This window comes from Carica papaya, chromosome 8 (genome assembly GCF_054855325.1).
Source record: "Carica papaya isolate Zhongbai chromosome 8, ASM5485532v1, whole genome shotgun sequence".
Lineage (NCBI taxonomy): Eukaryota > Viridiplantae > Streptophyta > Magnoliopsida > Brassicales > Caricaceae > Carica > Carica papaya.
In genome coordinates, this window is record NC_142316.1 from 6,881,245 (window position 1) to 6,953,333 (window position 72,089).

Sequence of the window (72,089 nt, forward strand, 5' to 3'; positions counted from 1 at the left end):
ACACTGTCTTCTCATGTCTAATTTCATGCTGTAGACAGTAATTTTCAAACTCTTTTAAAGTGTATTGACCATTATTATCACTGTAAAAACACTTCAAGAATGTTCATTTCTCTCTTTCCATTATGGCATGAAGTTGCTTAAAATACTGAAGAACTAGTCTTTTATTTTCAACACAAACACTCAAATCTTTCGCGAAGCACATCAATAAAAGTAAAAATATATATGTTACCTCAAATGGTTTCCACATCTATAGGATCACACACATAAGAATAAACTAATGCATGAACATTCTTTTTTTTCAGATGAGTTAGTAAAAGAAATTCTATGTTGTTTAACATACACACAATAATCACTAGAGTTTAGACTTATACATTTGACAAAGGGAATAAGAGACTTCTTTGTCAAAATTTGCAACCCTGGCTCACTCATGTGAGTCAGCCTCTTATGCCACAAATCTGATAAAATATCATCTTCAGCTGCACTCAGTGCACCTCTAATAGTATTCACCTAAGTCTTGTAAAGTGTATGACATAATCTGTCTCTAGCGACCATAATTAGACATTTAGTGAGTTTTCATTATCTACCACCAAATAGATTGTAATAACCATTTAAGTTAAGAGCATTAATAGAAATCAAATTAAGACGTAAATCTTATACGTATCGCACGTTCTTCAGAGTCAACGTACAACTAACATTTGTCTGCATGCAAATATCACCAATACCCACAATGTCTGCATAGTTGGTATTAATCATCTTCACTCTATCAAAATTTCTGTATTTGTACATAGTAAATACATCTCTTCTAGGTGTAGCATGATAGAATGTTGCAGAATCAACAACCCACTCAATATCAGAATTAGTGATGTGATTATGATCCTCAACAAATGAAAGTACAACTAGTTTTTCACTATCATCAGTTATAGTTGCAGTAGTGTTCTAATCATATGTATTTTTCTAATTTTTCTCATTATTCTGTTCTTTTTTTCAAATCCTATAATTTTTTTTATATGTCCCTCCTTGCCACAACGACAATAACTAAAATTTTCTTTCGATTATGATTTACCTATAGATTTATGATTTCCATTAAGACTTCTACTTTTACTTTTATCCCTACTCTCTGTTGTTGTAACAAGTGTTTATGAAGTCTCAATATCCATACCTTTTTTTCTAGTGTATTCATTGTACAGACTATTTATTACCACAAGTAAAGACAAAATACCGTTTGGAGTAGAATTATTAAGATATATTACTAAGGTTTCTCAACTGTATAGCAAAGAAATCAAGAGCAATAATGCATGCAATTCATCATCTAGAGTCATTTTCGTTGTGGTCAACTCATTTACCAACTCTTGAAATTTACCTAAAGTGTTCTGCAAACGATTGTCCATATCAGTTTCAGATTGATAAGCTTTTTAATGATAAAAGTCATATTCCAAACATTTTTTTCTTATATATATATTTCAACTTATTCGACAAAACTTGTGCATTCACTTCTTTGTTTATATAATAGTAGATACTATTATCCACCCACTGTCGGATTGTTCTTATAATCTTTTTATGTATCTTCTCTCAATCATCATCTTATTTTCTCATTGGCTTAGTAGTTCGTAACTTAATCAGATAATATAAATTCTTACAATAAAGAAGATCCCCCATCTTTGACTTTCAAATTGAATAATTTGAAGAATATAATTTTACCATAGTACCAGCAAATTCCTTTATCATAATTCACACAATTAATATTAGACCACAAATCAATCAACAAACTAGTCAACTAAGCTCTGATATCACTTATTAGGTTTTTTAAATATTCTAATTTATTTGTGTAAATTAAGGCAATCTCAAAATTAATTCAGAGAATCTTAATTTAATATTTTCAAGCCAACCAATCAGTTAACAGTTCCAATACAAATAAAAAAATAATCACAAAAATAAAGGACACAAAATTTACGTGAAAAACTCTCTAGTGTTGAGAGAAAAACTACGATATAAGTTCTGAATCAAATCTACTATCAGAAAAATCAAATATACAATGTTAAGGAGAAATACACAAATCCCTCTAATCATATTTACTCTCTCTTGAATGATCACACTAAGATAATTAGAAATAATAATTCTCTAAAAAATTGATTCAAAAATTAACAAAGAAAAGTTATTAATCTTTGTCAATAAACCTTGTCTTGATTTCTGTGTAGATAACTAAATAACCCTTCATTTTCTATCTTGGGAATAGTGCGCAGAGGAAACTGCGTGAGAGTGATGCTTTTCTGGATATGCGTTTTTTGCCCTCTTCTATTTTGTGTAGTGTGTATATATATATAAGAGGAAACTGCAGCCATAATTTTTCTTCTATTTTTTTATTTTTAATTTACTAATTTATCAATGTGGGCTAGACACAAAAACCAATACTAAAGTTGTGGCAATGGTAGTGACTAGTAACATCAATGGTGGGATTGAGGAAGTTGTGAGAATACTTTGACTAAAACCATCAAGGCACATGTGTTGGTTAGTCATGTCGGCATTCAGTAATGTTTGCAAGTCATATTAGTTTTTGACAACATATTTTTTATAAGAGAGATAAAAAATGGCATACTTCAGATCGAAAATTATGTCTTTGAAGAGCTCGAGACAATCATGCAAGGCCTATTATTTACAAGGGTTGAGGTTTTTGAGGTGGGTCTCAAAGATTGTGTAATTGTGGGAAGAAGTTTTGATCTCGAACATGGTGATGTTGATAATGGTAAAGATGAATTACGAGAGGGATTTGGTGATATCTAAGAGAAACAAGAGGGTGGAGATGTAGAGGTATGGGTAGAAAGAGTAGTGATATGTGGAATTAGCTATTTAGAGTGCCATAAAGGGGGGATTCAATGAAGAGAAATGAGAAGAGACAATGAGTCACCAGGAAGTCAGACTGAGAGACAACTTGAATAAGGTGATGAGGAGTTGGCAGATAATTGATGTGCGATGTTGAATAAGAATATGATGATGATGATCAAAGGTGAAGGGTCATTTTGACGTCAATCTTGGTTGTTGAAAGATGAGGATATCAAAGACCCCCCAATGATTAAACTCTAGTAAAAAGAATGGTTCGAGTTTGGGGACATAAAAAATTAAAAATTAAAGTTTTTTTTATAAAAAAAATTAAACAACTTCATACACTTTATAAAAAAAATTAAACAACTTCATACACAATTATAGTTTTATTTATGAATTTGTTTGAACCGATTTAAGTTAAAAAATTTTAATGTCGTGTTAGATGTCATGTGACATGTAACATGACATTCAACTGATACATGACGTCTAAATTAAAGGTTTTAACTTCTATTAATATAAAGGGATTAAATCAATTTTTTTTTTTTCAAAAAATACATAAACCAATTTAACAAAAAATTAAAGTATAAATTAATTTAAATAAAAATAATAGTATAATGACTAAATTATTATTTTAATCTTTTGTTCCCACTTTTTAAAATGTATAGTTAATATAGTTATATGAATATATTTTTTATTTTTTTATAAAACTTTTAAAATAGTTATATAATAAAATAATATTATTATTTAATTATTTGTATTTGTGCTGTTATCATTAACATGTTTTTATTCTGTATAAATTAAAATAAATATTAACTATAATATACAATAAAAAATATTATATTTGATATATATTAATATTTATAAGTTTGACTATATATTCTCATAAAAATGAATAAAGATATTATATAAATTTAAAAATTATTAAGTAAAGTCCTGTATTTTTACCGCTATTAAATATTTCATAATTAATTATTATATAAAATATATAATAATGATCACAAATTTAAATACTTGTTCTTCTAGATAATGTATTATTAATTAAAAAAAATATTTCAAAATTAGTAAGCATGCAATAGTTAAATATATAATATACAATGAACATATTAATTATTTTAATTATATGCTAATTGTTTTAAACGGTACACATAAATAATTAAATTAAGTATATATGAAATGAATATATTTATATTGATTGAATCATACAATCAACTACGATAACCGAGATACATAGAGTTAAAAATAGTTAAATTAATTTTGTAAATAATTAGTATATTTTTATTATATAGCTTGATATAATAATATTAACACTAAATTATATATGTATATATATATATATATTTGTCATAAGATGAGTGACAACAATTCGTACATCTAAATATTTAAATTCAATTTTTTAAAAAAATTTATACGAAACTCAAATGCAACTTGTAATCTTGATTCAGATACTTTTTAAGCTTGAATTCAGTTTGTTTAGCAATAATTTAAAATCGAGTTCAAAGTCAATTTAATTCGAATTACATTAAATTTAATTTAGTAATTTAATAAATAGCTACTATAACATTTTTTTATTTAATTTATTTATAAGTTTTATAAATATTTTTAACATTAATATTAAAAATATCATTATTTATGGAACATGTTACACATTTGTATAATTTAATTTTTGTGAGTAAATAAAACATATTTAATTTATTAGCAGATAAATAAACACTTTTCATGGATTATTGAACAAAATACTTTTAGTTTCAAATTCGATTAATTTAAGCAAAATGAATATCTTTCATCAAAAAATAAATAAATATAAATTTCAAGTTCGAATCTAATGTAGAATTAACTGATTGGCCCAAACGAACGTGGGCCCAGCCAAGTTTGAAGAGGAGATGAAACGACGCGTTTAAGTTTTCTTCTTCCTCTTTTGTGTTTTTTCTTTTTTTGGTTATTCGTTCTCCTCTTTCTTCTCGAAGCTTCATCCATAAATCCGGACGAAAGGAATCGTCTGGTTTTCTCTGAAATGGAAATTCTAGGGAATCGAAAACAGAGTGGAAGAGACCAGAATATGATCCACTTGATGGAGAAAGACACGAGTGAAAGTAGAGATAGCTTGAATCAGATAACACGAGACTGGTGCGGCAGAGAACAGAGCTCGAGCCTTCGACGGCAAGGAAGGATTTATTTGGGGTGAAGAATTGCAGAGCCAAAAGCGAGGCAGCGAAAAAAGAAAGAGGCTGAACTGAGAAAAGAGCAGAGAAAAAAGACTTGACAGGATAGAAGGCGCAGAAAATGAGCGCCGTTGCAGGGATTCTTCATTGACTCGAGGAAAAAGGAAGAGAGATGGAGAAGGAAAGAGGTATATATGAAGGTAGTTTTACATATCTGTTAAATGTTTTTATAATTCTACAACATTAATCATCCGAATCTGTCTGCTCAGAATTTACAAATCTTTTTGCTCAAATATGAATTTCATCGTTCTCAACTAAAAGCTCCACAACTTTACTCATAGCAGGCCTTGTATCCCGATCTTCTCTAATGCACAACATTGCAACTGTCAACATTCTTTTCAGCTTTTCCTTACTATCTTCGCCATTAACTCTCTCATCAAATATTTTTTCAGGTCCTTCTACTTGTATCTTCTGTGTCACCCATTGTACCAAATGGTTGCACTCGTTGTCATGCACCTTGGTCGATTGAAAACCTGATGCTGTTTTTCCGGTCAGTAATTCCAACAGGACAACCCCATAGCTATACACGTCTGCCTTGGCATCAATTTTCAGGTTCAACATCCATTCAGGAGCCAAATACCCTCTGGTGCCTCTAACCCTAGAAAATCCACTTTCATTAATCTCTTTTTTGAATAGTTTTGACATGCCAAAATCTGCTACTTTGGCCTCAAAACAATCGTCTAATAGTATGTTTTCAGCTTTGACATCGCAGTGGAGTACCCACTCCAAGCACTCTTCGTGTAAGTACGACAAGCCCTTTGCTGTCCCAACTGCAATGTTGTATCTTTGCTCCCATCCTAATGTGTCTGCTAAATCTGTGAACAAGATTCGATCGAGTGATCCATTTTCCAAAAACTCATAAACTAGTATTTTGTGGCCTTTCTCAGCACAAAATCCCCACAATTTCACCAGATTCCTATGATTAATCTTCCCTATAATGCTCACCTCTGCCCAAAATTCTGCTTCTCCTTGCAAAGCACCTTCTAGTCTTTTTACAGCAACAGCTCTTTCGTCATCAAGAACTCCTTTGTAAACAGTCCCGAATCCCCCTTTTCCTATCTCTTCTTTGAAGTTTCTTGTAGCGCTTTGTAGCTCTGCATAAGTAAATCTTTTGAAGCCTAAAGCTCGTACGATATTGTAACCCATATTAACCATTTCATCATGAACACGCTTTCTTAAGAAATACCACCATCCTAAAAAGAAGAGGATTATTTCAATCAAAGCAACAGCAATCAGAAAGCCGGTTAGATATTTCAGGTAGCGGTCGTTATTGGTTTTTTGTTTATCACTGCTGTTGTTAATTATAACCTCTGCAGTTGAACAGTTCAATTCATCAACTTTTGCCTTCACCGTTTGTCCAAAAGAGCTTCTTAGTCGTCTGGGAACTTTTACATACATAATGATGCGAGTATTTGGCAAAGAATGACCGTTGAGAAGGCTGCCTTTTGGGAAACATTGTCCTTGTCCATCCAATGCATATCCGAACCCTCTGCATCTGCAATCATTCAGGCATAGATTCTGGCAGTGTTCAAGACTAACACCGGTGCTAAAAGTTTCTAAGTCGTATCCAAAATAATCTACCCTGGGAAGCTCCAGAAAATCCAAGTCAGCTGGGTTACAAGTCATCTTAAACCTAGGTGAGCAACCCTTAGACCAGTCTGCAGGATCACTTCTGCGGAAACCATCAGGGCAGGTGCAAGTGGTTTTTGGGTTTTTATAAGTGCAAACGGCATATGCTCCACACAATCCATGAACCAGGCAAGTGTTAAGACCACCAGGCTGCCATGAGATGTTCCACAGGCCGGTTGACTCGTCTAAGCTGTACAATCTCACAACCCCGTCATGATCCAATGTCAAGCGCCTATTCAGCCTGGCTCCCGAATCAGATGCGTTGAATATGAGATTATCACTAGAAGCAAACCGTCCATCTTCATGCAGAATTGCTCTCCTGGTGCTATTATAAGGTGTTCTACCGCTATCGAAAACATTGACAATGTTACTAGGCCAATAAACGCTGGAAATTTGAGGACCATTGTAGACAAGATTCAAGACATTGTTATCATCAAATTTCAAGTTGTAGAATCCTGATAGGAACTTACCTTGGTTTCTTGCAGAGACCAAGGTTGTATTCTTGGTAAGTGGCTGCAATGCAAGCAGGGTATCTGTAGGAAATTTGAAACTCTCCCAAATGATTCTCCCTGCTTTGTTGGTTAATACCAGATTGCCAGTTTCAAGAAGCCTTACTTCTTCTCCTGATTCCAAAAATGTATTGGTCGACCATACAGTTGAACCATCACCATCAGTTAAGGCCAGGTTGCCATTTCCATGGATGGTCAACCGAGAATTCTTTCCATTAACAGGATTATCTCTATTTGCTATCCAAACAACAGTTTTGTCAAAAGAATTGGTGAACCAGATTGAAAAGCAATAGGCGTTTTTTCCCACCTTATAGAATCCACTTGAGAAAGTCCCCTTAGGAGAAACCAGCAAGTTATTCAGATTCTCAACAGACAAAGAGCTTCCCTGCTTTAATCTTTGCTGCTGCCCAGATAAACCCCGCACCACAGTAATTGGAAACAGGAGGATCAAGAGTAAGAACAAGCTGGTAAGTTGTGTAACTGCGCTCCTTGGTTTCTTAGAAGCTTTATACCCAGAAGAATATGGTGAAGATGTGTTAGCATGGGAAATTCGCTTAGCTGCTGCCATAATCGTAAGCAGATTGAGAGATGATGAAGTTGTGGGTTTTAGCTTTTAGCTTTTAGCTTTTTTCTCAACGAGTAGATATTCTTTAAATAAATTCAATAATTGTCATGTCTTGTTGGAATCTGGCTTTTAGATTCAACACATCAATAATCATCAGGATTGGCGGCTTTTCTTAAACTTAAAAAAATATCAGTCGAAAGAGGAAGACTGCATGTCCATCTCCATCAGAAACTTCATTTTTCTTTTTTAATTAATGATTTGCATTATTGTTTCATAAAGGAAAGATCTTCAGCATCATATTAATGTCAGCCATGATTTTTTGTCTCTCTTGGTGCCGGCCCAATTGATTTATTGCAGTTTGACTTTATTAATTTATCTCTGTTTCATTCCTCAAACCGCTTTGATAATGGCATAATGTATGTGATTGACTTGGTATTTAATCCAGTAATTGTATATATGAGTTATTTGGATCCATAATTCCTGTAGTTGTGTGTAAATCTATAACTGTTTGTTTTATTTCTTTATATGCAAACACTAAGGATGTCTTGTTAATTTATAATATTTGAATCTTCTATTTGGGTATTGTTGCCTCCTAGCATTACCTATACAATATATATATATATATATATTTGAAAAATGAAAAAGTTTGAGTGAATAATATATCAGGAAAGAATATAGGTGGTCTTTTAATATTTTGATAAGTGGCATCAAAACACCTTATAAATGTAATTAACTCAAATTTAATTGTTATGTTATACACAAGTTGACAATTAAAAAAATTAATGGAATTCATCAAAATTGAGGATAATATATCATTCAACAGCTGGTGCACTTCTATTTTAATAAGTAAAATATGTATTTTAATTCAGTGGACTCTTTTGTCTTCAGTAATATGTTTTATGAAAATTTTAGTAATATATTATATACTTAATTAAGTTGATGTAAATAAAATAAAATATTCTCGTTTATATTTAATTTGATGACATTAATTTTTGGTATTTAATATGAAAAAACTGTTAGTGGCCTTAATATTCTAATTATTGACATTTTAATTTGAGTTTGTTTTTTCTCTTAGGAATGGTATCATGATAATGTTTTATTATAATATTTTATCTATATTTTCTGATTAAGATTTTAGGTTCAACAATTGTTTTTGGTTTGGAAATTCGTATATTTAAAATGATTTTATATATCTGATTCAATGATACTATTATTTCATATTATTATTAAAAAAAATTTGTGTAAAATATGCACTTCTTCATTAATAAAAGAAAAAGTGATCAGACTTTTATTTGATATTTTGTTTTAAATTTTTGGATTCTTTGATATTTTAATCACATAATTTTTCTGATGTTAAATATGTTTTTATAGTCTCATATTTGAGAACTCTCTAATTTTTTTTTTTGTATAAAAAATCATTAAAGATAGAAAAACAAGAACACTTATATGAAAAATATTGTTTACAAATATTTCAATTAAGATACCTAAATGTGACATAAGTTCTTTCTCTTATTTTTGAATTGATTAAAATAAAATGATAAATCTAATTTTTTAGTCTCTGCTTATAAATCTAAATTTTCATTAAGAATGGCAAAATTTATGAGATTATACACATAAAATATAAAACTTTAGTCAATTAAGAAATCAATATTTTAAAAAATAACAATAAGATAATATATGAAAAAAATTTGAAAAGTTGTTCGAGTGTTTTCTAGAAAATTTATTATATTTAATTTTGAAAAAATTGAGCTAAATAGATAGATTTGAAAGCACAATATTTCCTTTTAAGACTGAATAATTGTTAGAAAGCACAATATTTCACCGTTCTAAACTCATGTTACATTACATTTATTCAACAGAAACAGCTGGACATCAACCTTAATTTAGACAAACCAGTGTTACATCTGGAAGAATTTTTACATCAGAGCATGAACATTGTCAGAGAGATCATCACATTGTAATAGAGCTTCTACTACTGATTTCATGGTGGGTCTCTTGTTTCTATCTTCTTCCACACAAGATATCCCAATTTCAACCATTTTAGCCACCTGCTTCATGTTGAATTCACCATTCAATCTTTCATCAACTGTCTCTTCCACCCATGACTCATCTCCACACTCAATTTTTCTTTTCAATATCCTGATAAATCTCCCCAACCCTGTCTCATCTGCTTCATTGCAATCCTCCTTGTCCAACCAATTCGAAATTCGAATTCCCTTCACCATTTCAAGAATCACAATCCCATAACTATATACATCCACTTTTGCAGTGATAGGAAGGTTCATTGCCCACTCGGGTGCCAAGTAACCTTTCGTGCCACGAATGAGAGAGATTTTTGAAATGTTGCCTTCTCTCTGAAACAATTTAGCCAGACCAAAATCAGAAATCTTGGGTTCAAAATCACTATCTAAAAGTACATTCTCAGGCTTCACATCACAATGTATAATCCATTCTAGACACTCATGATGAAGATATCCTAAACCCTTGGCTGTCCCTAAGGCAATCTTAAACCTCTCTTTCCATCCAATGATCCCTGGTGAAAATAAATGTTTGTCAAGTGAACCATTTTGCATGTACTCGTATACCAGCAGTCTCTGTTTCTTTTCAGAACAGAATCCAAACATTCTCACTAAATTCATATGACTAATCTTCCCAATTGTGCTTACTTCTGTCCAAAACATCTCTTCTCCTTGGCTAGCATCATTCAATTTCTTCACAGCAACCACTCTTTCATCCTTTAGAACACCCTTGTAAACAACACCAGAACCTCCTCTTCCCAATTCTTCCTTCATTTTATTGGTAGCCTTCTTGAGTTCGTCATAAGAAAACCTCCTGAACTGGCTCAGTATGGCTTGATACCCATCTTCGACCGAACTTGGGACAACATGGCCTCCAAGAAAAAGAAACCACCAAGCTGATGCTATGAAGAAAACTTCAATTGCACCAAGAACAGAGATAAACCAGTAGAGATAGTACCATCTTGTCCTTTTACTATTATCACTACCATACATAGAAGGAGAGCCCAGAGTGACTGTGTCATTTGGGTTACATGTGGGATGTATGACATTGAAAAGGGTGGAATCTGGCGCCTCAAAATTCATTGGATACTTTAGATACAAGCTGCCTGGAAAGTCTGGAGACATGAGACCATTCATAAGAATCCTTTTAGCAAAACATCTAGCTTCCCCATCAAGCCTGTAACTAAATCCTTCACAGAGACAATCACCCAAGCACTGCTGCATACAAAAATTGAATGTTGTAGTAGAATTGTAATAGAAATCAAACCCCCAGAAATCTACATGTAGAAGCTCCACAAATTTGAACTCTTGAGATTGGGAATCATTTGAGCAGGTTTGCTTGAACTTAGGCTTACAACCTTGAGTCCAGTCACGAGGCTGAGCCATTTCATACCCAGGAGGACACGAGCATTTTGGATTTGGTGCATAAATGCAAATCCCATTTTTCCCACAGGCACCATGTACGCTGCATTGTCGCTTCATTGATACCCATGAAATCACCCACGTTCCAGAGGTGTTGTTCAGACTGTAAAGCCTGAGGTTTCCATCATAATCCATTGTAAGCCTCCTCTTGATGCCAAATCCCATATCAGAAGCATTGAAATGAAAATTATCGCTTGATGAAAACCTACCCTCGTCATCTAAAACAGCAATTCTGCTACTGTTATAGTTTGTTCTTCCGTTTGGGAAGACGTAAGAATCAGGATTAGGCCAATACAAGCTTGTAATATCGGGTCCATTGTACATCAACTTCAACACATTATCATTATCATAAAAGAAAACAAAGTATCCCGGAGCATAATTCCCAGTTCCTAATCCAGAAATAAGCTTCTTGTTCTTAGTAAAAGGTTGGGTAGGAAGAAGCGTATCGGTGGGAAAATCAAAGCTTTGCCATAAGACGGTATCGTTTCGGTGTCTTACCACAAGGTTTCCTGAATTCAAAAGCTCTGCCCCGATGACACCACCGTCGCCGGATTCAGTCTGCCAAATGACGGAATTATCAACGTCAGTTAGGAACATGACGCCGTCATGTCGCCGGAAAGAGAGTCTTGAGCCCTTGCCGTTAACGGGTCTGTCCCGGTTAGCCATCCAAACAACGGTTCTATTCCAAGAATTGGTGAACCAAATGGAGAACCAGTAAGCATTTTCACCATGGCCATAAAAGCCACAGGTGAAAGTTTTGTCTGGAGATATTAGGAGGTCTGAATCATCTTCAACTGACAAAGAAGAACCTACTGGGAGAAAGTTTTGAGTCCTTGAGTTTGCCAAAACCAAGAAAAGGAAGAAGATAAAAATGAGGAAAGAAACGTAAACGGGAGAGGGCAGAACTCGGAATGCCATGGCTGAGTTTGCAGAGTTTAAGCAGGTGATCGATGACCCATCGGCTTACTGGTTCGTGATTAAAGGTTGTAGATTGGAATGACTTTGAGTTGATTAGGAGGTCAATGTGCCAGTACATGTGTGAAAAAGAAGGGAGGTCTAGCTATCAATTGTTGTCACGACAGTTGAATAGGAATGATTCCATTAGAACAGAGAACAGAGTTGGGAAGACTCGTGTTTAATTTTTGTACATGTGCGTTTTGATAAATTATGTAGTAATTATACTCTAATAAATCAATTTTTTAATTATTTTTTTTTTAATAAATACATGCAGAAGACAAAGATTTGCTATCTTTGGTAATAGTCATATTAATTCCTGAGTGCTGTTAATATGTGTATCACTAATTTAAATATTATAACTCATTCTTCTATATAATGTACTAAAAAAAATAATCAACTTGCATTCTCAATAACATTCAAAACCCCGTACCTTAACTAGAAGTTAAAAGCGCAGTCGTTGTCTTTTCTTTTTAATGGAAGTGGTCCAAAGTGGAAAGTGGTGAGTCAACAGCCAATAAATAATTTTACCTTCACGAGGAGGGCAGGGCGTCATGGTGGTGGAGTGAGGTGCGGAGGAAACACTTCACATCCTAAGAAAATGACATTGAATTAATAAAAATTATTTTTGAATGTCTATTAAGAAATTAAAATTGAATTTAATAAAAATTTATGATTTTGTTAAAAAAAAAAACAGAGACATTAACAATTATATCCAAACCTCAAAAGAAATCTCATATAGCTTTTCCTACCTCAATAATTTTATTCACATTATCCATTTGCCCAAGTAAAAAAGTGCATGTTTATCATTCGCAGCAAAGAATCTGAGAGGTGCAGTAAAAAGATATCTTCAGAGAAATAGAAGAGAGCACATTACTGCCCAATCCCCGGTCGGAAAAATAACAACATTCAAATAAGGCATCATGATCAATCATCAAACAGAAGAAGGTTGATCATTCCTTAAATTACAGAGAGAGAAGCATTACAACACCCACCCCACATTTCAATGCAGGATGACCCCCTGCCAACATCCTAATTCCCGCTCACTCAAAGAATTGCTGTACAAAGAATAATTTTACACAGTGAAACTGGGCAACTTCATCAAGCAAACAAGTAGAAAAAAAAAAAAAAAATTCTAATTCTTACTTCATGGCTGATTCTTCCAATTGAGATCAGCCGTCTTCTGAGATCTCAGATGATTTTTCCTGTTGTTAAGGATATCTATATAAGTTTGAAGTCTATACCTATCCGAGTTTGTGAGAGAAAATGGAGGATTGAGAATAAGAGATGGTGCTTCCACTAGAAGGAAGACTAACAACCACAATGCTTTCGAATACAATAAACTCGCTTTGTCTGTTGCACCCATGAGCTCTTCCACCTGCCAAATGAAATACAATTAGACTTATCGGTGGCTTCACATCTCACTTTCTATTAAATTCTCCAATCACCAATCCTATTTCAATTAAGAAAAAAAAAAAAACAAACAAATAAATAACTGGAATTCACTGGGAATATTTAACAATATAGCATGTAAGGTCACAAATTCTATCTGCTAATTTAACCTTTCTTGCCTCATGCTCGCAGCGGCGTGTTAAAGTTAGTCTTCAGCTCATGAATTTGATTCCTAATGCTAATTCCATCAAATAGGGGGGTGAGAGAGTCTTATTCCATGAAATGGAGATAATAATGCAGTATAAATGAGATGAGGAACGAGAATAGTTTATTAGTTCTATTTTCTTTTTTTTTTTTAACACAGTTATGATAGTTCCATTTTCAGCGTACACTAATGGTGTTCTACAACAAAACAAATCATTCTGTGGAATTCATTTGGAAATATACACTTAATAAAATCATGAGATGAAAAATTCAACTCTAATTAAATTTTGAAATATATTATTTAATTCTACTTGAAAAAAATTTCTTTGGAATTTAGTTTTCTTCCCCTTGGAACTGAATTTTCATTACCTCACAGTTGAGCCAACATTTACAAATGAATTTCCACTGTTCATCTGTCCCAAACATATCCTAATGCTTCTTCTAGTTTATTTGTCATAAAATACTAACTAATTATTAGTTTTACTTCACATATAGTCTTATTATGTGTAATCAGAAAATTTGTCGTGTTTGAATTGTTCTCAGCCCTATCTCAAATCCCACTTTGGAAAGTAGTAACCAAATTTTCATCATAAGAAAATTTAAAGACACGGGTAGAAATAACTCAAACATGACAAATTATGTCCTCTATGTATATTAAACTAAATTTAAATATTAGAACTAGGATATGACTAAAAACCGAGTCAAAAAAATTAACTAATGCAACCTAAGTGAATTCTAATCAACTTAGTCAAATAGAAACAAGAAATCCATCCCAAATGAATACAAAATAGGATAACAATTAGTTAAAGAGAAAAGAAGTCATATTGAATGGTGGTAGTAACATTCGCATAATGAACAAGAAGAATCAGAGCATGTCCCCAATCCACCAAAAGGAGAGAACAGAACAGAGAAAAACTACACACCCCACAGACAACCATGACAATCCCATAAACCCCATTCCAAGTTCTTCTTACGCTAAGATAGAGCTGTCAAAACATAGTTACTGATAAAAAACATAAATTTTCAATTCAAGACTAGAGTCAGAATCTAGCATATTAAAACATAATATATTTATATAACAGACACATGAAGGAAAATAGAAAAGAAAAATGAAAAGGTCAGGGTTGGGATTCTTAATCTAAAGCATCTACTAACAGACTTTTATAATTAGTTAAAGATTATCGTCTATATGATGCAGCACATAAAACAGTCTAAAGACATGAAATGAAAGTAAAAAATACTCACTCCCCCATATCTGCCAAGAGCAAGGGCAGCTTGAAATATAGTTTCCATTGCATCGGGCATCTCTATATTTCCTGCAATTATGATGAGGAGAAAATATTATTTAGCATCTTAAAACACAATAGAACCAAGACATAACTTTTTTTAATTTCATATCCACATTAAGAAAATGAGTGTATCACCATGTTAGTTCTTGAATTATGTTTCATATTTTACTTTAATCCCAAAAAATATTTTTCTAACGATTTACTCTACAAAACTATAACTTCTCTAGTGAATGCAATTTTTTTCTTAGTTACTGTTAAGAATTAACAGAGAAAGCACAACATGTAAAAGACTTGTTTGGGCTACGCACCAAGTGTAGCCCATATGATTCTATCAACGAAAACAAAGAACCACAATGGGATTTTTCTCCAGTCTCTCCCTCAGTCTCAAACTCATTCCAACACTCTCAAAATGCTACTCACTCCCCTCATCAGCCATTATCAATCGTCAGTGTCAGCCCGCCAGTTTATTAAGCTGTTGATAGTCAACATATTTTGCAGCCTATCTGTTTGTCACAGACAATGAGTTCAATCCTGTGTTTTGGTGCTGCCATTGCCAGTCCAACACAGTTTAGTTATTGGTGCTTAGACTCTCCTAGTAGTCAACTGCACAGTGCCTGCATCGACATTGTCAACTTTGGTGCCCTTTTCAACCGTTACCATGTTCCTAATTTTTCAGAAAGAAAAGAAGTATTATTAACAGGCACTAAGGAGATGCCGCCCAAGAATCCTAAAAGAAGATCATGAGTTGGAATATCAATCAAGATTCCTAGGTCCTCAACATGAGTGATCAGACTCCCAAAAGCTTAGAGAATGGAGCCAGTTATCTCTCATTCTATCAAAAGGAGAGCAAATATCCTAAAAACTATTTTGACTCTTTCTTCCAGAATGACAGAAAAAACAAGACATGGTAATAAGAACGTTGAGCATCCCCTCCCAAATCCACAACCTAGATGGAAACAGCCCATGACAGATTGAGAAGCCTCAGTGGAAAATCCCACAACCACCTAACCTTGGAGCACCAAAGGAAGAGATTGTCGGAGGATTTCCCCTCATTTAAGGCACAGGCAGGCATTAACAATAATACTTGCCCCTTTTTTTTAGGTTGTCCCTAGTAAGAATTCTGTTCCTAACACTTACACATGCACAAAAAAATTCCAGGCTCTTCAACCAATTTAGAGCTAAAAGGACCCTGTTTTTTATTCTAAAAGTTCTCCTCGTCTCTTACTGTAGATCCCATTTGATGTTGATGGTTGTGGATCGAGTTGACTCACTTCAGTTGAGTTTCCAATTAAAGGCATCATTATATTTGACTAACTTTTGGGACAAGTTTGCAGATTTTGACAATTAAAAAAGATGAGATTCTCTGAAACTAAAATTTGGATGGACATAAAGTGTAGACCAATCTCGGAAACTCTTGGGTTATGCACTTACTTTGTTCAGTCTTCAGTTCCCAAGAAAGACTGGACTCCATATGTAGATTATTGCATATGTTTCTTTGTTAATTTTTTCAATGGTATTAGCAAAGAACTTTATCTCGTAAATGACATAGAAACTAGGTTATTTGAACGTAACATAGAATGTGACTCGAGGACTAAAATAGTAAATTTTTTTCTAGAAAATATAGACCCATTTACTTAAGATCCTAGAAATATCAATATTCTCCTCATGGCATGCTACAACATCGCCATTTCATAGGTTTGCCAATGTATATCCTCGTGGTAGGATTTATCAAGTACTGATTTTTTGGGACCAGGAAATCTGCCTCCACAAGAAATATATAAATGTCTGGAAATTTTTCAAGCACTAAACATCCTTAAGGGACAAAAAATTTTATTCTCAAGGGACTAAAAAGTTTACTAAATAAACAGGGATATTTAATCTTATAAATCATGGTTATATATAGGAGTATCAAACAAAAGCATAAAGAAACAGGGAAACTGTGTATCAGTCAGGTAATATAACAACAGTCATACCAGGCTCAATAAACTTGGCAAGTTCCTCAGCATGCTCAACTTCCCGGAGAAATTCTCTTTCGATATGAGATGATATATCCTCTGGCTCAGCATTGTTGGCAACATCAAGGCATTCTTCAGCATCATGAGTACCGTGCTTCTGGCTGGTGTTTCTCCTCAATCTAGTAGTCTCGGGGCTCGGACTTACTTCCATAGCTGAGACAGCCTGTGTGTGACAAATATGCAGCGCTTGCTTCCAAATAGCAAGAATCACAAGCTGGATTGAGAAAGCTTCTAACTGTCTGCCAGCCTCAATCTGTTCAGAGAACAGTGGCATGTTATTCTTCAAGAAATACACAGCATTCTCTTCCGGCAGAGCAAACTAGGGTATATTTAAAGGGAACAGATGGTCTCCAAGAAGCTATATCCAAGCAACAACTATAACTTACCCTCTGCAGAGATCCCCAGACTTGAATTATTTTACACTAAGGAAACCTTGCATTTACTATTTATTACTAAGACAACCTGATCGACGGACTAAGATAGAAGTTTTATCTGATCTTGACCATTAAAGACTATTCAGCCATGTTATAGGTCATTTCAAGTCATATACTTCAGTCCTAATTTAAAACCTACAAAATGAATACTAAATCCACGACCCAGCATGAACTCTACCAACACCTCTTATAGAAACATCAAGATATGATCTACCTAATAGATCCGGCTTAAATGTTTCAGAAGATAGCAATATACAATATCTTGTTGATAAAATCCTTAAAAGTAATAGACATCATAAACAAAAAGCAAACACTTGAGGGCAGCTATTTTTGTAGCATCAGCACAGTGCTGAACTTGGAGCTGTACGCCATCTACCAACTCACTAGCCATGAGTATGTGTGAAAGAGAAAGGAACCCGTATTCTATATGATGCACTCATCTGCAGATGCACTTACTGCCCTAAAGACAAATTCAAATTGCCATTGCATTTAAAAAATCATTTGAAGAAGAATTCCGTCACTCGCCTTTTCATTTGCTAATTCTGTGATAGCAGCTGCACATTTCTGCAGTGACTTGATCCTTGTCATGCAGTGAGTTGATGGCTGCTCAAAAGCATCTCCCAGATCCATAGATCCTTGAGAAGTCCCAGGTGCGGAGCTTTGACTTTCTAAGCTTCCAATCGGACATATATTATTTTGTGTGGCTCCAACTATAGGCAACGGGGCAGTTGATGCATTGTTGTTGCTTACATATTCTAAGGGGGGGCTTCCTGTATTGAACAGAATAGAGCTCCGTTTCATTGCACTTGTCAATGAAGATGACACATCCATTGGGGGGCTCCCTGTATTGGACGGAATACGGCTCGGTTTCAATGCACTAGTCAAAGAAGATGAGACATCCATGGGAGGTCCAGACACCATAACATAATCTTGATCTATCAGCTCCAGTGAATCACCAGCTGCAGAGCACAAACATCAAAACTAAAATTAAAATTAAAAAAACCAAAAGACAAAAGACATGTTTGAGAACAACGTCCATAGTTTTTGGATGAGTGCTAACCAATGATGTTACCTCTTGAACGAGTGCTAACTGATCTTGCTTCCATAGTTTCTGGAGGTGTAGTTAGATGTTCATTTGAAGTTAGTCGGCTGTCAAGCTGAAAACTGGTAGCTTCAGATTTCTGTTTAGAACTAGTGTATCTGGATGGAAGATCCACATTATTAAGAGCATTAGATGCTGCTTCCCTTCTATCAACATTCTTCAAGGCACTAGACATGGTTTCACTTCTATCAACTCTTGCATCAACAGCAAAACCATGCAAAGACTTCCCTGAGGACCTTCTATTGGAAAATGAAGGGCTTCCGTCAGGTCCACAAGAATCATCATCCAAAAAGAATGGCAGACAATCTTCCTGAGAAGTTTCCTCCGTGTTCCTCACAAGACTACATTCGGTTGAAGGAAAATCATCCCCTGTTCTTGAAACCCTCCTATTCCTGCAAAGAGAAACCCATGAAATTTCATCATTATGAACACTTGGAAGACTTACGACCAAGACTACTATCTCAGTTACCTCAATGGCTCATCCAGTGTTCTACGAGAAAAGAATGGATGGTTAAAGAACTCTTCAAATGTCAATCTTTCCACTGTTAGACAAAGATTCATTAAGGTTAAAACATTTTTAGCAGAATTGTGAGAGAACAGAGAACAAACAAATTATGATTTTATTGACAAAAGAAAAACTTCATTGCAATTGTATAAACTGCCGAGCAATTTGGCTTATGCAGCCCAACTACAAATAGAAAGCCAGATATAACCTCATCACACCTTATACAGACCAATTAGGAGTGCAAAATTTGTATATATATAGATCTTGTAATCTTAAAATTTAATAGAATCTCAAAGATATGAAATTATGGCATACTTGCCAGCTTGATTTCTTCAATAGCAATGAGGTGCATATCTTAACAGAATTAGTAACCTGGGTACTTAGGGTACAAGAATCAGTATTAAGTTCCGCAAACACCAGAATTCACATATAATTTCAGATTATTACATCTATCAGAAAATTGGAGGGTTCAAATAAAATCTACTCTGTGCAAGAATTAAGTTGCTCTAATCCAGCTCCACCTTAAGCGAGTGCCTGAACTATCCCTGTCTATACCCTCCAACCAAGCTTTCCAGAAGAAATAGGTTTACCTTTTGATGTAGAAAATAGAAAGCTTGAAGACAACTTGGAGAAATTTATTAAGAACAAAACTTGGAGATCTCAGATCTCAATAATCATAATAATATTTCAATATTTGAATAATAATCATAAAGAATCTTCCAAACAACTATGGTAAGGCGCCTTATTTATAGGCACCAAGCTAAAATAAATTAGGAATTCTTAAGTATATCTAGGTATTCTACGAAATAGGAAAATAAGCTAATGAATTAGAATAATTTTTAGTAGAAAATAACTAAATAAGATCCAAACTAAATAGGAAATAATAAACTCATTCCATATATTAGTTTCTAAATAACTTAAATACCTAAATAATATACAAAAATTACAATTACATAAATATATCTTACTATAGAAATATGTCCACTTTAGGATCTTTGTATTCTGCATCACCTTTCTTTCACAACAAAGTTTGTTTTCATCCGTTTTTGCAGGAAGCAGATCATAGAGGCACAAACATTCAAATGCTCATACACAGAGAACCTTTTCGTAACAGTTCAAGTTATCATGAATATAATCTCCCAATACCTGGATTACGTCGCAACAACTTCTGACACAGATTTTTGCATTCAGGACTCAAAGCCTTTACATCAGGTGGAAAATGTAGCTCAGTTGATTTCATAATGTTCTGGAGCAGCTGGACAATACACGATAGAGAATGAACAAGTCAAAAGCGTCACAAGGTTCAGGACAACAATTACTCCGACACAGATCAGGTATACAACTAACACTACACCAGCTTTTTTCTTTTTTGTTTTTTTTTTTCTTTTGGGGAGTAAACTAAAAATACACAGATACTGAACCTGAATTTGATTGTTTCCAGTGAAAGGGGTTTTTCCAGTCACCAGTTGAAATAAAATGGCACCGACACTCCAGAGATCTGCCTGCGTATTAAGTCAAATGTAAGAAAAAGTAATTAAAGAAAAAATTGTAAATATTAATCAGAAAGAAAAATATCACCTTTGCATCATATTTCTGAAGTTGCATTATCTCGGGAGCCATGTAAAGTGGCGAACCACACAAGGTTTCTGCCAGCCCTCTAGGTTGCAGAGACCTGCCAATAAAAAGCAATAGTCAAATATTATACAAGAAGAGAAAAATATTGGGACACATCCATGCATAGCCCTAGAAAAGAACGAGTCCTGTTGTTATACTTATGGCTTAAATATCTGTGTCAATAATATCAAGAAATTTGAATGAGTAGAAAACAGAACTTGGTAAGATCACTTTCAACAACATCTAGGTAATTACACAGAACCAGTACTTGGGAACATCTCCTTGGTACCTCATTATTATACATAATTACATTTCTCTCGGCCAAAAGAAAAAGGTACACAGAAAGCCAATCAAAGAAACCCCCAAAAACATGGTTATTGCTATAGTTATGGCTCATCTGCCAGGCTCAACATCCACAATAAATTTGAAAGAATAAACAGAAATTATAGGTGGTTGAATCAGATGTTGGTAACGATTACCTTGCAAACCCAAAGTCAGCAATCTTCAGAACTGCACAGCTGTCATTTGTGGAGAGGAGCAGATTCTGTTCCAAGAATAACAAATCATTATAAATATAAACTCCTTCACACAAGATTTCTTCGCAATGATGAGATTAAAGAACACAATATCCTTTTGTATGATATATAAGTTATCTATTGCATTATGGAAATCTGTAATATGTCATAAATTCAGAAATTTCCTAATTTTTTGTGTTCTTATTTCATTAAGAGTTGTTTCTTAATGTGGCTTCAACATAATTCACAAAAAGAACAGACTATGATGCATGCAAACTCAAATCACGAGATTCATGCCACATGGTATACAGAAATCAAACCTGTGGCTTTAGATCTCTATGTATCAGATTATTGTCACGCAGCACTTGTAAACCAGCCACTGTTACAAATAAAATATTTCAAACATCATCAAATGACTGAGCCAATGAAAATTGCAACAAAGAGAATACAACCACCACAACATATTTCCATACCTAGCTGCTGCATGAAGTGATTTGCAATTGATTCTGGAACACTTCCATGTCGCTGAATGTACATAGAAAGATCGCCCCCTTTGCAGTACTCCAACACAAGATGTATCTTTCCAGGAACCTACACCAAATGAATATAAGACAAAACTTACCGGAAGGAGAATTCAAATTCCCAACAAATTACTGAAACAGAAATATCTTGACTAATCTTCTTTAGACTTGCCTAGAACTATCCATTTTATTCAAGATGTGTACTAATGGTAATAACTCAAAGATGCTAGCTATGGGAATTGTCACAAATATTAATAGAAAAGCTGTTGAAAAGCTGAAATTCATAAATGCACCAATCAAAACCATTACCAAACTCAGTTCATCATATAAAATAAAAGGGAGCAATCAGGCACAAAGACCCAAAAATGCAAGGCAGTGCATGCAAGCATAAAACCAATAGATAGGACAAATTTTACACGTTTGCCATAAATTTTCAAAAAATACAGCCACTTAACAAGCTCTTTGATGTTGGACAATCTAAGAAGCTTTACAAGAAAGAAACATGACTAGTATAGAATTTGTTTTATTAAGTTTAATGTTACCAAATATAACATGATTACACATGAGTAGTGACTCCCGGAACTCTCATCTATCAATTGATGAAATAGCACGATGCAGTATATATTTTCCAAAAATTTCGCACTAAATCCAACTGCTTTCACTTCTTCCCTCATTCTTCATCCATCAGACAATTGGACTTAAATGTTCAAACTTCATAAACAAGGGCAGATTCAACATGTTTGTGCTCCCATGAATTTTTTTAGTAGTAAATGCTTTTAAGGAAAAGAAATTTCGCTACATCTTGAGTCAGATTTGGTGAAAGGGGGAAAAAATTTCTCTGAGCATTTGAAACTATATAAGATCTTCTAATGTTGGATACATGCGGTGCTGAGGTTTAACTGATGGATACAAACTCAGTTTCCCGTTGGTCAATAAACAGAAAATTTTGTGTAAAAACGATAAATAAAATAACTACGAAGGGGTGAACAACTTCTAAATGCATTAACTCAAAACTTATACTTGTCCGCAAGCAAACAAAAAGCTTAAACGCTTATTAGAGAAAAACAACATTAATAAAACAAACCTCTATAATATCGTGCAAGCGAATAATATTAGGATGGTTAATCCTCTTCAAGATAAAAATCTCAGACATGAGACTCTCCTGCAGCTTCTTGTTGAGCCGACCCGTGACAATCTCCTTAATCGCCACTTCGGTTCCATGGACCCGGTGCCTCGCGTGCCACACTACCGAGAAGGAACCAGAGCCGATTTGACGTCCCACCAGGTAGTCCCCGATCACCCTACTCCTCCCAATCGATTGGGCCATTTTTCCGGAAAATGAAAAAAATAATAATAATGAAAGAAAAACAGCCGTGGAAAACGAAAGCCCTAGGATTTCAAACGGGAAGCAGCTCCAATTATTGGAATTGAAGACTCGAATTTAGCTTTCAAGACACAGTAATTGAATCTTTTGAAAGATTCAATCCAGAATTAAAAGGATCGTATTGGCTGTAATTGAGATAGATGACGAGAGAGAGGAGTTGGATTAATGTTAATCTATTATAAAACGATAAAACACTGTTGTTATCAAATCAAATAATTATAGGATAAAAAAAATAATATGTTTTGTAGTTAAGGATAGTGTGTTTGATTTGATTGCTTCTTAGCGGAGGGAAACGAGTGCGATTCGGATTAAGCGCAGAGAGCTACAAAGCTGAAGCAAAGACATAATAATAGAAGAGAAAATATTAGTATGTGGTCAGCCCCACGGTGCTCCGTCAACCGATTCTCTAATTTCAATACATCTTGTTGACTTTTAAGGAGAATCGTGATTAGCGAGTTGCAGAATTACAATTTTAACCCAACGCTTATAATTAAGTAATTAATACTTCGATTAAAGAGACTTTATATAAATAACGATGTTATTTAATATAATACTAATGTGATGGTCTAGTAATTAAGATTAATGTCAGCTGCTTAAAGTTTAAATCATTTTGTAAGCATACTAAGAATTTGAGATAATTTATTTAATATTTAATTTATTAGGTAGAATTTAATTTATTAGTATATTAATAATGAATTTGTAACGATCTCAGAATGTTCAAAGAAAATAAATTATAAATTTAATGCGGAAGTAAAATAAATAGTTAGATGTTTACATTTTTTACACATAAACTTAAAATTCCGAATAGTGTTACGGAAATTACTCTTTTGAATGAAATACAAAAAAATTAAAGAAATAAATAGAAAATAAATAAAATTTATATCCTACTCGCAACTCTCTTGTGGATCGGGCTCTATATCTTGGTTCTCTTAATTTAAAATAGTTAAATAAGAAATAAGTTACACTAACCCAATAAAAATATCACGTTACTCACCGACACAGAAATGAATTTTGATAAAAAATTAAAACAACTAATTGAGTGCTTAATTAAATAAATATATTTATTAATAATAAAACTATTTACCGTCCACTTACTATAACGAGATTTATAAAAACAACCTATAAAGATAATAATATAGCACTTATCATGATCTCACATGTAATCGGTAACATACACACATTATAAATCCATATTCAATAAATCAAATAATAATTGTCTATTTTCATCAGCCTGTTGGTATCCATGAGAATTTATATGGATGTCTCTGCTACACGTGAACTATTTCCTTTATCATTATCAATTAACGGTCTCATCCACATACCTCGTCCAGTATGAACACCAAATTACTAAACTTCAATACCGCGTTCGATATGAGGGTAAAACGGATCGTCCTCATACCTCGTCCGGTACGAGCATCAAATTACAAAGTCTCGATACCCAGTCCGATATGAGATAACATTCACGGTAGAGTTTCCTATTGCACCTGGTCCGTCCACCATCTCTCATGATATCCAATAAGATTGTCGTTTCATCCATTCACTTAATCATATAATTTCATATTTTTCTTTATTCTCTATTTTCCAATTCAATGGTAATCACATAAATCAAACAATACATACATTCAAAACTATAAAATCGATCAATGAAATAGTATCATATAATTAACTATAAAATAATTCAACAGAATCGATAATAGATAATTTCCAATTCTAACTCCATTAGTAACTCGTAATTAATTATGAATATTTTTTAAATTGTACAAAATACTGTATTATTGTTAATTATACTTCAATTCTATAAGAGAGAACAGGTGATGGATTCTTACTCAATTTAATGTCCAAAAAACTAAATTGTTGACTACGCTTACTTGCCGTCCACGGGTTCCTTAAATTTTTCTTCGAAAATTAAAACGCGCTGTAAATACATACAAATATCCTAAAAAATCCAAAATCAGTCTCAGGACCCAATTTTAGCCAATTTCGGAATTTCAGCACGGCGGCTTCGCTGTGTTTCCACGACGGCATCGTTGCCCGCAGTGGCGGTCCGCCTCGGGTCGACTATTTTCGGCCGATTTTGCATCAAATCCTGCGAGAAAATACGTTAAAGGTCATTGGTTGGCCGAAAAAATACAAAAAATCGAAACTCACTGACGGTCGGGCTCTTCGGTGCGGAGGCTCCTTCGGCTCACATTGCAGTTTGGTATTTTGCTCCGGTCAACCTGTAGAGAAAAAATCAGTGATCACAATGGTAGAAGAATTACACACTTTATATTTTTTAAAAAATTGGTAATCTACCTCTTATAGACCATGTATATTAACTTTTATATTATGATATGTATCTTATAATAAAATTGTTAAGGATCTTTTACAATCATTACAATTACTAATTTAATCCTCTATAATGCTCATGATTTATAATAAAAAGCTTTGCGTATCATCTAAATTTGAATTAGACTATCTTGTATTGTCTCTCATTTTTTATTATTTTCAAATCTTGATATTAATTATATAAATTCGAATAGTTAAAGTCTCTTGATATTATTTTTTTAATACTATTTTTAGGGGTAATATATAAGATTTATGAAAAAATTTAAATAGTTATTTTGAGTTATTATGATTTAATAGTATAAGAATATATTTGAATGTCTATCTATTTATTTAAAAACAAATATATTATAAGAGATTTGCTTAGATTATTTTTTAGAAAAGTAAGCTAAATGAATTTTTGTTTAACATTGTAAATTGAATTTTTATTGATATTTATGATAATCACAAATCTAATGAGTACTATTATATTTTTTATAATAGCAAAAAAAATTTAAATTTTTTATATAATTAACGTTAAATGTATTAATATATAATATTATATAATTGAATATCATAAAAAATATATAGATTTAATATTTTACTAAAATTTATACCTGTCAAATTGATATGATCATATTTTTAATAACTATGCATTAAATTTAAATCTAAAAATAAGTTTCAAACTGGGTACATACTTTTTACTTTCCGAAAATGATATTGGAGAAACACACTAGAGAAATGATGTTTCACTCGTACTTTTTCTTTACCCAAGTTCATGGATTTTTACATGTTTTTATTCAAACCTTTAAAGTAATAAGAACCCTCTTTTGTTCTTTTATACTAAGAATAGTGACAAAAAATAATATTTATCTAACGTTGCCTATATAATTTTAAGATTCTAAACCTAGTTCTAAAAACACTTTTTTTTTTAATAAATTCCTTAAATGAATAATCTTATAATAAACAAATTTGATAGCAAATAATTCAATACCATGGAATTGAAAATGTATGTATGTATATCTCGATTAACTATTGATTCAATCTTCCAATGCCGTTACGACTTAGGCTTTATTGAATATTAAAAATATACATTTATCTCATTGACCTACTCTATTCGTAATTAAAAAATGTGTGTCAAGTGCTTTAACATGTAAAGTTTATATTTATTTATGATACTTATATCATAATTTAACGTAAAATAAATAATATCAAAATATGACAAAATATAAAAATATTAGATATTAATGTTAAAATCTTAAAATTAGAACTACTAAAAAAAAATTAAATTTGAAAAGGTCAATATTTAAAAATATAGAACGTAAAAAATATTTTATAATTATAAATATAATCAATTTTAAAAGTTAAAATTAAAATTTTAAGCTTAGATAGTTTTTGTTGTTAATATAATAATATAAATACATTATATCTCTTGTCATCTACAAAATATTTTATTTGTTTTATTTGATAACTTTTATTTCATTTCATAATGTGAACATTTTTATGTATTATATCTTTCAACAAATTTTTTATTTGACTTACAACAACTTAGCTTATGATCTTTTTAATTATAGGGTTAAAATTGTAGTAAAAATAAATCTAAAATAGTTTTAGTTTGATTTATTTCTTTATTTTTAATTACGGTTAAAATTTTATACTATCAAATATGTCTCTATGAAATGATCTTTAAAAATAATTTAAGGATTATATTCGAACAAATGTATCAATAAGATAGGAATTGTAGACTTGACGTATTGTCTGGGTGGTGTAGTTGGTTATCACGCTAGTCTCACACACTAGAGGTCCCCGGTTCGAACCCGGGCTCAGACAATTATTTTGTATATTTTTTCGCAATCAAACTCCACTTCCCACCACTTTGCTAAGTTCCAACCATTATCTGCTACAGCGCTTCGAATTTGGTCACAAATAAATATTCATGCGCTCACAAATTTTTTCACTTTAGGATATAAAATTAAAATATCCTATAGACTTTTAAGAATAATAATTTATTTAAGAAAATAATAATAAGAACATAAAAAATTAGAGTTAATTGATATTTATTTCTCAAGTTGAGTTATTAAATATATTTATTGTAACGATTCCGGAAATTTAAAAGGAAAATGTATATAAATAATATAAGTGCGGAAACGAAATAAAAGATTCTGGTTCATATCCCTTACACAATAACTTAAACGTACTAACAATATCGAAAATAAGTCATCTAAAGGAAAATACTGGAAATGAAAGACTATAAGAGAAATTAATACACATTAAGGTAACTACTCGCCGTTTTCTTGTAGATCGGGCTCGAAAACCAAGTCATCCGGATATGAAATGGTTAAGTAAGGAGTGAGCTACACTAGCCCAGTAAAGACATTACACTATATCACTGTCACAAAAATTAAGGTTAGTTAAAAACAACCAATGGAGCACAAGTTTCAAGTAAATTTATTTATCAATAATCAAACCATTTACCGTCCACTTACCTCAGTGAGATTTATAAAAACGACATATGGAAACAATAACATCGTAGATATCATAAGTTCATATACAATTTGTAACATAGTACATGTCATACTTTTATATTTCAATCATCAAACAACAGTTATCCATTTTTATCAGCCTACTAGTATCCGTGGGGATCCATAGGAGTCCCCGCTATCCGTGAACTATTCGTTTAACAAACTTAATTTCTAGGGCCGTCCCCATACCCCGTCCGGTATGGGTGCCAAACAATAAACCTCAATACCCTATCTGGTATGAGGGTGAAGCGAGCCATCCTCATACCCCGTCCGATATGAGCGCAAAAATATTTAAAGTCTCCATACCCCATCCGGTATGAGATAACATTCCCGGTGGGTTTACCTATGGACCCGGTCCGTCCACCATCTCCTAGGATATCTAGTGAGGCTGTCAACTTATCCATTTATCAATTCACATACATTTTCTATTTTTTTCTTAGTTTTTCGTTTTCCACATAAACATGAATACTTAAACAATTAACGAGCACCCAACAAGGCAAACTTATTATTAGATCTACAAAATCAGGCCGCAATAAAGTAAGCAGTGATTCATGCATTCAAAATTCTAGAATGAATAAAATAAATACCATACTGCATTTAAAACTGTAAAATAAACCAAACAGGAACTGACAGGGAAATACATCTGGTTCAGGCTTCATTAGCAACCGTAATAAATTATGTGTATTTATATAATTCATAAAATACAGTTTTATCACTTATTAGACTTTAATCCCATGATAGAAAATAGGGTGATGGGTCCTTACTTGATTCGAAGTCTAAAACTGATTTTTCCACTGCGCCTACGGGCAGTCCCTAGATTCCCTGAATTTTTTCTCCGGGAAATAAAATACACTTACGGTACCTGCACATGTCCCCAAATAACTCAAAATTAGACCCAGGGCCTACTCGGCCAATTTCGAAATTCTGGCACGGCGGCTCCGCCGTGCTCCGGCGACGGCGCCGCCGTAAGCGGCGGTGATCTGCCTCGGGTTGGCTATTTTCAGCCGTTTTCGGTCGAATTCGGCTAAACTTGCATTGGTTCCTGTGATAAAACACCCCTAGGTCCATCGGTGGGCCGAAAAAATACCAAAAACTGAAATTTACCGGCGGCGGGGCTCTCCGGTGCGGCGGCTCCTCCGGCTCGAGTCGTGATTTGGTGTTTTACTTCGGTCAACCTGTAAAGGAAGGAACGGTGGTCACAATGGGATAAAAATTACATCGAACGAGAATCGGAAAGGGCCTCATCGGAGACAAAAACTGAAAAAACCCACGACACCGCCGTTGGGCTTCGGCGGTATTTTCTGGCCAATTAGTCGGTGTTTTGGCTCCAATTTGGCCACAGGTGGGTTTAGAATCGAAATCCGATCCAAGGGAAGAATTTTTACCTCATTTGGCGGCCAGAAGGTGCTCCGGTGCGGCGACGGGTGGTGGCGGTCGGTCCTCCGGTGGTTGGGTTGTCTTCTCTAGCGAGGGCTCTGGCGGCTAGGGTTAGGGTTTGGGTATGGATGAGATTCTTTATAACCCTTCGCTTTTAAATCTGAGCCGTCCATCGCGATTTAATCTGTACCGTTCGATCGCGATTAAATAAAAAATGAATCTGGACCGTCCATGTGCGATTCAATTTGAGCCGTTCGTACGTGTGCAATCTGGGCCGTCCGTACGCGCTTTTGATATGAGTCGTCCGTGCGCGCGGGAATAGATCTCAGTCGTTCGATCGCGCACACGCGGATCCCCTATGTGGCTCCCTTCCGCGTGGCCTCCCGCGTCAGCGTCTCTGCCACGCGGCGTGCCCTGGTTGGCCGGGGCTGCTGACGTGGCGTAAGTTTTTCAAATTGTATTTTGACATCTGGTTTTCAAATTTTCTTTTAAAAATATCTCTAGAACCCAAATTTTCACTTTTTTTTTCCTAAAATTGCTTTTAATTAAATTCCTAAAATAATTTTATCCCCTTTTTATTATATTTATTATTATTATTTCTGTTTATATAAATTAAAGTAATTTAAAATAAATTAAATTCGATTAACACTTAATTATATTTATTTAAAATTAATTAAAAATAATTCAGTAAAATAATAATAATAATAAATAAATTTTTTTTTGGGTCTTACATTTATTACCTCGAAAAATAGGAGAAAGATATTTAATTGTAAAACCTATGGATGATAAAAAAAATTATGTAAATATAAATTATTTTTTAGATATAATGAATACGTCGTATATATTTATTAATTATGACTTAATTAATTAAATATGATATTTATGATAAATGTATTAGGAGATAAAGAGTATACAAGTAATAAATATTTATACTTAAACGTAATTAATAAACATGACTAAAAATACCTAAACTACTATTTGTTTTTTATTTAAGTTTATTAATGTACTATTTTTTATTTAAATGTGTTGCGTATTTTGAAAATTATTTAAATAAATCATTAATTGTCAAATTCTATTAAGAATATTTATCTTATGTAATATTTTTTTACTTAAATACTTGAATATATATTATCTACTTTTTATCTTAATTGACTCATTTACTATTATCATATTCAAATATATTATATATTTTAAAACTACTCAAATAAATCAATATCTATTAACTTTTATTAATATTATTTTTATGTCACATAACGAACATACTTAAATGACCTATTCTTACTTTTGGTGTCTAAATAAAAAAAATATATTATTTATTTTTATTTAGATTAATTCTTCTAATGTTTATGTATTCATATAGATTATATATTTTTAAAAACTATTCAACAAATATTTAACGAGTCAACTTTATTAACAATATTTATGTATATGTCATGTGTTCCCGTGACAAAATTCAAAGGTTACGTGTTACTATGTAGCCAATAGTTTTCATATATAAAAATTATATACTCAAAGTTCAAAAGTTATAGATGTTCTAAATTGAAGACAATAGCAACAATTTCGCTCATTCATTTTTGTCCATGAAGACACTGTTGAAAGTAATTTTGTGCTAACTTTAAATCAAGTAGGATCATGTATTTCTTCCATAACTTTTTCCTGTTTTAATTCTGTATCGACAACAAACTAAAATGTTAAGCACAAAAAAAATGTCAAGCTTATATTAATTATAGAATTCTTTTTTGCACAAAATTCATCCAAACATTTTTTTCAAACCAATTCTAAATCAAACATATTTCTCCCTCTAATTTCCTTTCCAAATTGCCATATATGTTTTAATCCCCTCACACATTTTATGTTTTTTTCTTTTTATCTCCCAAAATTACATTGCTCTCTCCTACATGTTGTTGGTTGCTTTCACTATTTTTTCTATAGAAAAGTGCTTAGCAAATATAAGATTAAACAAGATAGAATTTGAAATAAGATAAAAATAAACATTGATAATGATTAAAGATTATTCGAGGTTATTTACGTTAATTATTTAGAATATTTAAGATAGCTCAAACTAATTATGATGATTCTTAAAGGTAGTAAGAAATTTAAGTCAGAAAAATATTAGATTAAGTAAAGAATCAATGAACAGATGAATGATCAAATGAAGAAGAAATTTGATAAGAAAATTCGAGAAAAATGAATGCTGCTCAAGAAATTTGTGAGAGAGAAACATAATGTCGAAAAACTAAAATTGGGAAAAATATAATTTGTCTTCTTTACTGTATAGGTGAGCAGTATTTATACAAGGGAGCAATTTACAAAAGATAATCCTATAGTTTCAAGTATTTACATTAATGTCATTCTATCTAATATTCTAATAGCCTCCCCTCAAGTTGGAGTATACAGATTTTGGTTATCCAATTTGACAATAGCAGTCTAAAACTGAGAAGGTGGAATCGCCTTGGTAAAGCAATCAACAAGCTGATGTGAAGATGAAACGGGTAGCAAGCAAATAAGATCATATGAAAGCTTTTGTCTGACCAAATGATAATCAATTTTTATGTGCTTTATGAGTTCGTGAAAAATATGATTCTATGCAATTTTGATAGTCGACAAATTATCACAATACAAAACTGCACTAGGAGAATCAATATGCAGATCAAGAAGCATAAAAATTAACCATTGCAACTCACTAGTGACCATGGCTAAAACACGATACTCAGCTTTAGAAGAAGATCGATAAACGGTTTATAATTTCTTGGTCTCCCAAGAAATAAAGGAATCACGAAAAAAACACAAAAGCTAGTGAGGGACTTGCAAGAATCAGCACAAGATACCCAATTAGAGTCACTAAACGCCTTACAATGTAGAAAGAGTACCTTTGAGATACCCCAAAACTTGATGTGTAGCTTGTAAGTGCATTGTTGTAGGAGCATCCAAAAATTGAGAAAGTTATTGAACATAATAACTAATATCTGGACGAGTGTTAGTAAGATATAGAGCTTACAAATAAGTCGCCGATACAAATAAACATCTACAAGAAGAGAACCCTCCTGTTTGACTAACTTTATAGAGTAAGTCATTAGTGTGGGCGCTGGCTTACAGCCCAAAAAACTAGTATCTATTTAGAGATTTAAAACAAATTTTCTTTAGAAAATATTAATCCCTTTAGGTGATCAAAGAATCTTAAGACCCAAGAAGAATTTCAATTCACCAATATCTTTAATTTTGAACTCTGCATGAAGGAAATCCTTGACATATTAAATTTCATCTAAACTATCACTTATAAGTATAATATCATCTACATATATCAAGAGTGCAATAAAGGAAGACGCTGAGTATTTGAGGAATAAAGAAGAGTTTAAAATGGCTTGACTAAATTCATGACATTTTAATGCATCAGTTAATTAAAAGTGCCACTGTCTACTAGCTTGTTTTAAACCATACAGCTTTTAATAAGTCTGTATACCTTGCTACTAACAACTTTAAATCCAAGGGAGAGAGTTGTGTACACTTCTTCCCTTAAGTCACCATGGAGAAATGCATTGTTAATATCAAGTTAGTGCAAATGCCACCATTTGATAGTAGTTATTGCCAGTTTTGTGCGGATCGTGGTCAACTTAGCAATTGGAGAAAAAATGTCCAAAAAATTAACTTCGGATTGTTGAGTAAATCCTTTAGCCACTAACCAGGTTTTTATACCACTATATCGAACCATTTGTTTTTCTCTTTATTTTATACACTCATTTACATCCAACATATGTTTTTCTAAGAGGCAGATAAACCAACTCCCAAGTTTTATTTTCTTCCAAAGCTCTAATCTCATCAAACATTGCCTCTCTCTAACAAGGAAAATTTATGGCTTGGTGATAGATTTTGGGTTCTATGTCTTGTGAATGGCCTAAATAAATTTTTTTTGTTTGAGATTAATATGTTTCATAAGAGATAAATTGGAAAATGTAGTGTGGTGTGCATGCATAATTGACACAAGACTTCAAACCACATAGATAGTAGTCTTTTAAATGAGATGATTGCTGTGTAGACCTTGCGAACTTTCTAAGAAGTATTTTATTCTTATTAACATGATCAATAGTATGAGATAATTATGGATCATGTGTAACAACTTCATTAGTATGTAAAGGGAAAGAACCTTAGGACACATCATTGTAAGAAGGATGAGGAACATCATTAGGTTGAGGTGATTCAGTAGAAGTACCAGTAACTGCAATATCTTGAAGCTGTAAAGATAGTTTTTAACCACTATACTCTGTCATTAAGTCATTGTTTTGGGAAAAAATAGAGAAATTATAACCATTATACATAGAGGAATTGAAGGGAAAGACATGTTCCACAAACTAAATATCTCGTGAGACAAACACCTTTCGAGATGCTAGATCATATACCCTAAACCCTTTTATGTGAGGAGGATATATGAAGAAAAGACATTTAGTTGCTCGGTAATCAAATTTAAATTTACCAGGCAAAAGATTATATGCATAACATAAGCATTTAAAATTTTTTAGATGATTATATTCTAGAATAGAAAGAAACAACAGCTCAAAGGGAGTCTTATTGTTGATGACAGAAGAAGGCAACTAGTTGATTAAATAAACTGCATGTGTAACACAGTCTGCCCAAAATTTCTTAGGTAGATTGGCTTTGAACATCATGGATTGTACCATATTTAAAATATATTTACGCTTCCGTTTCACTACACCATTTTGTTGTGGTACGTATGGACATGAACATTGATGTACAACTCTTTTAGTGGCAAGAAATTCTGCCATTTTAAATTCTAGTCCATTGTCAGTACAAATGTATTTTATCTTTATACTATGTTGAGTTTCCACATATGCAAAGAAATTAATAACCAAATTTCTTGCTTATCTTTTACTTTTCGTTAGATACAACCAAGTATAGCGACTTTTATCATCAATAATAGTGAAGAAATAATGATGGTCAGAAATGGAAAAAATAAACAAAGGACCCCAGATGTCAATATGAACTAAATCAAATGAAGCTTTAGTGATTAAAGTACTGATAGGAAATGACAATCGTTTTTGTTTTAAAAGATGACAAACATCATAATTGAAAGAATTATAAGGAAGAACAAACTCATCTATTTGACTTATTACATGTAGTCTTAGTTTGGAAAAGTGACTAAGATAAAAGTGCCACAGATTGTAGTTATTGAGAAAGACTTTACGTTGAGAGAAAATAGAACAAGCCAAAGGACTTAACTTAAAAACATTTATAGTGGGTATCTTTCTTACCTCAAGATAATACAACCCTTACCTCTCCTCTGTAAACCAATCCTCATTTGAGTGTGAATATCCTGAATGATATAAAAGGTGTTATGAAAGGTCAAATAACAGGGAGAATCCTTTAGCAATTTACTAACAAATATTAAATTTAAGGTAAAATAAGATGTATATAAAGCATTGTGAAGGACCAACATAAGTGAAAGGTGAACATCCCAATATGGGTAATTGGGACTGATTGTGAGTTAGGCAATTTTATATGCATATTTGTGACTAGTCTACACAGACTAAACATCTCAAATGAACTAACTAAATGATTTGTAACACCTGAGTCAATAATCCATTCATTTAATATAGTATGCAAAGATAAGGAAAAGTTATACCTTGTGCGCATATAGGCTGGAAGTTGGCAGTAAGTGTGTTTACTTGTGGCATAATATGTTTTGCTGTTACATTGGGAGAAACAGATCCAATAGATTACATCAGGGTCAAGAGCTTTTGATATTGGTTTAGAAAGTTTTAGTACTGGTCTTTAGTGGAAGAGAGAGACAAGCCTTCTAAGTTGTTACTTGAAAGATTGGAATTTTATTGGGAGTTATTGTTTTCAAAGTTACTATCAACTAGTTGTGTACTGATCTGATTAATACTTGATGTTTTCTTCGTTCGAGGCTTATAACTTAGAGGATACCCATGTTTTTTATAGCACTTATCAATAATGTGATCAACAAAACTACAATATGTATAGGTTAAAGTCTTATTATTGTTATTTTTTCCTTTACTAATTCTCTTGTTCTGCCCATTATTATTCTTATTCTACTGGTTAGAGTTTGCATAAAACAGATTTGACTTATATGGGGATCCCGAATGTCCAATGTTAAGAGTTCTCTCATACTATATCACTAAGGAAAATACCTTGCTCAATGTTGGTAAAGGTTCCATCATGAGCACTTGTCTTCCAACTACACTGTAGGACTCATTAAGCCCATTAAGAAACCTTATAATCTTGTCCTCCTCTTTATATTTTTTTTATACACATTTCCTATTCCACATATACACTGTATATTGCACTAACATGTAAGTCCAGACCGTAGATTAGCTAGTTCATCCCAAAGAACCTTAATTTGAGTAAAATATTCAGTTAATGACTGTGTACCTTCTTTAAAAGAGGAAATCTCATCCTTTTACATAACTAATTCAAACTCGGTCGCTTTGAGCAAATCTATCATCTAAGTCATTCCAAAGATCTATGACATAATCAAGAAAGATTACACTTTGAACAATTGAGAAGGACAATGATAAGATTATCTATGAAACTACAAAAGTATTACAGCTCTGCCAAGTGCAATAGGAATGATCATCCTTTGGTGGAACATGAATGCTTCCGTCCATAAATTGTAATTTATTTTTAGAAATCAATGCACTTTTCATAAACTGTGCCCAAGGATGGTAATTATTACTTGTCAGGACGGTTGATGTAAGCAGAAGCACGAGACTCTTGTTTGGATGCAGAAAGTAGGGATTTGTGAGTGCCTCATCCATTTCACTGTACCAAAAACAACTGAAGTGTCCATGATTTTCTAACGAACTAAATAGTTGGAGATTCACCGCTAGAACAACTCACTGTTAGTTGATGCGAAACCCCAAGCCCCTTACATGAACCTTAGAACTCTTCAATCGGTTTAGAACAGAATTTAGATCACAAGTAAAAAGGAATCAAATTTGTTCAATCACCCAAATAATAGAAGTTAAATAGAACCCAAGAAAGATAAATGATATCTCTTGAACCCAATCCAAACAAGCACCAAGAACAATTGAAATAGGAAATCAAAATTGAAATACAAGTAATAACAATTGTATTTCAAATCAACACCTTGTGCATAAAGTAAAAAGAAAGCCAAAACGCTCTCAACTCAATTCTTAAATATTTGATTACAACTCTTAATGTTGACAAAGAAGAGTTCTTTTGGTATTTATAGCCAAAGAAATCAATGATAAGTTACAACACAATAATTACAATTGTAACTCCCACAATAACTGGGCTAATTATGTAACAATTACAATTGTAATTCTAACAATAACTAGGCTAATTGTAGGCATGTAATTATTATGTAACTCCTTTTAACTATAATTTTCTTAACCAACACCACTAATTGTTTGTGGCACCATATAGGTATGAGCTCATTTTTGTAATAACACTGAAATAAACTTAAGCCCAAATGAGTTACACTTGACTATATGGGCTTAATTAACTCAAACTAAAATAAAACCATCTAAAATACTTAAAACAACTAACTAATCCAACCCATACATAAGGCTTAGTCACCCATTACCAATAAGACTCAAACAAGCCCAAATTATCTCAAATCATTTAAACCCAATTAAAGTTGCGAATTTGGGCTATTCAAAAAGCTCATATTTGAACTTTCCACAATTGGCCAGCCCATCATCTACATGTTTTTAAGTGAAAACTTGGAGTAACTCTTTAAGCTTATTTACCTTTGATCTTGTTACTGGTCCGCTGAAACTTTTCAAGTTTGAAACTTTATTTGTGTTTACATCATTTGAAATTTGCTCCAAGTCACGTTTTGATGCTCTTTGAGTATCTTGAGTGTTTTTCGCATTGTTTGCATTACTAGTGTAGGTTTTTTTGAATGCGAATAAACTTCATTCGCTCTGATACCATATTAGATTTAGTAAAAAATTAAAGAGCATATGAATGATCAAATGAAGAATAAATTTGATAAAAAAATTCGAGCAAAATGGATACCATTCAAGAAATTTGTGAGAGAGAAATAGAGTGTCAAAAAACTAAAATTGGGAAAAAATGTATTCTGTTTTCTTTACTTTACATGCGAGTAGTATTTATACTAGAGAACAAGTTACAAAAAATAATCCTATAGTTTTAAGTATTTATATTAATGCCATTCTATCTAATATTCTAATAAGATCGTAGAGATTAAAATATCAATGTATATTAGAAATAAAGATTTGTTATAAGTTTATAACTAATTATCAACTTGAAAAAATACTTATATTATTATCATTATAAGTTACGAAAGAATAAGAGGATATGTAATTGCAAGGGATATTGTTATATTTCGGATTTGAATTGATTGCTTCAGTTTAAAAAAGAGCGATAATGAGAGAAGTGCATCTATAAATGTCTTTGTTATGATAACAATCACTGACAATTATAGTGATATAATTTATACTAAATTGCTACATAAATAAGTATAAATTGCTACATAAATAATGTTAATAAAAATTAATTAGCCGGAGAATTTATTTAAATAAAATAAAAAGATCCAGAATCTATTTGACTAAATAAGCGAAAAAAAAAGAAAAGATGGTCTCATGGCTAAACCAGCAGTCCCGGGACAGACTACAAACTTCAGGAAACGGTTAAGGACTTATTTGAATAACCTTAGAAAATGCAGGGTCATTTAAATATATAAAACTAATAGAGGGCCAAATTGAAATTTAATGAAATTGAGGTATTTAACCCGTAGAGACACACGAATTCTTTTCCCTTCAACTTTCCTCTTCTCTTCTCTACGGTTTCGTCCTGTATCTTCTGCCTTCCGGTATCTGAATCACCATCAAACTTTTCATTTCTAGGTTTTCTCAGAAGGAGAGACGAACAGCTAAGAGGCTGACGTTGCTATGGATTGGGGAAACGTTACGGCAGAGGATCTGATTGACGCGCTACGCGAAGTGGACTGGTCATCGCCACCGCGCCCTCTCTCGGAGTTCTTCTCCAGATTCACAGTCCCCAGATCCTACGCCAAATGGAACAGCCGTCTCAAATGCAATCTTTACTAGTACGATCACCTGTCTTTTCGTTTCATGACTGATTCACTTAGGTGTTAGCTGTTGTTTCTCGTCAAATTGTTTTTCTTGAGCGGTTATGCAGGCCGTTTCATCAGTTGATTTACTCAAGTACTTTTCCCTGAAGTTTGAATCCGTTCAATTCATGATCGTATATATGTTGTTCGGTTTTCGCGGGAAGCGAAAGGAAAGAATAGAGAACAAGAACTTGGAGTTTAAAGTTTTCTTTCGTTTACTTTAATCATATAAAATTTTCACTATACATTTTCAATAGAATATGTGATCCAAAAGTAATTCAGGTTGAGAAGAGTAGGACTTGTTTAAATCAGTTACAAGCTCCGATATTAGGTTATCTCTCTTTCCGATAAAGAAACTGTATGTTCAGTCCTCGCAGATGAAAGACGAAGATGAAAAGTATAGTTTTGAAAACACAAATATCTGGTTCTTGAGCTGCTCCTCCCTTTAGAGGGAATATTATATAAAGGAAGGAAAGTTTGAAAAATTGGTTTTCTTCTTCATTTCATTTTTGAAGGTTGCGGGTAATGAGTAGACCCTTGTTACATAATTGGTTAGTTCAAGTTCGGCAAATTGGTTTTTTCTTCATTTCATCTTTGAAGGGCACGGATAATGAGTATTTTATCCTAAGTAACATAATTGGTTAACGACACTCTGATCCCACAAATCTCTTGGCAATCAGATAAGTTGTCTGGCCCTTGCAACCATTATTTTTATAATGGATACTAGCGTTCTTGGTTTTCTTTTTGTATTACTGTTATGGCTTTACTGATTAAAATGTTTGGATGTTTCCGAAGTTACTCTATGTTTTCTCAGCTATGTATCTCGTGGGAAATATGTAAAAGTAAATATAAGAATACAATTTTAAAATTTTGTTATCATGTTTTGTTTTCTCTCAAATGCATTATTAAAAGTTTTTTTAGACGTTTCATTGTCAGCTTTTAATAGTTTGTAAACTTCAATTTTGAATGGTTTTGCAGCTACCGGACTAACTACTTCATTATGATCATTTTCATTCTTGGTTAGTCAACAAAACTGCTTTAGTTTAGTTTCTTCTTTTAATGCAATTTATTGCCACAGATATATGTAACTGGGTTGTCAACTGCAGGATTGGGTTTTCTTAAAAGGCCCCTTGCTATTGTCGCTGCTTTTTTAACAGCACTGAGCATTGCTTTTCTGAATGATAGGTAAGCTTCTCTATGTAATCTAAGTAACTTTTGTTAATGGCTAAATCTAGTTACTTTCAGGACAGCGGAACCTATTACTTCTAGTAGTGGGACTGTGGATTTTTGATTTTAGACTATTTGATTTCTTGGCATAATTTAAGTTGCTGAAATAGAAATTTCTATTTACAATCTTTGTATTTAACAGACATGATTTTGCAGTAGGTTTTATGCTATTTTTTCCATTTAATTTTTTGTAGAAAAATTATATTAGGTGAATGAAGGGGAAATCAAACCTGGAGGAAGATAACTGTCCTCTGAAAGAGGAAAAAGAAGAAGTATAAAAAATCAAAGTATCAACCAAAATCGCAATCCAATTACAAGGACCCCTTGAAAAACCGTGCCCTTTAGCTCAAATAGAAGCTAAGCACACAATTTAAATCACTCAAGCTACCTTTCTGGCGTGAGTCTCAGGGCCTGAAACACGGAACAATCAACAGCTTGTACTAATTTAGTTGAAAGTGTTAGCACAAAAGCATGTTGATGGTTCCTCTGAAAAGGAAAGAAAACAGTGAAGGACATAAAAGATAGAGAGAAAAGGAGAAAAACTGGATTCTCTTTATCAAGTATGGCTGGGCAATCTCTATACAAAATATCCTTGTTCTATCTTTAGGTCATTTGAGAACAGAGGAGTTGCTGAAATTTTGAGAATTCTTCTTTTGCCTCCATTGGGGATTGTTGGTTCGTATTTCATATCACGGTCACTGTGGTTGGAGTGGATATTTTTAGTATTTTGATATTTCTCTCCTTAAATATCTCCCTTTGTACATTGGTGGAAACCCCTTGGTTCTCTTGCAATGTTAATTTGTTTCCTTTCTTCTTTGAAAAGAAAAAAATAACCACCTACAAATGCCAAGCCTAAAAACCAGATTAGGACATGGAAAAGCAGAAATAAACTTGCTGGGAGAGAGTGAAAAGAAACTGAAAAACCTTTGGTCGCATCTCATGAATGCGTGTCAATAAGAAAATAGTGCTTTGTTATTCTAAAATCAAAATTTTGCTTGGCCCTATATTCCAATAAAAAATGATATTTAATGCCTTTCTTACTCATTTGGAATGGTTTACCTTTGGTGATTTGGCTGGGGTTCTATTAAAAAAAACTTTGGCTAAGCAAGCTTTACAGTGTCAGTTTCGCCCTTGAAATTTTGAAAAAAGATAATAAGCTTTCTCATTTGTTTTTTCTTTTGGTACTGTCAGTTAGTTAGACTGTGGTTGCTAAATGTTTTTCTTTGGAACAGCTTCGCAGGTACTTTTAGTGAGAAGGTGACAAGAACTGTGAGGCAATTCTCTCCACATTTAGCAGCAAAGATGAGACCTCCTTTGACGTATGCATGCTTGCCAATTAATGTCCTTGGTCAGTATCTAATTTTGCTGCTTCATTGACTATTTTATTATTGCCAGCCCTGTCATTCGTGGACGTGCGTCAGCCAAAAGAGCAATTCACATATGTGGCCGACCTCGCTGGGTGTTTGTCTTGATGTTCTCCTCTGGTATTTTATAATTTTGCAGTGTTGCGTATGTGCTCCACGTGTACCACTTTCCTTTATGATCGAACTAATATAGTCAAATTGTCAACTGAAAATAGCAGAAAATGTGCACTGATTGATTTCCATCCCCCCTTTTCTTCCTGCAGTAAGTTTCATCCTTTGGTATGTTTCTTGTGGTGTCTTGATTCTTTCGTGGGCCCTTGCAATTGGACTTCTTGGTATGTGAACCGTTCCTGTTTTCACGTTTTTGAATTAGCAGTCTGTGTTGCTTCAACTTAACCCTTTTTCTCGTTTCTTTTATTTCTTCTCTCAGCCACCATCCTCCATGCTAGCTTGAGGACTCCTAATTTAAAAGCACGTCTGAACACATTCCGGGAGGAATTTCGAGCAGTTTGGCGCAACTATAGTGAACTATAGGGTGCACGGAGTTTCTTTGAGGTGAATGAATCTACTTTTACTTCAACATTTGATTGTGTTGCCACTATTAATAACCTATCTTTCTTTTACTTTGTAATGTGCAAAGCGTGTGAAGAATCTTCTCTCTTGTAGTTCATCCAGTCTCTTTAGAGTTGTAAGTTGTTGATCTGTTCATGAAATCAAATGACATTGAGGCATAGGTCCATGATGAAAGCTTTGAAAGAAAATGGTCAGAACCTCAACAAAAAATTGCCGTCACACTTTCCGTCAGGTGTAAACAGAAGAGAGTCCCTTGGGAAAATCATTTGGTGTAGAGGAGGTTTAGGCTTTACTTGACTTGTGGAAAATTACTTCTAGAAGTCATTTTACCCATTTTCCTATGTTTGTTGGGAGAGAATAAAAAGAAAATGGGAAAAAAACTATGTTTGGTTTTTGTTGACTTCAAAAAATTCCATTAAATTTGGCTTGCGTGTTTTTCTTTTTAATCTTTTGTTTTGATCTCTCTCTATGGAATATCATTTTCCTTATTTTTTTTTTCATTTTTTAGTTTCCTATTTTTCTTGTAAAACCTAAACTGCTTTTATTTGTAAATATGATGAAGAAACTATATTGATTGGATTCTTTTTGTGCTCTATGTCCACATGGTTTTTGGTGCTTTGAGCATATAGTAGTTTAATTTTGAAAAGTATTTGGATGCTTGACCTTTTTTCACTGACTTTAGTCGCTCAAAGAGGACAATTAGTTACTCTTTTAACTAAAAATAGTTAAAGTGTAGTAAATTCCAGAAATACTTGAAGATTCTTGTGAACTTTACCAACATAAAAGCCTAATTCTTTTTGTTACTGAATATTATTATTTGAGATATTTATTAGTTTTTGTAATATTGATTATGTTTATTATGAAAAAGTTGATTAAAATTATCAAATGAGGTAGTGGTTGGTTTGCAATTTTTTTAGAAGTTTTTATGAGGTACTGGTCCAAAGTAATTAGCACAGGAGCTAAAAGCTTTTGACTCAAAGCTCTTCAAAAGAAAATGCTAGTCTTGGAGCATCATATTGCATACTAATATTTGGTACCAGTCTTTATCAACTGGAACACTTTTTCTGGACATTACTAACTTGTGGCAGCTGGTTTACATCCCAACATCCAACACTCAGTAAACAAATCTATGATATATTTTCTCTGAGAAAGATATATACCTTCTTCTGATCTTGCCACCTTCATTTTTAGGAAGTATTTAAGATTTCCTAGGTCCTCATTCTTGAATTCCTTGGCCAGATTTTGTTTTTCAAATTAATCATTTCTTCTGTGAAGTCACAAGTGACAATTATATCATCCACATAGACTATTAGAATAGATAACTTATTGTGGTCTAATTTCTTTACACTCAATTTATTATTGGCTTTATATTGGGAATATCTTTGTTGTTGTACTACTCTTGTGAATCTTCCGAATCAAGCTCTTCGAGATTGCTTAAAACTACGCAACAACCTTTTTAACTTTCAAAGTTGATGTTTAATATTTGGCATTCCAAATCTAGGAGGAATCTTTGTGTACACTTCTTCAGCTAGGTCTTTGTTTAGGAATGCATTCTTCACGTCTAGCTGGCTTCAGCATGCAAGGACCAGTGCTGAGACCAGAATATAGAGCACATCACCATAAGTCTCAGGAGGGGTCATCCCTGTGGTAGGAAAGACACCCTAGTTCCTTACCTCAAATTACAGGCTAGACTCCTTACCCTGTACCCCAACCAATACAATGAAAGCCCTACCTTACCATACACAAGTACATAATATCAATCCCCCAGAATCCAAGAAAATATAGCAGTAAGTGCAAGCCTGAATGAAAAAACTAACTAGCAGAACCAGGTTACTTACCCTTTTTTAAGTCACCTGGCATATGCCCTGGCCCTGTGATCCGAAAAGGACAACAAAAATTCCAGGAGGCAGGTGCCCTGTCTGTTCTAGCTGCTGAGCTGAGAGTCTGTTTTTTGATCTGGACGGAGAGAGGAATCATTCAAATAGCTGCCTTGATTTTGAACTAGTTTTTTTGCACAGTTCTGGTGCAGAACTAACTCACTAGCATGGATGAACCCTATCAGAATGGTACCCTCTGGTGTCTCTGAGGAGCTGCTAGTCCTTCCTTCTTGACTCCTTTCGCAACAACGAAGTCAATAAAGGCTCAGCTAATGACAGGAGAACAAAAATAGTGTTTAGCTTAGCCATCGTGACAATATATCTTGGCAGTTGATATCATAAGGCTGGGTGAATCTTTTTGTCACAAGTCGCCCCTTTTACCAATTGATACTTCTATCATCCTTATTTTTAACTGTAAAGATCCACTTCACGTTACTGGATTTTTCTTGGAGACAGTTTTGTGATTTTCCATGTCTGATTCTTTTCTAGAGCCCAAATCTCATCAAATACAGTTGCCTTCCAAGAAGGATTTCCAAGAGCCTTTTGAATATTGTGAGGAAGCTGCTCTGCAGCTAAACTTGGAACAAAGGCTCGAAACTTATGTGAGAGTCCTAAATAAGGGATATAATTGTGCAAAGGATGTTGAGTACATGATCTTCTTCCTCACTGTAGAGCAATGGGCAACCTCAAATCGTTTCCAAAACTTTTGGAAATTGTATTACCTTCATTTGATGAAATTCAGATTGGACTCTTGTTCAAGGTCAGGTTGTGTTTGGGATTCTCCCTCCTATGCGCAGGAATGTGTTCTCGAATATGCAAGAAGGTGATTGTGCACATTGTTTGTTGGTAACTCCTAGGTTGGAGAGGCTAAGGAGATGTTGACTCAATGTTAGAATTAATACATTGAGGTACAGGTTTGATGAGATCTGGAAAAGCGAGCTACAGCAACCATCTGATGTCGCTACTGCTATGAATTTGGCAAGGCTCTATGAAAGGGAAACTGGTGGGCAACAACAACAGACGAGCATCTAATCTACCGTTTATCAAGAAATTGATTAGGAAGGAGATGTAAGAAAGGAGGAAGAAGGATAAATCGTTTATTCCGGAACATGTGTGCAAAAGCTACTATGGGGTTTGAGAATGACAAGGCAAGGGATGAGGAAGCAAGGGATGAGAAAACATTCCACTTTGGTGCTTGCAGACTAGCTTCAATCCGAGGAGAGGAGAAATGTTAGAATACAGAAAATAATAGGGCGTGGGACCCATGAAAGCAGCGAAAGGAAGGAATTTAAGTCTAGTAGGAAGTTGGTTTCTTTGAAGAACTAATAAGAGTTATAATTATTTAAAGATATGTATTAATTATTTAGATTTAGATTTAGATTTAGATTTAGATTTAGATTTAGATTTAGATTTAGATTTAGATTTAGATTGGAAAATTAGAATGAACTTAGCATTAAGATTCTACTATAATTAGATTTAGCTTAGGACTTGGAATAAAACTAGGATTATGATTCCTAAAATTATAATACAGCTATTATCATAAATAAAATAATCAAGCTATTATTTCAAAGAGTTTCTCTTTAAAAGATTGGAGGTTCTCTTAAATGAGGCACACCATAGGTCAGTTAGGCTGGAAAAATGGGAAGCAATCAGCTGGGACTAGATCCTAAGCCCGGATCTAGGCACACCATGCTTGCTTCAGGATTTCTCACCAGCGAGCCCCGTGACTAGATCTTAAGTCCGGCACCCTATCAACGGTCATGTCTGGAAAGAAGCTAAAGTTTTGGAGAGGTGTTGTGTGAGAGTAGGCTCTTGATGTATGGTTTGCCAGGGTGCTTTCTTTGTGCTCAAACTTAGTTGAGGAGCAAGCTTTATTTAGTTTTGAATGAGGATGTTGTATGCGAGGTAAACTTGAACGATTGGGAGGAGGAAGATTGTTAAGAGCAACATGGTTCCTTACCTGCAGTTTTCCCAAAGGAGAAATAAAGTCAATAATGCTTTGTAATTGCTTATATATGTGTGTTAGTGGTAGTCTTTCTTGTAATCACTATGTAAGTGTGTTAAATTAACTGTTAAGTCCGTATTAGGTAAGAAATAAGTCTATTATAAGACAATGGATATTCAAATTCCAGAATTAATTGCTCTTCTTTGTATATATCTGGAAATTTTATGTGAATGAAAAGTATATTTTTACTCCAGAGGTGGTAGGGTTCTCTCTGTCCAGTGAGTCCTAATTATTTTTCTGAATTTATAAAGACAGGGAACGACAGAAAATTAAAGAAAAATGCAACTTGATCTATTGATTTTGTTGTGAATCATCCTGTAACACGATCCATCAGTTGGGATCATAACAAATATACTAGACTTCTTAATCTCCTTTCCCCTTTTAATATTTTGTCATCTGAAGCAGCTATTCCTATATAGGAATCAATTGCCAATTAAGTGTTTCCATAGTCTAGTCTGGATCAAAAATAGAATTGGACCATATAGTCTGGATTAGGTCCAACTGAACAGGTCTTCAGTCTGAAGTTGGAGTACTAAAAAGTTCCAATCTAGCTTGGACCAAACAGACTGAAACAAAAAAAATTGTAAATCTGCCCAGCTGAGCATCTAGCCTAGCTCAATCCACTAATCCAAACCTCAGAATGCAGAAAGATGATTTATCCAGCTGGCTAGACCAGCCACCGGTAGAGGCTTTATCCCAAGCCTAGTCTCCAACCATTTACGCAAAGTCCCTTAATCTAATTGTCACTCTTCCTCTTTTTCTTCCTTCATGGCTTCATCTATTGGTCCCAGCCAGTTGCAGCACTTCATGGTACAACAACTCTCTAATTCTAGCTCAGCTGGTCAGCCTTAGTCACAGCCCTCAGCTTCCAGCACCAGCGGCCCTCTTCCAATCTTCCTCTTAGTCGTCTTTGATGGTTGAGCTTGGGATTGTGGTTGCCTTCATCATCTTCAACATTCTTCCCCGGCTTTGTGGTCCGAGATCGTGTGGGCCACCACAAGGTCGTCAGTGAGGTTGAAACGGACAGTGATCTTTGAGTGTGTATTTTTATGGTTAAAGAACATGGGCAGTGGGTGGGTTCTAAATAATGTAAACAAAAAGCTAACAAGATGCTGAGAATAAGTTCTGAAGGGATGGAGTGGTAGGTGCTTGACCTTTTCAAAAAAATTGAGGAGAAAAAAATCTGGTAGCTAAGTGAACAAAGGGAAGGAATTAAAAGAAGCTGAATAGCATAGAACTCAAGAGGCTTGAGTGGTCAGTCAATAATGGGAAGACAAAAACAGAAGAGTTGGCGAAAGAGGAGAGTGTCTCTTAGGGATAAAACCTAGACATTATGCCTAGATTTTCTTATATGTTACATCTAGGAAGTCTTAAGTATTACATTTAGAGTTTAGTTGCATCATATAACCAGAAATTGAGAAATTATCGAGGTATTTTATTAAATAACTGAAAATTGAGAAATTCTCAGAGCATTATTGGATGAATAACGTCTATCAGTAACCAGAGAATTATGTTTGTGCACCATTAATGACTAGCTTTGTGCAACTCTTTTGCAAAATCAACATTTAGTTTTAACTGTGAAAGCTTTCTGTGATTTATTCCAATCAAATGAATTCCATAAAATCTGTTTTCGTTTGTTAGTGACATCATTTCTGGATTCATTTTTGCTGCCTCATTTTTTTTTTAATTTTCTAATTTCTATCCTATAGATGTTTAGATCAGTGTTCCAACAGGATATTAGATAAAATAGCTTTCCATCTCAGTTTGAAAATTTGTTTTTTGATATTGGGTGTCATGGCTAATCATTATGGTGCATCATGGTATTGGGTATCATGGCGTATCATTATGGTGCATAAAGTCAGTAATTTATTCTATTTACCATGATGACTGACCGGGTTTCAAGTAGCTAGCATGTTGGGTATATATCTGGAGTTTAATCCTCCACCTCCTAGCTAAAGCCCGACAAATGAGGATTAGTATTTCCCTTGTTAAATTGTTGGACAAGTCATTTATCAACTGCTTCAAGCATATGTCGAACAGGAGGTCTCCATGTGTTTGCTTATATTGAGGATTATGTAAGACATGCTAAATAGACAATTATGTTATCATTTGTTGTTCTTACTTTTTTCTTTTCTGAACTGTAATTCATTTTATCAATTCTGATTGGCAATTTTTGTCTGTGCAGGGATTGTTTTGTTGATTATGAATCTCGTACAGCTTGTTACTTAAAGATCTTGCATAGAATAATTCATGTGGCTGGCCAGAATTTGCAGGCAAGGTCTGGCAACCCTTGCATATTGCTAACAGCATGTAAATCTTCAAGACCTCTTGTTTCTGCAAAGTTATCTCCTTATGTGCTTTGTATTGTAAGAATCAGAAAATCTTCTAGGAGGATTGTTAACCCCACCTTCATTGCAAAAAAACCTATCGAATCTCCCTTCTCTTCTGCTGATAAAGAAAGAAAAACTTGGCAGACTATATGTTGTAGCTGAAACAAATGTTTAGATTTACGAGTTACTAATACCATGTGATCATGTCGATATATTTCAGTCTATTGCTATTTGAAGTAAGGTCTATATTCCTCTTGTTCCCGAAAACGGAAAAAAAGATAAAGATGAATGATTTAACTCTTGTATTAGGCTGTTATGTGTTTTAAGAAACACATTTGACTGTTACTGAAGGAAAATTGCTCATTAGATCTTTTGACATGATGCAACCACATGTTATTATATAAAATGGATTTATATATGTAAATGAATTTATTTCTTGTTATACTTAAATATATGAAACTTCGATATCGTAAATTGTATAGGTTTTTTGATGTTTGGTATAATTTTAGCTACGTCTATAAATTAAATATATTTTTTAATCCTCATGGTATATATGTGTCTAGATGCATTTTTAATCTCCTACACCATGGTTATTACTTCATTATATAAATTAAAATTTTCTCTAGGAGAGAGAGAGAGAGGAGGCTCCTAGTCCAGTAATGAAGTTTTGGGTTTAAGGGAGTTCGGTTTTTCTGAGTTTTATTGGGGTATGGTTTATCTAGTTCATTAGAGATCGTGGCTATGAGAAGAGGAAGTAGATGGCTGAAAAAGGAAGACTGGTAACAAAGAAGTTCTCAAAAACAGAATTTATGTTGGTACTTTGTTGGAGAAACTTTTGACTTCAGTGCTTCCAGCTGTACTCATCAGCTAGTTTCTTTCACGGACAAATACGAATCTCATGTTAAAGTAATTGGCAGATATGAAGGAATAGATGCAGATGAGATCTAAAGGAATTGTGTGGAAGCATAAGTTAGAAGGTGGTAGTAATGTTAACAATGAAAAGAGGAATGATATTATGATCAGTGGGAAGATTATATGGGACCGTCATCAGTGTATAGTAGGGGATGATGGACATCAGAAGATTCATGAATTTAAGTCTTGCGGCAAGGAGTTGGGTTTTAAAATCATGTGCTTTTGATGAGTTAAAGGAGAATTTGGATGTGAAAATTTCTGGGAATAATATTTGTTGGATGATTAATGGAGTCAGGAGTATAGAAGTTTGTTATTATTCTTCGTGTAGTAGTATAGGTAAGGAAGAGATTTTTTTGGGTTAAATATTTGAATAATTTAAAAGAATGGATCCATAAGAGGAGGATTTGTTTCAGATTGTGAAAGTTTAGTGATGGGAGTTCCCTTGGAACTCTGGGCGCCATGGTTCTTTAAAGTTTTGTGGAGAAGTATTTTGGTGATTTTGAGAAAGTTGATGATGGTGATATCAATGAGAGCGGGAAAGAGTTTCTATAAGAATCTGTTGACAGAGTCAAATTCCATTCTGCATCTCGGCGGATAGCAATCTGGGGTAATTGGGCTTTAGGATGGTGCTGGAGATGGTGATTGATGATCTTCTTCTTGCGTAGTGCTTCTTAGAAGCGGAAAAGTTTAAGGTAGATGCAGGATCATGGATGAGGTTAATTTTAAAGCAGTCTTGAGCTAATGTTCCAGAAAATAACTAATGGAGAGCTTGGGTATAGGTGTGTAGACTGTTGAAAGTCCAAGAGGTGTGGGAATTTTCCTAGTTTCGGTTGGAAGACTTTGGGGGCTATGTTGTTGTTCTAATTCTTTTGAAAAGTGCAATTTTCGTTGATGGGTAGAAGTTTTACTCAAGAGTTTATTTGGTTATCTGAGGTTGCTAAACAATTGTTATTGGGTGGGTGTGTTCCAAAATCTTGAAATAAAATTTCTAAATATATTGTGTTATGGAAAGACTAGATTTTTATTTGTAAAAATATATATGCTAATTTTAATTTATTTCTAAGGTATACATATTTCCTTATAAAAAGTGAAAATTCAAAAAAGTCTTTAAATAAATTAAATTTTTTTTTTTTTTTTTTTGAAAAGAGCACTTATATTTATTATTATTCCCAACAAGTTTGAGTCCGTCCGGCTATTGAGGGTTTTCTTTTTAATACTTTTGTGTTCTTGGAGTAGAGTATGTGATTAGTGTCAAAGTTTGTTGGTCCTGATACCCTGGCAGATCTTACAGATTTTGCTTATTATATACGTGCGTACATAATATAGATATACATATGTGTGTGTGTGTGTATCTATATCTTACGTTTACAAAAGAATATATTAAAATCTTGTGTGCATGTGTTTCCAGTATAAATATAGTTTAAATTAGAAAATACCACAAAAAATAATTTAATTTTCTTTAAATATAAGTTACACTTAATATTTTTTGGAATATTACACTATTATTATTATTATTTTAAGTATTTCAGATTTTTATATACGAGTGAATAAGAACCCTACATGATTTCCATATAGAAAAATAGTGCCACCTGTTTCCTGGTTCACTTTACCTAAAGCCAGAATTTTTCCTGTTCCACTTTTTAATTGGATATAAAGAGGTGCAGAATTTTGCCTGTCGAAAATTCATTTTGTCTTCTATGAAATGTGTCGAGAGCTTCTTTCTCATGTTTTTGATGATGTTAATTTCTCTCTTTCATATTCTTTTCACTACTTACACCTTCATAGGCATCTACATTATTTACTAGCTTTTTCCCACACCGACCCAAACCTTTATTTTGTTGGAAGTGCTTTTCCACGGCAGAAATATATATATATATATAAATTCAAGTTTCCTCTTTTTCTTGAATCCATAATTTGAGTTTGAGTTCAATCATCTAAGAAACAAACTATTAATAGGGTGGAGGAAAGAATATTTGTTAGAAACATACCACTTAAGGAGATTCTTGCACTGAGTTGTTTGCCTTTTTCTTTTCTTGACTTCTGTTCAGCTTACTTACACACGTACAACATGCGTTGCCATTGGAGGGACCATGCAATCCATTTCTTCATCACCTAAATCGGCCTTTGGAGCCAAGTTCCATTAATACTTCAGCATGTGAAATGTAAATTTTATAATTATAGAATGAAAGATAAAAATGAACTTGATTTAATTGGATAGTTAATTTATTGTGCATATATACCATGCCTATTGCCGCTCCCTCACCTAAACATTCATTAATTAAATGGAATTTATTTAATTCAACATTGATATAATTAAAGTTAAAGAAACTCGCACCACTGGGGAATAAAATGAAGTGCAAACTTTTTCCCCATCTCTCTCTTTAAAAAAAAAAAATCATTATCTTCTTCTAATTAATATTCAAATACACTGCAACATGTGATTACACATTATAATTATTTCTTTATCTATACTTTTCACAGGGAATGTTTATAAATTTCATCCATTGAAAAATCACACAGAAAAAAAAAAAAAAAAAATTCATATCCTACCTTTTATAAAAAGAAATTATTAATTTGAGAATTCAGATATTTCAAAATTTACAGGAGTGAAAGTATAATTATAAAATTCAGATATTTATAAGATCTCTGAATTCATCTGAAAAGGAAAGCAGCCAAACTCTGTTTAAATTTCTACCATGTAAGCAATTAAAGTTCCCCAACTGTCAAGTTAAAAATTAAATAACTTAAAGTGATATCAGTTTGTATGTAGTTCCTCTACCATGGGTGCTATAAATTCCCAGGCTGACCCGCGTGCACCACTCCTCTCATGTACGTACATATATCATTTATATATATATATATATATATACCCATTACTTACAGCAACCATATATGTTTCTGTTCTGGGGAAATAGAAACTGATACTGGTACCTTCTACTTTGAGGACCCAAAAGAGCCGTATGTCAAACAAGCTGAGACGATGAGACAGTGATTACTAAGAGCTGCAGCAAGACGATCGAGTATTATATACATATATATATATGTGTGTGTGTTATATGTATATGGCGGAACAGTACGTGAAGTGGGCACAAGCTTTAGCATCGGCATGGGGGTTCATGCTACTGGTAGGTCTTATGTGTTGCTGTCTGAGCACCAAAACTGGTCACCGTGGTGATTTAAGCAGCACCAATGGTGGTTGCGGCTGCGATGGTGGCTATGCCGGCGTTTGATCCTCTGCACCCAAATCTTCTTTTATTTTTGCGGATTAGACGTCGATCAAACATACACCGTATAGAAAAAATCCATCCGATTGATTTCATGTAAGTGTTTCAGTTCTTTAGTTTTGTTATCACGCAGTTAAATTACATTATTATAGAATGAATTTCCAGATTAATAACCTCTGCAATTTTTGTAATTTAATACATAATTTATTAATTAGTTGATAAAATAATCCATCGTTTCAATTGAGAATGTCACATGAGTTTCAAGGTGAAAACTTAATGAATATCAATTAATTTCAACAATTTAATAAACCCTATTAATTTTAATTTTGTTGAGACTGTATAAACATTTACTGATCATCGACTAGTTATTCTTCTTCAAATACAGAAACCAAACAAATATACTAATTGAAATATGAATAATCTAATTAAATGGAAGAAAAAGAAACACAAAATTAAGACAATAACATAACATCTTCCACCAGTATGTGAACTTGAGAATTTGGTGTTGCATGAAAAAAAAAAAAATTGGACTTGGAACACAAATTCTGAACCTTCCTCTACTTTTACTGTAACTCTAAAATCTCACCATTTGTTCTGTAACTTAAATGGAAACATTCCCACTTGTTCAATCTCACCTATCTGAATTTATTTTATGCATACCTTCTGAAGGTGGTAACTTCTTTTGCTTTATTGCTTTCAACATGTTCATCCGTCTCGAAAATAGATCTATTCAAATTAATATATTTATAATGTTAATTATATTTATGATTGAGTAGATTACATTTAAGTATTATTTTCAATTATATTTTATTTTAATTAATAATTAGGATCAACTTTTTTTATCAAGTCTATTTATTTATTAAAATATTTCATAAAATACTTAAGAATTAAAAGAAAAAAAAAAAAAACAGAAGGAATGAGGTTGGTGACAATTAAAATAATTTGAAGATGCACAAGTCCCGAATGAGTCATCTTGTTAAAGTGATCGTTATTCAGATAACATAATTTATGGAGGCGAGCAGTCTGAGAAAGATGTTGAGAAGATGCAGGGGTCCCGAATGAGTCATCTTCTTAAAGTGGCTGTCACTTTTGCCGCAGCCAGCATCAGTGCCGGAGCCGGTGCCATGGTCTAGTTAGTACGTGTGCAGGGGCCGTGGTGGCGGCGGCTGTGATGGAGGTTCTCAGTTTGATATGAAGAAGTACCAGAGAACGTTTGTGTAATATATGTAATAAAATTAAGTTAATTTGGTCTTTGTAATCCGGATTAATAAAAGTGCTTTCTATTTATAGTTTGGTGGAAGTACTTATGTTGTAATTTGAACTTTCCCTTTTGTTTTCACTATATATTATTTATATCTTTTCGTGTACTTGTTTTTTTTGTTTTTCATATATATATATATATACACACATGTATTTTAAAAATTGTTAAATATTCTAAAGCTCAAATATTGAAGTAAAAGATCTTTATAAATACAACTAATTCACTTGTGTTCATAAATCACCAAATAAACATTTAAAGTTAATCTTTTATGAATTAGAATTTTTTTTTTTTTTTTGTGGAACGGCTCAAGGCTTAAAATTGATCTGTGTCTGCATCTGCTAAGAACCTGCCATGCCTTTCAACTTCTTTGTTTGTGCCCCTTCTCCGGTCAAACAATTAGTTTTTGGTCAAGTCTGGGATTCTAATATAGAAGCATATATATTGCGTGCTTGTACATATTCATATATATATATATATATACATACGTGGTCGATATGGTCGGCATATTACATATATATATAAGAATATTTAAGGTGACATCAGTCTCAAAGTCAACGGCCGATAAACTCGTTTTCAAGTTGTTACATGGAAAAATTTGTGACTATAAACACCCTCCAAGGTCCATGATCAGCACCCCTCTTTAGTTCAAGCACTTATACTTGAAGTTGCTAATTCTACGTAATTAAGCATTATTTGCATATATATATACACACACACACACACACACACACATATATCTTAGTTTCATTGTTTTATAAGTTTAGTGCGTATTAATTAATTTTCTTGCGTTTGTATTATGGATAAGATCTTTTTGATTTTTGTGATAGTGGTTTCTTCTATTGCGGTTTTGGGTTTCATTTTCAATGCCTGCACAGGCAACGGCAACGTACAATCCGGTGGTGAAGCTGCAAGAGGCATCAATGGAAGTGGCAGCATTGGAGGAGGAGGTGATTGTGGAGGAGGAGGAGGAGGAGGAGGAGGTGGCGGCGGCGGCAGTGGCAGCTGTGAAGGAGGTGATTGTGGAGGAGGTGATTGAAATCTGGGTTATTTTCTATTCAATTTATCGGCGAGGAAAATAAGAATTGACAGAGAATCATAATAAGTAATATTATTGTTCTCAATGGCGGAGGTGGAAATATATATTTGGTCTCAAATTGTATGATATATTAATTCAATCTCAATTCAGAGTTAGTGAAATTATGAATTTGCAGTTTCCATTCCACTCAGAAAGTCTTAGTAATGTATGTATATATTTCTTGTTGGAATTTAATTCACATTAGTGAAGATTTTAGAGCTACAAAAATTATAATTGAATCTGTTTTGTAAAGTATGAATGATATACAATGAATTTGTAATTATAATTGTCGCTAATAGGTTTTAAATTTAGAGATAATAGCTCTTTTCAATTCTTCCTCTCACAAACAATGCCTGCCTTTATATGTATGTATTCATAGATGTCTCAAGAAGAAATTAAATTTAGAGATATTCTATGTTATTTCTTTTCTTCTATAAACTTCTATAATTTTAAGGGAGTTTCTAATTTTTTTTTTATAATATTTTAGGATAATTAAAATTAAACATTTCTTAATGGACAAATGAATCATCATATTCTGAAATAAATACTAATTTTTGAAATTAAATTGAGTCAACAACTAATTTAGCTAGTGACCAACTCATGTATACATATATTTGTATGTCACAGCAATTTATCTAATTCTTTTATCAAACTACATGCTGCAGCAGTACATAGATTTTATAATAAGATCTAATATAGTTATTATAACAAGAGAAAGAAAAAAAAGACTTAAAAATACATAAAGAAAAAAAAAAAGCATTATTACTTGCCTTGATAAAGAGAGTTTACCTACTTAGAAAAGATTTTTTTTTTTTTTTTTAAAACTATAAAGAGTAGAATAAACAAAGTTAAAAGACAAAATTAATGTTTGGTTGATCGAGGCCAAGTAGTATCTTAGTAATATAGGTAGAATAGATGGTGAAGGTTCTCAAGGGCCTGCTTGAGAGTAACATAAGGACCAAAAAATGGTAAGCTCACTTGGCAAGCCAACCAACGTGGGAGTTACCTTTCCGAAACACACAAGTAATTTGAATATCTCAATAGCGTTTAAGTAAATACTTAATTTGGGCTTCTGTTACAGCTATAAAGGAGCCACCCCCTCGTAAGCTTTTGTAGGAGGTGCTTGACATATATGGATCCAACTTCTAGCTTATAAATTTAAGTTGTCCAAGCAAGCCTAAGCCCATTAAGGACTCCATGAACTTCCACATATAGCAGATTGTTCACACCCAAAGTGCTCATAAAACTCATGACCCATTGGTCGTGGCAGTTTTTAGTGATGCTGTCAGAAGTCACGTGACCAGGTTCGACTTTGATATAACCAACAGAGTTGAACTTATACCACTCATAGGGAGGAGCACGCCATCCAAGGGAACTAGTGGAGTCATCTTGGCCAATATAGAAGATGGTTTTTTTTTGTGAGCCATCTGGTACTTGAGCACTAAATGAAATAACTCAAAACTGGTGGGGGCCAGAGAGCTATCACCACTTTAAAAAATAATATAATCCCATTTCCCCCCAAAGATCTAGACCATAATGGGGAATGTTACCTCCTAATTAGCCGTACCATGCATGTTTAGACTAGTCTTTAGCTTTTAATTGATCCACATGTCAAGAAAAGAGAAAAATATGTTAATATTAATCAAATCTTTTAATATATTTTTTGTCATAGGGTAGTCATTGATCACATGTAATCATCCTCTAAACTTGTGTTGTAACGAGGAGGCGTATCATCCCTACTCACGTTCTTATTTTCCCGCACATTGGTGAGCAAGTGGTTAGAAGCAAAGAGCCATATAAGCTGCAGGCTCTATTCAAGGATTGAGAGCTTCTAAATATCTAAGGAGAAGCTAAAAAGGTATAAGCTATTTTGATAGAGAGTCTAACATCACTAGAGTGAGGCCAAATAGGTTTATCAAGTAAGCAATTGAGCATGTTAAACTGGAACTAGGTGATCTCAACATAAACTAAATTAGGAAGGAGTTTAGCAAACTCAGTCCATTTTCAGGTCCTTTTCAAGTACTTTTGACATGTAGCTAATGATGTGAGCACAAATGAAGAAGAATAGAGGAAAAGTGATAAGGAAAAAGTGATAAGACATGAGAAAGATTATTATAATGGAAAATAATCAATGAAAATATACTTGTTATTCAACTTACCATGTAAAGACTTACAAAATATAGGTATTTAAATTCAAAAAAAATCAAATTTTCTCCACAAACCACCCTATGAGAAATCGAGATGCGAGAGAAAAAGATATGAGTGACCTTTTGTCTTGATGTGTTTAACTTAACCTTAATCTTAGCCCTTAAATATGCCTCTAGAATTTATGCCATGTCTCCCTTTATTTCATGGATTATGGACATATAGCCACACCATCCAGCTTCACTCGATGGTTGACATGTGCCTTTTTCATTCTCTTGATTGAGTCACGTGTTTGGCTCTTCATTTATAAATCGTAATGGGGTTTAATCTTTTACTTCTGTTGAGAATCGTATGCAAACACCACTTAATGAGCTAGGATAAAGAAAATAAAAAATTTCTCTAAAACCAATCTCTCCATCTCTAAAACATTATATATATATATATATCTCTCTCTTTCTCTCTCTAAAGATCTTTTCTCGCTCTCTCTCTTAAACTCCCTCATTTTCTCTTCCCCAACACTATCTCTCTCTCAAACTCTCTTATTCTCTTTCTCCCCAACACCCTTTATTTTTTCTTACCAAAAATCTTATTTTCTTTTCTGAAATTCCAATTCTTTCTACACTATATATATATTTTTAAATTTCAAACTCTGTCCCAGTCTTTCAATTGAAGCAAATTACCCACATAAACTTAAACATTCATTTATACCCTTACTATTTCTTTATTTATATATTATCTCTCATATTTAAATTTATTCAAATTGCCCTAAATTTAAACTTTAATATCTTTTTCTAAATTTTGGGTCTAGTGAGTCACATGTCACATTTGAGTCTTACTAACTTGATATCAGAGTAGTTCGATTTTGATAAAACTCTTACAAATTTCGTAACCATGGTGAAAAATAAAGGCAAAGTTGTGACATTCGAACCACATAAAATACAAATTTAGAGAAAAATATACGTGAGATGGACAAAAAGATTTAGAGTTTAGATCCAAAATGTATGAATCACAATAGCAAACCCAACCTACAATAGGCCAAGAACTGACTATGTTTGACCAACAATTGAAGAGACTTACCGAAATCTTGTAAAATAATATGCGGATTGGTGAAACAACTACTCGACTAAGTCCCCCTACCTCTACTTTAATATTGATAAAAAAATATTACCAAATCCGAGAACTAAGAAAATTGGGGTTGGTAATTTTGATTAGAGAGGTAACCAAATTGGTAACCCTGTCCTAAAAATTAAAAATCCTATTTTTGATGAAAAAAATTCTAAAACATGGATTAAAAGATGTAACAAATATTTTCATATGTTTAACATTCCCAGAGATAGTAAAGTAGCAACTGCTTCTATTTATTTTAGAAACAAGACTAAGATTTGGTTCGATAATTTAGTAAATGACCCAAATATGTTTGAATAAGAAGTATTCGAGGTGGAACTTTGTAGAAGATTTGGAGGATTAGCCAAAGTTGATATCGTTAAGGAGTTTAAGAAACTGATCTAGAAAGATACCATCCTATTATTAAGAAAGATTTGAAGAAATGCGGTCTTTACTATTAAAAGAGAATCTCGGGCTTTCCGAAAAATATTTCATCTCCAGTTTTATTTGTGATTTAAAGGGGGAACTTAAATCGACAGTGAGGATGCACAAGCCACGTACCAACTTAAACATTTGAGTTGATCATGTGGCAAGAACAAGCAATGGATGTCATCAATTGCAACAACATGTTCAAACACTCTTCAACTGCCTCTAGGCCATCCAGTTCCAAGGTAAGTCTTCCAATCACTGAAAATCTCTAAAAATTATTCTAAAATATATAATTTTTAAAAAGCATTGCCCGCGAGGAGTACAAATCCTTTAGAATAGAAGAGAAATAATCTTTATTATAGATGCAGGGAAAAATACTTGTCAGGACATCAATACAAAAAGAAAGTAGCCATGATAATAGAAGACTGTGAAGAAGTGGAAGAAGAATGTGAACAGAAACAACCTCCAGAGGAAGAATAACATGGCAATGCAGAAGCCTGTGACCCTATCATTGCAAGTTATAGCATGAGGTTTTTCAGGAAGCATAATTAAGATCAGATGACTGTTGAATGGGAAAACTATTTTAATATTGTTAAGTGGAAGTTCACATTCATTTGTAAACAACTCAGTTGTAAGTGAAGTAAGAGATTTGGTCGTTTTAGGTAAACCTTTTACAGTAATGACGACCAATGGTGACAAGGTAGGACGTGAAGGAGAATGTCATGGTATAGAGTGGCAGATGTAAAACTATGAGTTCATGGAACAGGTATTATGAAAATATAGGGACATCTTTAGTGAACCAGAAGGCCTCCTACCAGTATGAAGAGTGGATCACGTCATTCCTATGGAATCAGGTAGCTCTCCTGTCAACATTCGACCTTACATGTACCCTTATTTTTGAAGAAAAAAAGTAAAAGAACAAGTCAAGAAGATATTCGACGCTTCCATCATCCAATCCAATCACTCTCATTTCTCATCTTCTGTTTTATTGGTGAAAAAGAAACATGAGTCATGGAATTCTACATAGATTATCGAGAGCTCAACAAATACACCATCAAAGACAAATTCTCCATACAAGTTATTAATGGTTTACTTGATGAGTTATATGGGGTGATTGTCTTTTCAAAAATTTATCTTTGATTAGGATACCACCAAATCAGGATGAGGGATGAAGATGTATACAAAAAATCATTTAAAACTCATCATGGTCATTATGAGTTCCGGGTCATGCCTTTTAGATTTACCAATGCTCCTACTACATTTCAGTCTTTGATGAACCATATATTTGAACCATATTTGAGAAAGTTCGTATTGATTTTTTTTGATGACATTTTAGTTTGCAGTTCATTTTTGAAGTGTTAGCATCTTTAAGTAGTTTTTAAACTACTGAGGCAACATGAATTGTTTGACAAAGAATTTAAGTGTTGCTTCAAGCAATTTGAAGTAGAATACTTGGGTTATCTCATTTATCATCAAGGAGTCTGGGCTAACCCAAAGAAAATAAAAGTATGATGACATGGCCTCTTCTAACCATCCTCAAAAGCCTACTAAGATTCTTGGGTCTTACAGGTTATTATAGAAAATGTTTTAGAGGATACAAAATTATTAGTAAACCACTTACTGATATGCTTAGAAAAGGAGGATTTCAGTGAAAAAGGGCATTTAAGCAAGCATTCGAGACTTTAAAGAAGAAAATGTCTAATATACTAGTTTTAAGGCTTCCTGACTTCTCCAAACATTTTATTATGGAAACAGATGCTTGTGATATGGGAATTGGAGCATTATTGATGCAAAAAAAGCAACCAATCGCTTATATAAGTAAGGGACTAGGTCAGAAACACCAAGCCATGTCCACAAATGAAAATGAACTTTTTACCATCCTCTATGTAGTTAAGAAATAGAAGCACTATGTAGAAGGATGTCCTTTATCATTAAGACCAATAAACAAAGTATCAAACACCTCGTGGAGCAAAAGGTCACCACCATGATGCAATAGGGAGGAATAGCCAAATTAACGGTCTTAATTACACCATTCAATACAAAAAGGGCTTGGAAACCAAAGTGGCTGATGCATTATCCCGAAGAGAAGCTCAGTGTGAGTCTAAATCTCTATAGACTTTGTCCACTCTCACAGTTAGTGTACCCTCTTATATGGAAAAAGTCTCAAAGAGTTACTTGAATGATGAGTATATACAGACACTTTTGGAAAAATTGATGGTAAGTTCAATTAGTATACCAAGATATGCTCTACATTCTGGAATACTCAGAAACGAATAAAGATTACTTATTGGGTCATCTGGTGAATTATGGTGAAAACTAATCCAAGAGTGTTGGAATACTTCCACGGGAGGATATTTAGGAATTAGAGGAACTTAAGAATGACTCAAATAACATTTCATTAGCTCAGAATGAAAGAATATGTGATTAAGTGGATCCAACAGTGTGAAGTTTGTCAACGATGCAAGGTAGAACAAATTCCTACTCTTGAGCTATTACAACCCCTTCCCTTACCAAGACACACATGGACACAAATAACCATGGATTTTATTAAGTAATGGTCTAAGTTCGACAATAAAGACAACATCATGGTAGTAATGGACCGATTGACTAAGTATGATCCCTTCTCAACACGGAAGCATCCTTTTAATGTCTTTAAAGTAAGCACAAGTCTTCATTGACCAGATTCACCGACTACATGGAAGCCTTTAAGTTATTATTTCAGACAGAGACATAATTTTCATTAGTCTTTTCCAGAAAGAATTAATGAGGTTAATAGGAACAACTCTTTATTACAATTCCTCCTATCATCCTCAAAAAGATGGCCAGATTGAATGACTCAACCAATGTTTGGAAGGGTACCTTCGGTGCATGGCTCACTAAAACGTTAATTCTTGAAAAAATTGGATCGGGCTAATAGAATGGTTGCATAATACTACCTATCATTCAAACATAAAAATATCACATTTTTAGGCTACTTATGGATATCCACCACCATATTTTATGGATACTGTTGACATCAACACTCCTTCAGCGGACCTTGAAACCTTTTTGGAAAAAAGACAACAAATGAGTATCTCAAACAAACATGGCTCGCAACTCAAAATCAAATGAAACAATATGCTGATGGACATAAAACTGAACACCAATTGAAGAAGGTAACTTGGTCCTTCTTAAACTTCAATCTTACATGCAAGTCTCAGTAGCTACAAGAAAAGGTCATAAAATCCTTTCAAAATTCTATGGTTCCTATAAAATTGAGAAAAAAATCAATGCAGTAGCTTACATGTTGCAATTTCCTACAGAAGGCAGAATACATCATGTTTTTCATGTGTCCTTATGCAAGAGATATTACCCAGGAGATCTATAGGATGCAACCAACTCACTAAAATTTATAGATCATGAGGCAATAAAACTAGAGGAGATCTTGTAGACAAGAATAATAATAAGACAAGGATAAAAGGAATGTCAATGACTAATTAAATGACAAGGAATTGATGAAGAAACATAAGAGAATGCAACACACATATCTTAAGAGAATGCAACACACATATCTTTAGATGATGGTTTAGTGAAGATGATATGATTTTTTCACAATTTTTTTTTGTTTGTTTGCATTTTCAAACACATGGTATGATTTTTTACTGGTTGAGTCATGGTTCTCAATACCATGATTTTTTTTTTATTTTTTCAAATCATTGATTCGGTGGTTTTATGATGGTTCGAATATTTTTTCTCATTATACCCTTAAGATTTTTCTTATTTACTAAATTACCCTTGCTTCCACTCTTACCCCAATTTTTTATTTTTTATTTTTCTCTCACAGATTCCCTCTCTCTCTGTGTGTGGACATTTTCCTGCATGTAAACATTTCTATGTATGTAATATTTTAATTATATATATATTATATGTATATATTTAATTTTTTTTATTACTATATATAATAAAACATAGACAAAATAAATAATTTACTCAAATATACAATCATATCATATTGTCAATTTAAATAAAAATAGCTGCCACTACCAGATATTAATAGACCATTATGTAAACATAATTAAATTTGAACATTAATAAATTTTACACATGCCAAAATATACGGAACATTAATGAACCATTATACAAAACATCCAATTAGGCCCTAACAGTTTCCTCACCTAAACCTTGAGGGCAAGATTAATTCTTAAGGGGAGGAAACTGTTGAGAACTAGATGTAAACACCGCATAATGAGCCAAGATACAGAGAACAAAAAAAAAAAAAAAAGGAGTACGAAGAGAAAAATGGAACTGACTTCACAGAATCCCCTCTTGAAAGCCAAGTGGCAGTGTCTAAAGTAAATCAAAAACCTGAAATGTCATACCATTCTGAACCATCGTCTTTGCTATGTGAATTGAGCCAACTTTCTCTGCTGAAACACTCCTTCAATCTTGAATCGACTCACAGCTGCTCGTCTTCTTCCTTTGATTTAACGCATCCCTGGCTTTGAATTGTGGCTTCTGGAATTTGATACCCAAATGAAGATATTTATGCCGATTCATATATATAAACAGTGAATGTAGATTAAAGAAAGGATGTACTGGATTTAAGAAATAAAATCTCATGTTTTTATATTTTTCTCTCTCTAACAACTTCTTTCTCTTTCTCCCCGACACCCCATCTTCTCTCTTTCAAAAAATCTTCTTTTCTTTTTTGAAATTCTAATTATATCCATATTATTTACTTAATTTCAAACTCTGCCCCACTCTTTCAATTAAATCGAATCACCCACATACACTTAAACTTTCATTTCTACCCTTATTATTTCTTTATTTCCATATTATCTCTCATATTTAAATTTCAACAAATTAAACTTTAATATCTTTTCCCAAATTTTGGGTCCAGTGAGTCACATATCAAAGCTGGGTCTTGACAGCTTCCCAATTCATCTATTATTTTGTGAGCCCAAATGGATTCCTTACCACCCAACTTTTTTTCCTTATTCTGGTCTTACCTTGGTTCCCTGCTTTTAAAACCACTTTCCCCCAATTAGCTTGCTCCATAACCATTCCCTCTCCTAGAGAAAAAACCTTGCCTCAAGATAAAGGTTGGCAGATTACTTTAGCAAATGCTAACATCGTCCCAAGTTTTATCATCCATCCCCTTTTATTATATCAATCATTGCTCTTTGTGCTTCCCCTGATTACTTATTATTATTTGTGGGATTTTTTTTGGCTCAATTGTTTCTAGATCCTTAAAATTAGGTAAATCTTCCATATATTATTGTTGTCCTAATATGTACTTATTGGGCAAGAATACATGGAAGACTAGACATATCCTAGCTTGGACAGGTAGTTGAAGTTTATAAGTTATTGCCTTTTTTTTTTTTTTCAATTTTATAGTGTCCATAGAATTTTGGTGCTAGCTTTTAATTCCTTCTTTTTGCAAGTCATGTATGTCTGTGAGACTGTAGCTTGAGGAACACTAAATCTCCTTCTTCATGTCCTTTGGATAAGTGTGTATCTATGAATTGCTTTATTATGTTTTGAGCTTCCAATCATATTGTTTGAATGCTCTATTCATCTCACGCCTCTCCTCCAACAAGGTTTCCAAATCAGTAGAAGGAGTTTTTATTTCAATGGTATCTGTAAAATGAAGTGGAGGATACCCATATAATGATTGAGAATACGGCATTTTGATGCTTGAACGACACGTGGTGTTATACCACCACTAGGTCAAATTAATCCATTTAGCCAAGATTTGACATTTTGATGGCTTATGCATTAAAGATAAGCCTTTAAATAATAGTTTAGCTTCTCTGTTTGATCGTCAGTTTGGGGATAATATGAGGAACTATAATAAATAGTTGTTCTTGTTATTCGCATGAGTTCTTTGCAAAATAAGCTAGTAAAAATCTTGTCATGGTCAGATACTATTAATTTGGGACTTCCATGTATCGTGTGAACATGATTAAGAAATACTTGAGCTAGTGAATGGATGCCTCAAGGTCATGAAATGAACATATATTGTTAGTCGGTCCACCACCACAAAAATGGTATCTTTATCTTTTGATTTGTGTAACTGCTCAATAAAATTCATTGATATATGGATCCAAACATAGGTAGGTAAAAGAAGGGATTCTAATAACCATGGTATTAAAATTTTTGGTTTTACACCTTTGACATGTCTCACATTCCTACGCTCAATTTATCTTCCTTCATGTTAGGCAAGAAAAAGTGTTGTTTGAGGCGCTCATACGTGCCTCTAATCCTTGAGTGACCTCCCATTGTGGTGTTATGACATTTTTGGATTAATTTCTCCCTGAATCCTCTTGATGCTCCAATGACCAATATTTCCTTGTATCTCAATATCCCTGCCTTCAATTGATAGGGTAGTTGACTTTCTTTTCTAATTATCAACTATTCTAGTAGTTCGTTTGTATGAGATTCTTCTTTGTAGCTTGTCATAACTTCAGTTAGGTGGAGGAATTAGTGGTGATTGGTGACAGTGATGTCACATCATTTTGGTACTAATTCTCATATTCTCTTTTAAAAAGTATATATGTCACCTTATTTTTATTGAACAACTGACATTTTATCTCTAGCAGATGAGGTTTTTAAAATTAGAATTGCAGCAGATTTTTTCAAGAAGATTAGTTTCAGATAAGATCTTTCCAAGAAAGATCAAGAGATAACGATTGAATAAAATCTTCTAAAATTTTATCTAATATTTTTAAATTTTTTCAGATGTAATAATGTAGATATTGGGCACTAAAAGTAAGAAATTAGTTCTTTTTTTGTATAAATAATTGGTCTTCAATGAAGGAATAAATACTTTAATTTCTTCCCATATTTTTTTTTTATCTTTTTGCTATCAGGTATTTTTATTTTTAAATCAATAAGTGGTATCAGAGCCATAATTGGTCTTAGAGAATTTGTGAAAAAAATAAAAGAAAAAAACAAAGAGAAACCTTACACTTCTTAACCCAAAATGTCAACTAGTAATAGCCTTTTTTTGACAGCTCCACATACCTTTAATGGTGAAAAGTATCAAATTTGGTCAGTAAAGATGCAAAAATATTTAGAAGTCTTTGATCTTTGGGAGATTGTAATAAAAGATAGACCTATATCCCCATTGCCAAGAGATTCTACCTTGGCACAAATTTAAAACCATTATGAAGAAAAAGACAAAAGATCCAGAGCTAAGATTGTTATTCAAAATTCGATGGCAAATTCAGTTTTATTGAGAATCATGGCATGCAAGACTGCTAGAGAAGCTTGGGACAGATTAAAAGTGGAGTATCAAGGAAGTAACAGAACAAGACAAATGCAGATTTTGAATCTGAAAAGGGATTTTAAAGCTTTAAGCATGAAAGAAGATGAATCTGTCAACAAATACTCTGATAATTTTTTTTTTTATAATCAAACAAATCTGCTTGCTTGGTGAGGATTTTTCAAATAACAGAATTGTGAAAAAGGTTCTCGTGGCACTTCTTGAGAGGTTTGAGTCCAAAATTTCTTCTCTAGAAGAGTCCAAAGACCTTAACAATATTTCAATGGCTGAACTGATGAGTGCTCTTCAAGCACAAGAACAAAGGAGGGTTCTACGACAAGAAAAAATTACTGAAGGAGTCTTTTATGCATAAAATCATTAAGGAAATAAAGGCAAACAACACTTTTCCAAGAAGCTAAAAGAAAAAAATGAAAGCTGTGATGGTAAGAGAAAATTTGCTCCCTGCAAGCACTGTAAAAAGACCACTCATATAGAGAAATATTGTTGGTGGAGGCCCGATGCAATATGTGACAATTGCAAATAGCTTGGACACGTCACTAAAATATGCAAAACTAAGGTCAAAGGTCCTCAAAATAGTCTACAAGTACAAGTAATTGAGTCAGAAACCCAGGAGGAGAAATTCTTTGCTGCCTCATGTTTTCGCAGCATAAATATCGACAACACCTGGCTCATTGACAACGGATGTACAAGCCATATGACATTTAATGCAGTAGTCCTTAAAGATTTTGATAAAAGCTTCAAAACCACTATGAGAATTGGTAATGGAGAACTTCTTGAAGTAAAAGGCAAATGTACAGTTGAAGTAAGAACTTCTATAGGTATTAAACTCATCGATGATGTTTTATATGTTTATGAACTCAGTCAAAATTTATCGAGTGTTGGACAAATGTTGGAGAAGGGTTATTCTCTTGAGTTTAAAAATAAAACTGTATTATCTTTGATCATGATGGGGTTGAGTTTTTTTGTGTGAAAATGAAGGAGAAAAGTTTTCATGTGGAATGGAATATGGATAAAGTTTATGTAGGTGCAGAGTTAAATGATTCAATTTTATGTTATAAACGATTTGGATACTTCAATTATTGGAGTTTAGCCAAACTCATAAAGCAGAATTTTGTTCAAAATATGCCAAAAATCGCAGCTGAACTCCATGATTGTGATGCTTGTCAATTGGCAAAAAAAAAAAAAAAAAAAACTACCATTTCCAAAAGGTCAGGCTTGGAGGGCTTCCCAAAAGCTAAAACTTACATACACTAATGTGTGCGAACCCATGACTATTCCATTAATAAATGGTAACCGATACTTTCTTCTCTTTATTGATGATTTGTTTAGAATGTGTTGGGTCTAGTTTCTCAAAGTTAGAAGTGAAGTTTATGCTGTTTTTCAATAATTCAAAAATTATGTTGAAAACCAAAAGCAATTTGAAGATTGAAATGTTGAGATCTGACAATGGCACGAAGTACAACTCTAGCAAGTTTGATAAGTTTTACTGAGATGAAGGGATTAAATACTAAATTGTAATTTACATACCTCAATAAAATGGTGTAAGTGAAAGGAAGAATAGGACCATGATGGAGATGGCTAGGTGTCTTATTATCTTTAAGAAAAATTTACCAAAATATTTTTGGGCTGAAGCTATAACACTTCAGTGTATCTTTTAAACATGTTACCTACCAAAGCTCTCAAAGAGAAGACTCCATGTGAGGCTTGACATGATATGAAGCCATCAGTGCATCATCTTAGAGTATTTGGCTATATTTATTTTTATCAAGTTCCATAACAAAAAAGGGACAAGTTTGATAAAAAAGTAGAAAAATGAATTTTTATTGGTTACAGCCTTATCACAAAGGGATATATAATTTGTTGTTTGAAAACTAATAAAATTATTTTGAGTAGAGATGTTAAATTCAATAAAATGATAGCTTGGAATTAGGAGAATCGTGAGGAAGTGCAAACTATAGTTCTCAATGATAAACCAAACTGTTAGTCGAAAACCAAAGAGCTTTGAAGTAGGCTCTGCAGAACAAACTTAGAGAGAGAGTTGAGGAGAGAGAGAGGGCAGCAAAACAGAGCAAAAACCTGCAACTGCCTCTATTTTGCTGTTTTCTAAGAGAAGTTTCACTTTCTGTTTTTTGAGGGAAGAAGATAATTGATCTTTTTATTTCAGCATATATATAGAGATATTGATTACAAGTGATCAAGTCAAATCATCCGAAAAACATGCATACATGTCTCGTGAAGTTTACGTATCCTACTGTGATACATCTTCTCGATAGATTTCCTTCTTTTTGAATTTAAACTGAACAGATAAAAAAAGTCATCAATTTTAACACTCCCTCTTAATGACTTTTTCCACCAACCCCTATTTTTTCTCGCAAATCCTCAAATTTGGCTTTAGATAGGGCATTGGTTAGAATGTCTGCAAGTTGATCATCAGTGGAGCAATGTATTAGCTTGATTTCTTGATTCCTCTCAGCCTCACGTATAGCATGATACCTAATGTTGATGTGTTTAGTTCTCCCGTGCATTACAGGATTTTTCGCAATGGCAATTGCAGACTTGTTGTCAACATACAACACTGTAGGTGATTGTTCTTCCAGCTTTAGATCGTTGAACACCTTCCTCAACCAAATTGCTTGGTTAGTTGCTGTAGCTGCGGCTACATACTCAGCCTCAGCTGTGGATTGAGCCACAGTATCCTGTTTCTTAGATGCCTATGAAAAAACACCGGAGCCTATTTTGAACAAGTACCCAGTTGTGCTACGTGCATCTTCTACGCTTCCTGCCCAATCACTGTCACTGTAGCCGACTAATCCACCTTCTGCTCTTGCTTTGAATTGAACACCAAAATTCCAGGTTCCTTTCAAGTACCTCAGCACATGTTTGGCAGTTTGTAAGTGTGATTCCCTCGGTGAAGCCATGAACCTTGAAAGTAAACTTACTGCAAACAAAATATCTGGTCTGGTAGCTGTGAGATACAGAAGGCTCCCAATTAGACTTCTGTAATTCCCTTCTTCAACTTGGCTACCTTTCTCATCCTTTGGCAATTTCAGGTTGGACACCAGTGGTGTAGATACTGATTTACAGTGATTCATATTGAATTTATTTAGAATTTCTTTGGCATACTTGCCTTGTGAAAGAAAAATACCCAAGTTGCTTTGATCAATCTCCATTCCCAGGAAGTAGGTAGCTTCTCCAAGATCAGACATCTCAAATTCCTTCTCCAATTTCAGCTTGAACTCTTTCATTCTCCTTTTGTTGCTGCCTGTCACCAGTATATCATCAACATATACTGCAGTGATAAGTCGGTCTTCTTCTCTATTCACATACAGTGTGCTTTCTGTCATGCTTCTCTCAAATCCACAGTGAAGTAAATATGAATTTAACTTATCATACCAGGCTCGAGGAGCCTGTTTGAGGCCATTTAGGGCTTTGTGAAGAAGATAGACATGGCTCTCCTTTCCAAGTTGAATGAATCCCGGTGGCTGCTCAACATAAATTTCTTCATTTAGTTTGTCATTTAAAAAGGCCGATTTCACATCCAGGTGCATCACACTCCAACCAAACTGAGCTGCCATGGCCAGAATGAGTTTAATTGTTTCATATCTGGCCATAGGAGCAAAAGTTTCTGTGTAGTCAATTCCTGGAAGCTGGGAGTATCCCTTTGCCACAAGCCGTGCCTTGTGCTTGTTTGTTGTCCCGTCCGGATTGAGTTTTACTTTGAACACCCACTTTACTCCAATTGGTTTTTTATTTGTACTTAATTTTACCAGAGACCAAGTATTGTTTTTGTCAATCATTCTGATTTCCTCTTCCATAGCAAGTCTCCACTCTTGTTGCTGAAGTGCTTCCTCAACAAAGGAAGGTTCTTTTGAGGCAAAACTGCACTTTTCATAGATGTCAGCCAGACTTTTCAATTTTATTCTCTCTTTTGCTTCAGATTCTTCATCTTCTTTATCTTCTTCATCATCGTCATCATTTTCACCATCTTCATCATCTTTATCTTTCTGAGTTAAGATTGATATTGTCACTGATTTCTTTCCTTCTTCAAATGTGACACAGTCTCGTTCGACTTTCTGCTTCTCCCAATTCCAGTAGCTGTTTTCATCCACCGTTACATTTCTTCGAATCATAAGCTTGTTGGTTCTCAGGTTTAGAATTCTGTATGCTTTTGCTTCAGTACTGTATCCCAAAAATATTCCCAACTCAGCCTTCATATCTAGCTTGGATCTCTTGTCATCCGAGACATGGCAGTAGCACACTGATCCAAACACCTTTAGATACTTAGTTGATGGTTTGATGCCACTCCAAGCCTCCACCGGTGTCATCTGTTTTACAGCCTTTGTAGGCAGCATGTTAAGCAGGAACACAGCAGTGTTCACTACCTCAGCCCACAAGGCTTTAGGCAGGTGTTTGTCAGCAAGCATGCTTCTTGCCATTTCCATAATGGTTTTGTTCTTCCTCTCAGAGACACCATTTTGCTGAGGAGAATATGGTGCCGTGAGCTGCCTTTTGATCCCATTCTCAGAACAGAAATCATTGAATCTGCTGGAATTGAATTCAAGCCCATTATCTGTCCTTAGGCACCTCAGTACGCTGCCACTTTCTTTATCTGCTATAACTTTGAACCTCTTGAATTCACCAAAAATTTGAGCTTTATTCTGCAGGAAACAAACCCAAATCATCCTGGAAAAATCATCTATGAATAAGCCAAAATACTTGCAACCACTCATAGAGTTTTCTGTCATTGGACCACAAATGTCGGAATGTATAAGTGTCAGCTTCTCTTTCGCTCTCCAATTTGCTTGCAGAGGAAATGAATTTCTTGCCAATGTCCCCATCTGACATGTTCCACATACTGTCTCAGTGACAGCAAAATTTGGGAAGTCCTTGGTTAGACTTTCATTCTGCAGTTGTTGTAGCCCAGCCGCATGAAAATGCCCAAGGCGCCTGTGCCAAATCTCGCCTTCAGTTACAGAGGCAACACTGGCTCTTTCAACTACTTCTCTGAGTTTCAAGGAGTAGACTTGATTCTTCTTTTGGATGAAGGCAATCAAGCGATCCTCAGGATCATATATCCTGCAGCAGTTATCCTTGAATCCAACTGAGTAGCCTCGATCAGTCATCTGATTAACACTGAGTAGATTCTGTGAGAGGGTAGGAACAAAATTTACATCAGTGATAAGTTTTCTACCATCTTTGGTTTCAATGGCAATGTTGCCTTTACCTTTGATGGTTTCCTTCATGCCATTTCCAAGTTTTACTTGGCATGTTGCTGATTTGTCAAGTGACACAAACATAGCTTCATTCTTGCACATGTGTGAAGTGCAACCACTATCAACAACCCAGAGGTTGTCATCTTCCACTATCAATTCACTTGAAGCAACAAGTATTGTATTACTTTGCTCACTAGATATCTTAGTGACATTTACATGTTGCAACTTCTGCTTAGATTGTGCCGCTTCCAGCTTTTGTTTTTGCCTACAAAACTTCTCCGTATGGCCCAGTCTTTTGCAGAACTTGCATTGAATAGCTTTCTTTCCCTTATACCAGCATTCATTCTCAAAATGATTTGTGAGGGAGTAAATGCTGCAAGGAGGATACTTCTTCTGTTTTCTGAAACTTTGGTTTCCAGTTTGATTTCCTCCATTCCTTCTCCCTTGATACTGATTTGAAGGGGTAGCTTTGATTTGAGATGAGAATAAGGCTCCTTCAATAGGTACACGAGCATGCATGTTGACACGTTGCTCATGTGTTTGCAGCTTATTGATTAGTTCAGCTGAAGAAATCTTATCAATATCTGCAAGTTCCTCCAAAGCTGAGATTTTAGACTCAAATTTTGGTGGTAAGCTTATAAGAATTTGTTCTACTACCCTTGATTCAGGAAAGTCCTCCCCCAATAATCTCATTTTATTCACAATATCCGAGAGTTTGGAGGCATAGTCCCTAACAGACTCATTTTCCTGCATTCTGAGTAATGCAAATTCACTTTTTAACCTCAGTAGCTTGATCTTCTTGCTTCTGTCTCCTCCATCAAACTCTTCCTTCAGTTTCTCTCACGCTTCCTTAGGTGATTCATAGTTCATAATCCTAGAGAAAACCTTGTCCGAAACTGCTGAGAAGAGACAGGCAAGTGCTTTTGGTTTCTTAGTCTTCTCTTCCTCATGTCTTTTAATCTGGTTCAATGTAGCAGTTTCTTGTAGTGGGGTTGGTTCGCTATCGTCTATAATAACGTCCCATAAACCCAGAGCTTTGAGGTGAGCTCTCATCTTTATTGCCCACACATGGTAATTTTCTCCGTTGAACTGCGGAGCAGGGGTAGTTCCTGAGGTTGCCATCGAGTTTGAGAAATTTTTTGATTCACCTGATACAGGGGAGAACCAGGCTTTGATACCAGTTGTTAGTCGAAAATCGAAGAGCTTTGAAGTAGGCTCTGCAGAACAAACTTAGAGAGAGAGTTGAGGAGAGAGAGAGGGCAGCAAAACAGAACAAAAACCTGCAACTGCCTCTGTTTTGCTGTTTTCTAAGAGAAGTTTCACTTTCTGTTTTTTGAGAGAAGAAGATAATTGATCTTTTTATTTCAGCATATATATAGAGATATCGATTACAAGTGATCAAGTCAAATCATCCGAAAAACATGCATACACGTCTCGTGAAGTTTACGTATCTTACTGTGATACATCTTCTCGATAGATTTCCTTCCTTTTGAATTTAAACTGAACAGATAAAAAAAGTCATTAATTTTAACACAAATCAATAACAAGTTATAGCAAATTCTGAAACTATGGATGATGAACCCATTAGAGGTACCAGATCCTTGCAAGAAATATATCAAAGGTGCAATTTTGTTTTCTCAGAACCTAGCAATTTCTATGAGGCAAAAACTTCACC

The 72,089-nt window shown here is 33.7% G+C and overlaps 3 protein-coding genes and 1 non-coding gene across 8 annotated transcripts; 2 read left to right on the top strand and 2 right to left on the bottom strand.

The window, feature by feature from the left end:
• Nucleotides 1–5,264: 5,264 nt before the first annotated feature.
• LOC110814226 (uncharacterized) lies at nucleotides 5,265–12,558 on the bottom strand. The gene is made up of 3 exons (XM_088210297.1): nucleotides 9,660–12,558; nucleotides 9,603–9,616; nucleotides 5,265–7,735 (listed from the first exon to the last, which is right to left on the bottom strand). Exons 1-3 carry the CDS (start codon nucleotides 12,095–12,097, stop codon nucleotides 5,265–5,267), a joined length of 4,923 nt encoding a protein of 1,640 aa, XP_088066423.1. The 5' UTR covers nucleotides 12,098–12,558.
• LOC110814253 (Protein kinase superfamily protein) lies at nucleotides 11,605–23,433 on the bottom strand. Of its 5 annotated transcripts, XR_015814179.1 has the most exons (16): nucleotides 22,809–23,433; nucleotides 21,677–21,794; nucleotides 21,524–21,582; nucleotides 21,168–21,232; nucleotides 20,653–20,746; nucleotides 20,496–20,576; nucleotides 20,221–20,329; nucleotides 19,039–19,111; nucleotides 18,540–18,961; nucleotides 17,993–18,426; nucleotides 16,992–17,286; nucleotides 14,975–15,045; nucleotides 13,280–13,511; nucleotides 13,129–13,191; nucleotides 12,567–12,726; nucleotides 11,605–11,737 (listed from the first exon to the last, which is right to left on the bottom strand). XR_015814179.1 is itself a non-coding variant. In XM_022041661.2 (14 exons), the coding sequence occupies exons 1-13, from the start codon at nucleotides 23,049–23,051 to the stop codon at nucleotides 13,281–13,283; spliced, it is 2,295 nt and encodes a 764-aa protein (XP_021897353.1). In that variant the 5' UTR covers nucleotides 23,052–23,433; the 3' UTR covers nucleotides 12,983–13,191; nucleotide 13,280. The 5 variants fall into 5 exon arrangements, 2 of the variants coding, with proteins under 2 accessions (XP_021897353.1, XP_021897352.1); XR_015814178.1 differs by lacking the exons at nucleotides 11,605–11,737; nucleotides 12,567–12,726 and adding an exon at nucleotides 12,912–12,957; XR_015814177.1 differs by lacking the exons at nucleotides 11,605–11,737; nucleotides 12,567–12,726 and adding an exon at nucleotides 12,912–12,957 and having other exon boundaries at nucleotides 13,129–13,511.
• A 3,735-nt stretch (nucleotides 23,434–27,168) lies between these two features.
• Nucleotides 27,169–27,242, top strand: TRNAV-CAC (transfer RNA valine (anticodon CAC)). Its single transcript has one exon. It is a non-coding gene; the product is annotated as a tRNA-Val (tRNA).
• A 10,844-nt stretch (nucleotides 27,243–38,086) lies between these two features.
• On the top strand, nucleotides 38,087–47,996 carry LOC110814246 (PRA1 family protein A1-like). Its single transcript, XM_022041653.2, has 8 exons — nucleotides 38,087–38,384; nucleotides 39,387–39,427; nucleotides 39,515–39,593; nucleotides 40,868–40,954; nucleotides 41,031–41,119; nucleotides 41,263–41,334; nucleotides 41,430–41,554; nucleotides 47,640–47,996. The coding sequence occupies exons 1-7, from the start codon at nucleotides 38,227–38,229 to the stop codon at nucleotides 41,531–41,533; spliced, it is 630 nt and encodes a 209-aa protein (XP_021897345.1). The 5' UTR covers nucleotides 38,087–38,226; the 3' UTR covers nucleotides 41,534–41,554; nucleotides 47,640–47,996.
• Nucleotides 47,997–72,089: the final 24,093 nt, after the last annotated feature.

Excerpts from the sequence above, each read along its gene's own strand:
- LOC110814226 (XM_088210297.1), bottom strand. The coding sequence starts at position 12,097 with ATGGCATTCCGAGTTCTGCCCTCTCCCGTTTACGTTTCTTTCCTCATT.
- LOC110814253 (XM_022041661.2), bottom strand. The coding sequence starts at position 23,051 with ATGGCCCAATCGATTGGGAGGAGTAGGGTGATCGGGGACTACCTGGTG. Across the intron at positions 21,583-21,676 it reads TCACTTCATGCAGCAGCTAG|TGGCTGGTTTACAAGTGCTG; the intron begins GTATGGAAATAT and ends TATTTGTAACAG. Across the intron at positions 20,747-21,167 it reads GCTGACTTTGGGTTTGCAAG|GTCTCTGCAACCTAGAGGGC; the intron begins GTAATCGTTACC and ends TTTTATTGGCAG.
- LOC110814246 (XM_022041653.2), top strand. The coding sequence starts at position 38,227 with ATGGATTGGGGAAACGTTACGGCAGAGGATCTGATTGACGCGCTACGC. Across the intron at positions 38,385-39,386 it reads CTCAAATGCAATCTTTACTA|CTACCGGACTAACTACTTCA; the intron begins GTACGATCACCT and ends ATGGTTTTGCAG. Across the intron at positions 41,120-41,262 it reads TGTCTTGATGTTCTCCTCTG|TAAGTTTCATCCTTTGGTAT; the intron begins GTATTTTATAAT and ends TTCTTCCTGCAG.